Source organism: Homalodisca vitripennis, chromosome 2, assembly GCF_021130785.1.
Source record: "Homalodisca vitripennis isolate AUS2020 chromosome 2, UT_GWSS_2.1, whole genome shotgun sequence".
Lineage (NCBI taxonomy): Eukaryota > Metazoa > Arthropoda > Insecta > Hemiptera > Cicadellidae > Homalodisca > Homalodisca vitripennis.
This window is the reverse complement of record NC_060208.1, coordinates 207,259,589-207,331,677: the sequence shown is the minus strand read 5'-3', so window position 1 is coordinate 207,331,677 and position 72,089 is coordinate 207,259,589. Positions and strand designations below refer to the sequence as shown.

General features: G+C 33.9%; 3 protein-coding genes and 1 pseudogene across 3 annotated transcripts; 3 read left to right on the top strand and 1 right to left on the bottom strand.

Moving 5' to 3' along the window:
- The window catches only part of LOC124355340, a 3,121-nt pseudogene extending 1,617 nt beyond the window's left edge, over positions 1-1,504 (top strand).
- Positions 1,505-18,609: 17,105 nt separating this feature from the next.
- LOC124355335 (ejaculatory bulb-specific protein 3-like) lies at positions 18,610-21,900 on the bottom strand. Its single transcript, XM_046806433.1, has 2 exons — positions 21,626-21,900; positions 18,610-18,882 (listed from the first exon to the last, which is right to left on the bottom strand). Exons 1-2 carry the CDS (start codon positions 21,819-21,821, stop codon positions 18,686-18,688), a joined length of 393 nt encoding a protein of 130 aa, XP_046662389.1. The 5' UTR covers positions 21,822-21,900; the 3' UTR covers positions 18,610-18,685.
- A 7,885-nt stretch (positions 21,901-29,785) lies between these two features.
- Positions 29,786-59,101, top strand: LOC124355333 (peptidylprolyl isomerase domain and WD repeat-containing protein 1-like). The gene is made up of 14 exons (XM_046806430.1): positions 29,786-29,961; positions 39,894-40,013; positions 42,538-42,640; positions 42,928-43,124; positions 44,414-44,501; positions 45,796-45,901; positions 46,975-47,193; positions 47,683-47,801; positions 49,023-49,215; positions 49,303-49,439; positions 50,690-50,787; positions 52,307-52,492; positions 53,138-53,289; positions 58,896-59,101. The coding sequence occupies exons 2-14, from the start codon at positions 39,905-39,907 to the stop codon at positions 59,037-59,039; spliced, it is 1,851 nt and encodes a 616-aa protein (XP_046662386.1). The 5' UTR covers positions 29,786-29,961; positions 39,894-39,904; the 3' UTR covers positions 59,040-59,101.
- Positions 59,102-67,615: 8,514 nt separating this feature from the next.
- Positions 67,616-71,033, top strand: LOC124355337 (ejaculatory bulb-specific protein 3-like). The gene is made up of 2 exons (XM_046806435.1): positions 67,616-67,852; positions 70,779-71,033. Exons 1-2 carry the CDS (start codon positions 67,666-67,668, stop codon positions 70,973-70,975), a joined length of 384 nt encoding a protein of 127 aa, XP_046662391.1. The 5' UTR covers positions 67,616-67,665; the 3' UTR covers positions 70,976-71,033.
- Positions 71,034-72,089: the final 1,056 nt, after the last annotated feature.

Genomic DNA, 72,089 nt, shown 5'->3' with positions numbered 1-72,089 from the left:
ATACGCAATAGGGTTTAAAATTGTTTACGATGATTTTGGTCTCCTCCTATATAGTCATACCATTGCTGTTTTAAATGAACAAAGATGTTAGTTTACTCCTAATTAAAAATCAAGTATAAATTCAAAATTAACAAAACACATTTTCTTCATTTAATTCATTAGTAAAATTTATTTTATTTTTAGATTTAGCTATTATAAACTGTTTAAAATTTGAAGAATGCATTAGTAGTTCTTGTATACTATGTTTACAACATAGACATATTGCATTGCTTTATCATACAATTTGATCAAAAAATACCCTTTTTTAGAAATATAATGTTTTTAGAATTCACTTTTTTCAATTGGATGGCGACAGTGATTGAAAGATAACGATATCTTTATCGCCCGTTAAATAACTATATTCTAACGTCGATTCCAACAAAATCCTCAATTTTCTTCCACCGATTTTCTTGTTTTTATCGTTAATAATTTATGCATTCAGGTATTTTTGCTTAAAAGAAACTCAAAGCATATTTCAATAGTATTGAATTAAAATCTCGCTAAATGACGTCACTATTTTCTTGATATTAATTTGGAAAAATTCTAAAAATATTTGCGAAAAATGGACGTTAAACATTTCTGTATATTTTAATGTATTGTGCTTTGGAAGTTTTTATAAATATTTTTATTAGTTACGACAGTAAAGATCATAATTAAAAATTTTCTCTACATATTTAAAAGATAGCTAAATAAAAAATGAGTTTGATAAAAAATACAGAGACATTTACAAGATGAGACAACCAAATTTTATATTAGATCTGTTATGTTAACTAAACAAGTAAAATTTTTCCATTCAAGCAAAACTAATTTTATTTTAAAAATAAAATTGGTAGAATGGCCATTTTAAATTTAAAAAAGGCTATTATATAGGGAAAAAGTTAGGTTACAATAGTTATATGGATAGCATATAGTAAAAATAAAAAATGCTTCTAGAATCATAATTTTAAGCTATTTGAAGTAAAATAGGTTTATCTTTCGCATCTTTCTACGTCATTGTTTCATAATAATTTTGAAGGTTTCAACTTAGTGAATTGAATAAAACTTGCAAGTACTTTGCACCGTCAAACGTTACGACAGGCAATATGTGTTCCTCAAGCATACGTTTAGCCAGGTACAAAGGTCACAATGTGGCCAATATCTACACTTTTACGTGAGCATTGGTTGAGAGTTTGCAGTAATGTCCTTGTGTTGCAGAAGCGCTGCCGGACGCTCTGCAGAACGAGTGTGCCAAGTGTTCCGATAAGCAGAAGGAGGGCGCTCGCAAGGTCCTCAAGTTCTTGATTGAGAAGAAGAAGAGCGTCTTCGAGACACTGGAGAAGAAGTACGATCCGGAGGGCGTCTACCGCAATAAGTACCAAGAAACTCGCCGCCAAGGAGGGAGTGAAAGTTTGAAAAACCCAATCAAAGTCCAATCTATCCTCATTGTTAATGCTTATGTAAATATAGTATCGGTCATTTGAAGTTATCAGAACATTGTTTTCATTTTATTCCTTTGCACTCTTCCTTGGTGTTGTGAATTCAATTTTGTCGAATTATACAGAGTGTGTCTAAAACCAAACGAAGAATGTTTCTTGTTTAAATTTTGCCTATGAAGATTAAAGGATTGTGTAGGAAACAGGATTTTTCCGTTTGGTGACACAAAATATCCTTTAGATTTATTACTGAACTAGCAGTTACCCGCGGCTTCGCATTTTCTGTTGAAAAACTGGACAATATATCTATGTAATCTTTTTCTATGACATAATAAACAGTCTAGAGATAATCCATAGTCGCTCAAAGCTATTCCAATCTCCCGATTGGAATTTAGATTTAAGTTTAAAGAACAGAGGTTTGGGATCCTGAAGTCGTAAAGTGAAACAGTTTTTTATTAAGATTAGTATTTCCCTTCCACATTCCATGATAATTTATTGAAGTTCTTCGATGGCTTCAGTAACAATAAGAGTTAACCTTTTTATCCCAATGACGAAAGTGTATCGTACAACTAAAAAGTTGCTGCGGTCAATATGGGTCTGTTCTGGTCGTTTAAATTCATCCCCGGTGCTTTGGAATAATACGTCGCCCGCCATTATCTTTTTATTTTCATTAGCAATGTTAACAGATGTGTCAGAAAATTGTCGAATTATAGCTGTCAACAGCTGTTTAGTGCCAGTTTAATTTGAATTATGAAAACGTTATTACGTTTCGTTATTATCATAACATTCGATTGTAAACAAACTAATTTTCCAATTTGAATTCGACTTTATTTCGTGAAATTAATGTGTTATGGGTGGTAAAAAGCACTCTAAATGTTAGTTCAGACCAAAATCTATACCTGTTTTTCCCAAATTTCAGCACAATCCGTATAGCAGTTTCAGCGTGATTCGAGGACAAACCTCCAAACATCCAAAAATGCAAACATTCAAATTTTCGCATTTATAATATTAGTGGGACTATTGTACGGAAAAATGTACGGGGAAAAATTACAAACTAACTCTTTTGTCAGAATTGCCAAGACTGCACCCATTGATATATGCAGGCCTCAAATGCATGTTGTTATAGAGATTTATAGCCTCTTCAATCAGACGTTTATAACAGTGGCTACGCTGTTAGATCGCGGCAGCAAGAGGCACCCAACCTCCTACTTTTCTTCCCACCTTAGTAATTTCACCGGTAATTCCCAGCTGAAGAAGTTGCCCGTGGACGGCACCATTTATCGCAATAATGTTACATTGTAGCCAACAGTGTAAAGTATCAGTGTTTTCATTTCAAGAGGTACAAGCCTGGCGGATAATCAAATGTTTAAAAATTATCAAATTTAGTTTCAATTAGCATACTGCCTGTTTCAAGGGATAATTTCTTTTAGAACAATCTTTTGATTAATTATACTCGAAATCCAATCATTTTAATTAAGTTCAAAAAGCATTAAGCAATATCAAGAATTTAGATATGCCCCATTATTATTAAACCATATGTATAACAATGTTGTACGATACATCGAAAACAATAATTTATATATTTTTTACGCTAGAACGCACTATCTCCAAAAAGTTGAATTTTATTAATCATTTTATAAAACAAAAATATTTATTCTGATCTTAACAGCGCCTCTAGAACTAAGCAAGTAACTTTAAACCAACGGTAAATGTGTAAGTAAGTAACTTTAAACCATGGTAAATGTGTAAGTTTAAACCAATGGTAAATGTGTAAGTAAGTTTAAACCAATGGTAAATTTGTAAGTAAGTAATTTTAAACCAATGGTAGATGTGTAAGTAAGTAACTTTAAAACAATGGCAAATGTGTAAGTAAGTAACTTTAAAGCAATGGTAAATGTGTAAGTAAGTAACTTTAAACCAATGGTAAATGTGTAAGTAACTTTAAACCAATGGTAAATGTGTAAGTAACTTTAAACCAATGGTAAATGTGTAAGTAAGTAACTTTAAACCAATGGTAAATGTGTAAGTAAGTAACTTTAAACCAATGGTAAATGTATAAGTAAGTAACTTTAAACCAATGTTAAATGTGTTAAAAGTAACTTTAAACCAGTTTTAATGTGTAATTATACAGGACTATTACACCGTAACCCAGTGATAACGTCATTAATAAGAGGTGTAAAATAATTAAATAAAAACTAAAATACACTGTTTAGCTGCATTTAATACTGTTTTATTATACAGTGTAAAACCACTAATATTCGTAATACTTTGTCATCCTTAAAGTTGAAATCAACCCTTCATATTTATGAAAATGTCTTAGGGCTTTTGTTACACATTGATCTAAATTACTTCATTTCGACTAACACACGTATTTAGTTGGAGATAGTTCTTGGAAATTGTTCAGTTTCCAAAAAGAGTAGGTGGAATAAATGCATAAAGGAAGAAGTGACCAGGAATAATAATAAATTACCTCTCCCAAACTACAGACACGAGATTTACACGTCATAAAGTAAGCGTTCAACGTGAATACTTTGAGATGTGTGTTATACATTGGGATGAATCGGCAGACATATATAATTGTAAGAAAGTTTTTTGTAGATGTGTCAGGCTCGATCAGAGAAGCACTTTCGGGGAAAAAATTCCAGGTAATTTATTCTAAAAGAAAACTGGTTTTTTATGACAGCGAGGAAGCCCCCCCCCCCTGCAGTGCAGTTGACATAATAGCCTTGTCAGATGTGTTGGTCCTAGCCAGGACAGCTGGTGTCAAGGACAATCAAGGTCAGATGACATCTATGTTTCACCAGAGACACAATGCTAGATCAAACACCACATCCTACTTCTGTTGCTGGAATAATCATTCACTCACGTTTGTATTAAAGATGTCACATTACTTCTATTACATTTTGTCGCATTCAGAAAGTTTCTTTCTGTAAACATTGGAACAAATATTTAATTATAAAATATATTACTTGCCTAACCCTTTATCTGATCTAGTTTTGTGTGGTTTTAATAATTACGGTAAGTTAATAATAATAATCTACTAGCTGAACCGGCCACGCTTCGCTTTGGCTTGGTTGACGGTTGTGAGAACACGTTGCTTAGTTTTCACGGTCAAGTGAAGATCAGGAAAAGTTAAAACGTTTTATGTACGAACACGGCGTTTTGCAACGCACCATAGTTTACCCTCCGTAGAATTTGATATTTTACTGATAGGTACTATCTCGAGCGATGTTTTTCAAGAAAATGTATCAAAAAACCCAATTTCGATCATAAAGTGTCTTCTTTCGGCTCTTTTCATTTACCTTCCATGTAACCAAATTCGATTACCTTATGTGCAAACATTCACGGATTTTTACAATGAGGTTGTTTTCATAATAGCGTTTAATAGTATTTTCATTGCATTAGATAGTTTATTGATCATTGGTGCAATCTGAATTTAAAATTAGGCAATGACGTCTTCTATGCAACCTGCATTACAATACTGATCAAGCACTTTAAAATAAAAATTTTCTAAATTTTAAATGTAAACAAATGTTTCTGCCTCTTTGATGAACTTCAGCTGAAAGTATTAACAGCTGTTAAGTATCAGTTCGCTTTGTATTATGTGCCGTAGCGCAGTCTGTCGGATCCAATATAAAACACTCTAACATCAACAACGATTTATAATTAAAAAATTAATTAAACAAACTATTTAAATTGGACCAAATTTAACTCTAGTATGTATGCCTATGTTACTTCCAGGAACGTGTAGAATCACTGTACAAAATTTCACGATGTTTCGTGCATTGGTTCCAGTTATAACGGAACATACAAAAAAAACATTCGCATTTATATATATAGAGCATTGAATGAGTGTATTTTATCACGAGGATAAAAAAGGAGTAATAGAATTTTGTTGCTTCACATCAAAGTAAAGAGTTACCACATTATTATAATACCTACATAGATATAAATAACCAACCACTGAAGAGGATTCGTGACAATAGTCCACCATTAGTGATTTTTATTTCCTTCTGGTGGGGGGGTGGGGGGGGGGGGGGGTGGGGGGGGGGGGGGGTGGGGGGGGGGGGGGGTGGGGGGGGGGGGGGGTGGGGGGGGGGGGGGGTGGGGGGGGGGGAAAATTCAATGGTTATAAGTAAAAACATTAATGAGAAAATACTCGTATATTAATATCTTAAAAACCAATCAATGAAAAAAATAAAAATCATCAGTGAATGGAAATGTAATTAATGTAATACATTGTAGAAGCTCTTTTTGTATTGGAATCCTTAATCAATAAAAAAATTTAATAAGCAAACACTCTAATAATACATTTTTATGTTTGTGGTAAACAAGAAAAAGAAAATTATTGAGTGAAATGTTAGAACCTATGACAAAAATCAATCTGCTTTCTTGAATGAGTTTGTTCGCTCAAAAGATGACTCAAAGATCACAGGATTCAGCGACGGTTCAATGCCAACAATTTTTTCAAAAACGTTCATTTGACTTACGACGTAAATCTACCTTTGGCATTGTAGCTCCTTAACCAAAAGCGATTAAGGGGGCTAAAAAAAAAGTGAAAGTGAAGTGAGTGGGGGCTTTTAAAAGTGATTAAAGTGATTTCTGTAAGGGGGGGGGACATAAAATCTTAATTTTACAAAATACGTGATTGTCAAATGTAATTAATGGATATGTAGGGTATTGATCGACATTAAGATTAAACTATTCTAAAAATAATAAATTGGCGTTTGTTTTATTTTGTAAATATTAATTATAACATGTTTCTAAAATATTCCCAAACAAAAAACTGAAAGGTTATTGATTTTAAAATACACGTGTATGCAAAGCCAGGGATAGGAGTTGTAATATATATGAAGAGAACGTGTATCAACCTTCCTGATCATGGTTATTATTTAGTCACTATCCGCGATGCATAATAGATCATCAATCTTTCCACAAGTGATTCAACCAGGTGCACCTTGTTGGAGAACTACTAAAAGATTGCTTGTTCATTCATCAATTATCGAGTACTAATCTAGTTATCGATTATTAAATCGATGATTTAAGTCTCGCATTACTGAAGTCTTTTTCATTAAAATAAATAAGATTATCAAACAAGACATTTTGTCCCAAACAGGAAATTTGACATCATACATCTATCACGGGACAATAGATTTAGTAGTGCAGTTAGTGTCAAATGGAATGTACAGTATTGTATACATTGTATAATATTTTTAATAGTGAACTTTATTTATTTCAATTTTTGCTACAAATCAAGAGGCCTGTATCTACTACTTGTGTAGTGAAAAAATACTCAATAATGTGTATAAAAAAGTCACCTTCTGATTTATCTGTTAACTACTTTTTGAAGTATTTGAAATATTAGGACAAAATTAATCCCTGGAAAAACACTATCGTTAGCTTTCAATTGCAAAAAGTAATTTTTCATTGCGATTTGCTGAGGAAAACAACTGTGATGAAAAAGACAAGTTTTATCTCTTATATCGTATTTATAAAAAGGTATAAAGTATAAGGTATAAAGGTATAAGGTATAGAGTATTTATAAATATTCGAGGCATTAAGTTAAATTAGATTCTTTGGGAATATGTCCTAAAACATATGTCACATCAATCACTCAATTTAGTTCTATCAATATCATTTAACTATCATTGAGCTATAATTCAAATACTCCCAGGTGAGTGTCTAAAACACAAAGATGACATTTATATATTTATAAAGCTTAATGCAAGTGTAGATTGTCAACTCGGTGCTACACATAGAACGTGTGCTGAGGAAGGAAGGCCGCACTCAGCAACTGACTCAGTAAATCTCGCGTGCTGAGGAAGCCGCCAAGGACAACGAGAATCGAGACAGGAATGGAAAACGTAACCGGAGCTTTTTACTGCCACTACCTCTTGTCAAGCGAGATTTGCATAGCATCTGCGAAAATGTACAACGTGTTCTAACAAGTACCAGGAAGTCAGTGCCCTTGCCATAGCGATTAGATGTCTCTTACTCTTGTTGTGTTTAAATTACTTCTGGGAAATGCCTTAACTGAATGAACTTCCTGTAAATCCCAGCTTACCTACTCGTAGTTTCTTTATACTATGTGTGTTACTTGGTACCTCGGATATAACAGCAAGTTTAGACGGTACACTGAGCTTACTTCCTCGACCTTCAACCGCGGGAAATGTTTAAGTTTCTGACCTTGGTGGTCTGTAGACCATTTTAGTACTTATAAGCTGTAGAAAGACGTTTAGTTTTCAATAAATTGGAAATTTAGTTTGCTTTGTTTGGGTTCACGTAACTAAAAACTTGAAATTTTTGAAATTTCTTTAATGCGGAGCAGTCTTATGTAATTTTCAAAATATTTTAGTCCTTACTTCTCTTAATTTTGGTATTTAAAAGGTTGAAAAATATTTGGCTTTTTCAAAACTCTGAAATGTAATTTAATCTTATTGGCCCTATGTACTCACAAACTTATATATTTTACTTAAATTCTAGGGAATATCTGAGTTCAGAAAGAAATTTCCTTTAATTTGATACCGCCTTAATGATTCTATAAAAATATTTAGCTTTTATTTTCAAGTGTAACATTTTCCATTGTTTAAGTTTTTAGGTCCATATATTTTTACTTAAAAAAATCACAGTATGAAACAGTCTTTACTTTAATATTATAGTTAAATTGTAATCAGTAAACGATTGTTGAGTTACGGCCACACAGAAATTGTCTTAAAAAAAAAAAACCAGTCAGACTCAATAAGAAATTTTAAACATTTGATATTATAGTAGACTCTTGGAGCAATTGGAAAATTCTTTAAATATTACTAAATGTTAATAAAAACACTACTTTTTCCAAAATTGTTTATTTTTTGGACGAGGCCTTTCAAAACCAAAGGTTTCATCTTCAGGCAACTCCAGTGGAGTTGCCTGAAGATGAAACCTTTGGTTTCGAAAGGCCTCGTCCAAAAAATAAACAATTTGGAAAAAGTAGTGTTTTTATTAACATTTAGTAATATTTGATATTATAACTATAATTTTATCATGTTGGTCTTTATTTTGCCCCAAGCTTCAAAATTTTTTTTCTAGAGTGGGATACAGTAAGAACATTTTGTTAATTTAGCATCCCATTCGAATTTGTTAAAAACAAAAATTATCCAAAAACAGTGTCTTTTCACCCTTTAGACTACATAGTTGAAGTTCATTTTCATCCAACTAGAATGCATTTAGACGTAGATTTTGCTTACAGAACCATAGAGGTTTCTAAAATATGCAGTCATTGTGATCTTTACATAATGTAATTTAAAGTATAACTACATGGTAAAAATCTAAAAAGAATAGTTTAATGACATATAAAGATATATTAAATCGGCACAGAAAAATTATATTGGGCATCATCGTTTCATTCAATTGTGTAGGACGATTCTTGTCAATATTTTTTTTCGCCATAAACCACCTCTTGAAACATTGTAAGACATTTATTCTATACCTCTAATCACTCCTTCCGAGCGCTGAATTTTTTAAAATACATTATTCTAGAAATGTATAAATGTTACCTTTACAAGTAGTTATTTCTTTTTCAAAAAGATTATAATCTAAAGTAACCAAATCATGTGACTGGTATTTCTTAGAGCCAATTCGCATTGGTACACACAACCTGTTTTTGTCTTCAAATCGAAAGAAGAATTTTTCCTCATTTAAAACCAATCATGAGTCACGCTAGTTTTGGTGAAGGTCGAAATAGAAGAACATCAAAAGGGTTACAAATATAAAGCGGTAATTGTTTCTGATATATTTTCTAGCTTGACATATTTAAAACTGTAAAACACGCAAGTAAATATTAAATCAGTGCCAGCTAACTACATATAGACTCTGAAAGTGATAGTTATTAAGTCTATTTATCTACTTGTCCGATGGTTATATAACTAATATCTATCAAGCTGTTAGTTCTAGGTGTTTAAAGTTATACAAAAATAATTTGAAAACTCTTGTTTGTTATTTGTAACCCGTTCGATACCCCCTTATTTCGACCTCCACCAAATCTATAACGCGGATGACGATCGATTTAATTCTTATTAGAAATGCCTATATCAATTTTAAGAGAATGATATTGGGTGTTTATACAATTCAAATAGGACATTTGGATCTAAGAATGTCAGTTTCAAGGATGTAATTAAAATAGAAGTTTGAGCACATCGATAAAATGAAAGAATCATTTACTTCTATTTATAGATTTTGTGGTTGACAATGTGTTTGTTTTACATTAGCCAAGATGCTAGATGTATTAAAATTACACGAGGTTCCTACACATAACGTAACTATGTTGGGAAGGATTGATTTAACGTGAATATTGAGTTTAGCTCCAGTTCACCTTCCTTCTCTTGGTGCAGCGTCTGAAATCTCATACTGTAACATACCCGAGTTCTGGAATCTGGAGTCCTTATCCGTCTGAGGAGATCCAAAGGAGTCGGCGACGAGGACGTCCAAAACGAATCCTTTGCATCGTTTAGACATCAAATACACCCTCTTTACTCCCTCGGTATACAAATACTTACTTCCAACAATCGCCCAATTTCATTACTACCGTTAAAACAGAAAATTTTAAAAAACTCTGGTCTGTATCCTATAGACAAATTCCGTCTTTCCTCACTTCGTATACACATATTTACTTCCAACAATCGCCCAATTTCATTACTACCGTTAAAACAGAAAATTTTTAAAACTCTGGTCTGTATCCTATAGACAAATTCCGTCTTTCCTCACTTCGTATACACATATTTACTTCCAAAAATCGCCCAATTTCATTACTACCGTTAAAACAGAAAATTTTTAAAACTCTGGTCTGTATCCTATAGACAAATTTCCGTCTTTCCTCACTTCGTATACACATATTTACTTCCAACAATCGCCCAATTTCATTACTACCGTTAAAACAGAAAATTTTTAAAACTCTAGTCTATATCCTATAGACCAATTTCGTCTTTCCTCACTTCGTATACAAATATTTACTTTCAATTAGCGGCCAATTTCATTACTACAATTAACACAGAAATTTGTAGAATAAAATTGTAGTATCTTTATATATACTCTTTGTATATGATATATCGTGTAAAATATTTACACGATATATGTCTCATTTACCCAGCAGTCATACAGTGTAAGCCAGATGAAGGTGTGTTCTCATTGTCTCATCAGGTGCATTACAATGTTTTCGACACGATCTCAAGGAACGGCGGAGCAACCGAGTTTTCTACACATAACGTAGGTTTGAAGGAATGATTCAATGGGAATGTTGAGTTCAATGTCTTCTGTTTAGTGCAGCGTCTGAAATCTGACACTATCGTGAAATAAAATGACATGAATATATTTATTGACCACTAGCATGTTAATGAATGTTTGTTATTCACTGTAAGTCAAGGTTAAATAAGTAAAAAGAATTTCTAGAAATAGATTTATTATGCACATAAACTTACTGGTATCTGATAATAAGTAATTATCGCGTAAACAATTTAATTGTGTGGTAATATGAATAGTGTATGTTTATCGCGTTAATGATTTTTTTTATAAAACATTTTAATTGGTGTTTGGAGCAAACGTTGTTCTTATAATTGTGACTCAAGATGTTAATACACTCGCAGATATAGATGTTAGCTTAAGCATTAGTGTTTTGTTTCTTGCATGAATAAGAGAGTAGATGCCTCAGATGCCAATTCTTGGTTTGTCTGGAAAAGTTCATCAACTATAGACGCCATAATGAAGTACGTTATATATGCGGAATATAAATCAATGATGATTGTAAAGGGTGTAACTGATGAATGGCATTACCATCTTAAACTTGTTACTAGCTAAGATTGTCTATTAAGTGCAACCAAGGAAGTCAAGGAGGATTTTGGGTTGCATTGGTAGGATGCTGAAAACCTGTTTTCAAAGCCACATTCATCAGTTCACCGTCTTAACCAGAGCCTAGACTCCTTTTCCAGAGTAAACTTCTACGACGTCGAAGAGGCTAGTACGGAAATCAAGTGGCACAGAAATCTTCACTGCGATACTTTTAGCCTTATATTCGTCTCGTATCATCATCAAAATCCAATTTCCAAACAGATAGAAATCCACCGGATTTTTAACTAAGCCATCTGTGTATTGTAAAACCTCTACAAAAGGTATTTGGGAAAATAGAGGTGATGATGCTTTAACCAAGTTAAACTCCGATTGCCTCTCGTATCACTTTGAATTCAATCGGAGAATTTCAACCGTTTTTGGTAGGTGCACCATTCACAATTTGGCAAATTTTAGACCAGTTAATAGAAACAGGCACGACTATAGGAATATAAATAGGGGGATGCTCAATGGTTTTCTACATTGCTATCACAATAAATTACAACAAATGAGAAAACAATATTCGATCTATCAAATTCCACTTGGATTCCTCGAAGAACTCTTGGGATGAGAGGACAGGATATGATAATGCCTGCAAATTTAATGTTTATTTTTTCGACCTTCTACAATTTTTTTTGACGCTCAGAGGACTTTAGTCGTGACTTCCATGCGAGAGTCTCAAACTTATTAAGACCTCTCTAAACTCTAACACGTCTAGATTTACCAAATGATCGTGCACGATGAAGTCGGTTTTACTACTTCAAAACTTTACGTCTGCTGTTGAGTCAGTGAATGGTTATTCTGATACTTACATCATCTACACTCACTGAAGAAACTCCTCTAAACTGTAGTTTGTAGTTTTCCTGGACACTAGAGGGTAATTATGAACTTTGAACTTTGACTATCAAATAAAACGTGGATCTAGGATCATTGTCTCAAACTTATTAAGACCTCTCTACGGCCTAAACGTCCAGATTTCCCAAATGATCGTGCAAGATGGAGTCGATTTTACTACTTCAAAACTTTAGACTACGTCTGCGGTTAAGTGAGTGAATTGTTATTCCGATACATCATTCACACTCACTGAAAAACTCATCTTAAGTGTAGTTCGCAGTTTTCCTGGACACTAGAGGGCATCAATGAACTTTGACCGTAAAATAAAACATTAATCAAGGATAAAAAAACTTGGATTTCACAATGTTAAGGAACATGTATCGCAAAGAAAGAGTTGTTCTGTGAGATCGAACTAGAAACTAAATATTGACTCAGGCGTGGATATCGTGACTCATTTCCGAAATTCTAATCCCTTCCTGATCTCGTGAGCCCTGCGGTCAACTCTTTGTCCAGTTAGAGGAAGTGAACTGCACCTGTTCTCGGTCCCTGGCGACTCTCCAGGACAGGTTCTTGCTGACACTGGTAGCAACCGTCACGGCCGCGAGCGCACAGATCGAGCAGTAAGTCAAGTGCAGTTGTGTGGGACGGGTTCTCGTTAGACCACAGCGTGCGTCATCGCTCGCCGCAGCTGACGTATATCATCAACTGCGGCTGGAACTCGTTTTCTCTACCTACTCATTGCACATTCTGACGTGCTTAGTGCACTGTGGTCCTGTAAGCAAATGTCCATTTATGTATCATCACGATTACGTGTGCAATTCGTGATGGACTTTTGTGGAAATCGTTATGGGCCAAAAAGTAAATGAGAAGAGAGGGTTCATTGTTAATGTAGATAAGACCAAAGGGGTTGGAGCTGCAAAAACAAGACTATTTTCTTCATAATTACTGAGATGAAATGGTGGTTGAAAAAGGATTTTAATCAAATTTGGAATGGGTTATGGGTTTAAAAAGTAAATGAGAAGAGACTGTTCATTGTTGATGTAGGTAAGACCAAAGTGGGTGGAGCTGCAAAAACAAAACTATTTCCTTTATAGTTACTGAGATAATATGTTGGTTGAAAAAGGATTTAAAAATTTGGAATGAATTATAGGTTTAAAAAGTAAATGAGAAAAGAGGGTTCATTGTTGGTGTAGATAAGACAAAAGGGGGTGGAGCCGCAAAAACAAAACTATTTTCTTCATAGTTACAGAAAAGATATGGTGGTTGAAAAAGGATTTTAATCAAATTTGAAATATACATTCCATCATAGAGAAACAAACCTATACATCGTTTGCGTTGTAGAGTTCGTAAACGGCTTTGGGGGTGCAGCTCGTAGAGAGTGCCGATTGTCTAGCGGTCCTAGGCGTCGGATTTTGGGCTTGAGTTAGAGATAGCGCAGGTTCCAATCCTGAATGTGACTCGGTTTATCGGTAACATAGATCTTGTAGGCCCTACTGTATCGAATCTCTCCCTTATTCTGCTTTATAAGATCCTCGCACAAGCCAGTGGCCCATGAGGGCGAACAAAATAAGGCTTAAAAGGGAATCGGGCTCTCCTTAAAAATGCCACTTAGTTGGGTGAATGTAAATAAATATATGCATTGCGCTCCGCTCTCTTGGCTCAGAGAGCACCGAATAACTGTTATTGGTATCAACGGTCATTAGTTATTGTATACAATGCCAAATTTCATAAAACTCCACAGTCATTAAATAAAAATAACACGCTGTGAAGAATGATTTCAGACCCTGCGGCTTCGTACCCTTTGCTCCAAAAGCGGTACTGTTATTCTCGGTTAACGCTTGTTTTATAAGTGAAATACGTACAAATTCTTCATAACCTACTAGCTGTTTCCCGCGGCTTCGCACGCTTTTAGTAAGCTTTGCTCATGTATGAGCACTTCTGGTTCAAGTGAATTATATTTCCAACGCCGATGTAGAGTTACCTTGTTGCCACGATCAAGAACGGCTGGCAAAAGTGTATGTTTATAGCCATTGTAAACTTAAATGTACTTAATTATAAAAACATCAAGCTTTAAGTTTAACCACAAATGTATTTTAAAGACATTTATACATCAAAATGTAGCGCCTTCAAATAGTGTTTGGCTATTTAATATACGTAACTGTCTCGTAATTGCAGTTAACAATGTGAAGGCGCCTTGATAACTGTTATTTTTTGCAGCGCCTGGTGGTGAGTTACATAAATGGGCATAGCATATAAACCTTCTACTTAGAAAACTACATACACATACGAATTTTCATAATGATCGGTCAAATAGTTTCTGATTAGTGTACAAATAAATAACAGTCCCATAATAAATAATAGGCGTTGGGCGTTCCAACTGTGATTCACGCTTAAGAGATGGGGTCAAGAGTAAAGAGTTCTTGAACTGAAACTAAACTTGCGACTGGGGAAAACTTTCTTTATGTATCTTGGAATGAGCGTCCACTTAGGCCTATGGCATTACGCTTAGGAATTTTTTATTCAGTGCATGAACACGTTAAAATCCGTGAATTAACACCTTCCATATATTTTGAAAGGCGTGCTAAATTCAACCGTAATGTAAAAATGTTGTAAGCCCTCACTATAAGAAACAACAATTTCAACAAATAATTGTTGATTATTATTTATTACTACTTATTTTGTAAACAATAATAATTCATTTACAAAATATACTTCATTTATAAAAATCTGCCAGAAGGAAATAAAAATCACTAATGGTGGACTATTGTCACGAATCCTCTTCAGTGGTTGGTTGGTTATTTATATCTATGTAGGTATTATAATAATGTGGTAACTCTTTACTTTGATGTGAAGCAACAAAATTCTATTACTCCTTTTTTATCCTCGTGATAAAATACACTCATTCAATTCTCTATATATATAAATGCGAATGTTTTTTTGTATGTTCCGTTATAACTCTGGAACCAATGCACGAAACATCGTGAAATTTTGTACAGTGATTCTACACGTTCCTGGAAGTAACATAGGCATACATACTAGAGTAAATTTGGTCCAATTTAAATAGTTTGTTTAATTAATTTTTAATTATAAATCGTTGTTGATGTTAGAGTGTTTTATATTGGATCCGACAGACTGCGCTACGGCACATAATACAAAGCGAACTGATACTTAACAGCTGTTAATACTTTCAGCTGAAGTTCATCAAAGAGGCAGAAACATTTGTTTACATTTAAAATTTAGAAAATTTTTATTGTAAAGTGCTTGATCAGTAGTGTAATGCAGGTTGCATAGAAGACGTCATTGCCTAATTTTAAATTCAGATTGCACCAATGATCAATAAACTATCTAATGCAATGAAAATACTATTAAACGCTATTATGAAAACAACCTCATTGTAAAAATCCGTGAATGTTTGCACATAAGGTAGTCGAATTTGGTTACATGGAAGGTAAATGAAAAGAGCCGAAAGAAGACACTTTATGATCGAAATTGGGTTTCTTTGATACATTTTCTTGAAAAAACATCCCTCGAGATAGTACCTATCATAAAAATATCAAATTCTACGGAGGGTAAACTTTGGTGCGTTGCAAAACGCCGTGTTCGTACATAAAACGTTTTAACTTTTCCTGATCTTCACTTGACCGTGAAACTAAGCAACGTGTTCTCACAACCGTCAACCAAGCCAAAGCGAAGCGTGGCCGGTTCAGCTAGTAGATTATTATTATTAACTTACCGTAATTATTAAAACCACACAAAACTAGATCAGATAAAGGGTTAGGCAAGTAATATATTTTATAATTCAATATTTGTTCTGATGTTTACAGAAAGAAACTTTCTGAATGCGACAAAATGTAATAGAAGTAATGTGACATCTTTAATACAAACGTGAGTGAATGATTATTCTGCAACAGAAGTAGGATGTGGTGTTTTGATCTAGCATTGTGTCTCTAGTGCAACATAGATGTCATCTGACCTTGATTGTCCTTGACACCAGCTGTCCAGTTGGTTACAAATCTTCAAGGCTATTATGTCAACTGCACTGCAGGGGGGGGCTTCCTCGCTGTCATAAAAAACCAGTTTTCTTTTAGAATAAATTACCTGGAATTTTTTCCCCGAAAGTGCTTCTCTGATCGAGCCTGACACATCTACAAAAAACTTTCTTACAATCATATATGTCTGCCGATTCATCCCAATGTATAAACACACATCTCAATGTATTCTCGTTGAACGCTTACTTTATGACGTGTAGGCAAAATCTCGTGTCTGTAGTTTGGGAGAGGTAATTTATTATTATTCCTGGTCACTTCTTCCTTTATGCATTAATTCCACCAACTCTTTTTGGAAACTGAACAATTTCCAAGAACTATCTCCAACTAAATACGTGTGTTAGTCGAAATGAAGTAATTTAGATCAATGTGTAACAAAAGCCCTAAGACATTTTCATAAATATGAAGGGTTGATTTCAACTTTAAGGATGACAAAGTATTACGAATATTAGTGGTTTTACACTGTATAATAAAACAGTATTAAATGCAGCTAAACAGTGTATTTTAGTTTTTATTTAATTATTTTACACCTCTTATTAATGACGTTATCACTGGGTTACGGTGTAATAGTCCTGTATAATTACACATTACAACTGGTTTAAAGTTACTTTTAACACATTTACCATTGGTTTAAAGTTACTTACTTTATACATTTACCATTGGTTTAAAGTTACTTACACATTTACCATTGGTTTAAACTTACTTACACATTTACCATTGCTTTAAAGTTACTTACTTACACATTTACCGTTGTTTTAAAGTTACTTACTTACACATTTACCATTGGTTTAAAGTTACTTGCTTAGTTCTAGAGGCGCTGTTAAGATCAGAATAAATATTTTTGTTTTATAAAATGATTAATAAAATTCAACTTTTTGGAGATAGTGCGTTCTAGCGTAAAAATAAATAAATTATTGTTTTCAATGTATCGTACAACATTGTTATACATATGATTTAATAATAATGGGGCATATCTAAATTCTTGATATTGCTTAATGCTTTTTGAACTTAATTTAAATGATTAGATTTCGAGTATAATTAATCAAAAGATTGTTCTAAAAGAAATTATCCCTTGAAACAGGCAGTATGCTAATTGAAACTAAATTTGATAATTTTTAAACATTGATTAAACGTCAGGCTTGTACCTCTTGAAATGAAAACACTGATACTTTACACTGTTGGCTACAATGTAACATTATTGCGATAAATGGTGCCCTCCACGGGCAACTTCTTCAGCTGGGAATTACCGGTGTAAATTACTAAGGTGGGAAGAAAAGTAGGAGGTTGGGTGCCTCTTGCTGCCGCGATCTAACAGCGTAGCCACTGTTATAAACGTCTGATTGAAGTAGCTATAAATCTCTATAACAACATGCATTTGAGGCCTGCATATATCAATGGGTGCAGTCTTGGCAATTCTGACAAAAGAGTTAGTTTGTAATTTTTCCCCGTACATTTTTCCGTACAATAGTCCCACTAATATTATAAATGCGAAAATTTGAATGTTTGCATTTTTGGATGTTTGGAGGTTTGTCCTCAAATCACGCTGAAACTGCTATACGGATTGTGCTGAAATTTGGAACAGGTATAGATTTTGGTCTGAACTAACATTTAGAGTGCTTTTTACAACCCATAACACATTAATTTCACGAAATAAAGTCGAATTCAAATTGGAAAATTAGTTTGTTTACAATCGAATGTTATGATAATAGCGAAACGTAATAACGTTTCATAATTCAAATTAAACTGGCACTAAACAGCTGTTGACAGCTATAATTCGACAATTTTCTGACACATCTGTTAACATTGCTAATGAAAATAAAAAGATAATGGCGGGCGACGTATTATTCCAAAGCACCGGGGATGAATTTAAACGACCAGAACAGACCCATATTGACCGCAGCAACTTTTTAGTTGTACGATACACTTTCGTCATTGGGATAAAAAGGTTAACTCTTATTGTTACTGAAGCCATCGAAGAACTTCAATAAATTATCATGGAATGTGGAAGGGAAATACTAATCTTATAAAAACTGTTTCACTTTACGACTTCAGGATCCCAAAACCTCTGTTCTTTAAACTTAAATCTAAATTCCAATCGGGAGATTGGAATAGCTTTGAGCGACTATGGATTATCTCTAGACTGTTTATTATGTCATAGAAAAAGATTACATAGATATATTGTCCAGTTTTTCAACAGAAAATGCGAAGCCGCGGGTAACTGCTAGTTCAGTAATAAATCTAAAGGATATTTTGTGTCACCAAACGGAAAAATCCTGTTTCCTACACAATCCTTTAATCTTCATAGGCAAAATTTAAACAAGAAACATTCTTCGTTTGGTTTTAGACACACTCTGTATAATTCGACAAAATTGAATTCACAACACCAAGGAAGAGTGCAAAGGAATAAAATGAAAATAATGTTCTGATAACTTCAAATGACCGATACTATATTTACATAAGCATTAACAATGAGGATAGATTGGACTTTGATTGGGTTTTTCAAACTTTCACTCCCTCCTTGGCGGCGAGTTCTTGGTACTTATTGCGGTAGACGCCCTCCGGATCGTACTTCTTCTCCAGTGTCTCGAAGACGCTCTTCTTCTTCTCAATCAAGAACTTGAGGACCTTGCGAGCGCCCTCCTTCTGCTTATCGGAACACTTGGCACACTCGTTCTGCAGAGCGTCCGGCAGCGCTTCTGCAACACAAGGACATTACTGCAAACTCTCAACCAATGCTCACGTAAAAGTGTAGATATTGGCCACATTGTGACCTTTGTACCTGGCTAAACGTATGCTTGAGGAACACATATTGCCTGTCGTAACGTTTGACGGTGCAAAGTACTTGCAAGTTTTATTCAATTCACTAAGTTGAAACCTTCAAAATTATTATGAAACAATGGCGTAGAAAGATGCGAAAGATAAACCTATTTTACTTCAAATAGCTTAAAATTATGATTCTAGAAGCATTTTTTATTTTTACTATATGCTATCCATATAACTATTGTAACCTAACTTTTTCCCTATGTAATAGCCTTTTTTAAATTTAAAATGGCCATTCTACCAATTTTATTTTTGAAATAAAATTAGTTTTGCTTGAATGGAAAAATTTTACTTGTTTAGTTAACATAACAGATCTAATATAAAATTTGGTTGTCTCATCTTGTAAATGTCTCTGTATTTTTTGTATCAAACTCATTTTTTATTTAGCTATCTTTTAAATATGTAGAGAACAATTTTAATATGTAGAGAAAATTTTTAATTATGATCTTTAATGTACATAACTAATAAAAACATTTATAAAAACTTCCAAAGCACAATACATTAAAGTATACAGAAATGTTTAACGTCCATTTTTCGCAAATATTTTTAGAATTTTTCCAAATTAATATCAAGAAAATAGTGACGTCATTTAGCGAGATTTTAATTCAATACTATTGAAATATGCTTTGAGTTTCTTTTAAGCAAAAATACCTGAATGCATAAATTATTAACGATAAAAACGAGAAAATCGGTGGAAGAAAATTGAGGATTTTGTTGGAATCGACGTTAGAATATACTAGTTATTTAACGGGCGATAAAGATATCGTTATCTTTCAATCACTGTCGCCATCCAATTAAAAAAAGTGAATTCTAAAAACATTATATTTCTAAAAAAGGGTATTTTTTGATCAAATTGTATGATAAAGCAATGCAATATTTCTATGTTGTAAACGTACCTAAGTATGCAAGAACTACTAATGCATTCTTCAAATTTTAAACAGTTTATAATAGCTAAATCTAAAAATAAAATAAATTTTACTCATGAATTAAATGAAGAAAATGTGTTTTGTTAATTTTGAATTTCTACTTGATTTTTAATTAGGAGTAAACTAACATCTTTGTTCATTTTAAACAGCAATGGTATGACTATATAGGAGGAGACCAAAATCATCGTAAACAATTTTAAACCCTATTGCGTATTAGGCTAAATTTGGACTAAACGATAAAACTAAACATATGGCGTTATTGTTTTTTTTTTCAGTGCCAAATAAAATGATAAAATGTTTGACAAACATACAATTTGAAACAAAGTTACACCATAGACTAACATAAACTCAAAGACAAAAATATGCTTACAGCGAGGTAAAAATGTTGCAGTGCTGATCATAGGCAACCTAAATATTTATTAAATTTATTTATTACATATGATTTTAAAAGAAAACATGCCTGTCAATCAGTAAAACAACGTAAAAAACACACACGCACACGCACATGTTCTCTAGGCTGAAAACCACGCAGTGTTTTATATATTTCCATGCAACCATTTTAATTTTAATATTATTTCAAGACTATTAAATAAAACATGTTTTGGATCACTGGAGCTTGAAAAAAGTAAAAGTTCTCTAGAACTTTTAAGACTTAAAACTGCAGATTTGTATTAGGTGCCCAACCTTAATCGTTTTACAGAGCTACAATATATTTTTACGATAATAACCTGAATGTGATTTTAACGCCTTTTTTTTACTAGTTGATTAGGTGAATTTTTATTAGCTGCCCAACATTATTCTTTTACACAGCTACAATACACTTTTACGACAATAGTCTGAATATGGTTTTAACACCCTCGTTACTAGCTGATGAAAATAAATTTTTATTACTTGCCCAACATTATACTTTTACACAGCTACAATACACTTTTACGACAATAGTCTGAATATGGTTTTAACACCCTCGTTACTAGCTGATGAAAATAAATTTTTATTACTTGCCCAACATTATACTTTTTACACGGCTACAATACACTTTTACGACAATAGTCTGAATATGGTTTTAACACCCTCGTTACTAGCTGATGAAAATAAATTTTTTTATTACTTGCCCAACATTAACTTTTACACAGCTACAATACACTTTTAACGACAATAGTCTGAATATGGTTTTAACACCCTCGTTTACTAGCTGATGAAAATAAATTTTTATTACTTGCCCAACATTATTCTTATACACAGCTACAATACACTTCTACAGCAATAGCCTGCTTGTGATTTTAACGCCTTTTTTACTAGTTGATGACAATGAATTTTTGTTACTTGCCCAATATTATTCTTTTGATAAGGCTACAATACACTTCTACGACAAAAGCCTGAGTGTGATTTTAACGCCTTTTTTTACTAGCAATGTAAAAAATAATGTAAATATTCCCGATTGTTTGATTTGAAAAAATGAGTAAAAAATAATGAATTTATTTTTTAAATTGTGGGAATTGATATATTATAGTTTTTTAAAGTCAATTGCTTACACTTCTAACAGAAATATTAATAATATGAATCAAGTAAACTATAATGGGATTTTGTGAATTTCAGGAATATATTTTCGTACTATATATTTTCTCAAATTTATTTATGTTACGGCCCTTAATAAACAGTCTTATCCACCCTCTTATATAGCCTAAGTACTCACTCTTTAGTTCCGCCATGTCAGGGGTGCAGTCTCCCTCGTCCATGAGGCACTTCGTGGCCTTCTCCATGAGACGTTCGTTGTCCAAGATGCGATCCAAGTCAATGTTGTCGTACTTGGTGGTGTACTTTTCCTCGGGCTTGGCGAGCACCACGGCGACCATGCCGACCAAAGACAACAGAAGTAAAACTCGCGCCATCTCGATAGAATCTGCTTGATAGGTCAGATCGTGACTGCGGCCTGAGGTGTCGGATCTCGCTTTATACCTCTATGGAAGTCACGCCCACCGCGCACTGGGATTAGCCGCAATTAAGACATAACCCCATTGTCATTGTGATGGTGCTTTAAGTGAAGCCGGGTGTTTTATTCATGCAGTAATTGTGATGGGCGTCTTTAAACCCACGGTCGTCGGTGATCAGTGTTTATTCCGAGGATCGTTTGATTACTCAACACGACAGCTTGGAAATAGCATGTGTACTGCGGAATTGAATGCGGTATAATACCGTCTCCTGGCGGATTGTTACAACATCGGATTTCAAAATCAGTAGCATTTAAACCTGAACGTTTATTTTATCTGATATAGTCTGTAAGACAAATATTGAAAATTACTTTAATCATAATAAAAGTTGCACCTTTTTTTGTAATATTTCTGATGAGTAAAACGATTACAATATTGTTTCGAAGTACAGTCGAAGCTATCAATAAAACTCGGAAGTAGGGATCTCAAGTAAATTTTAATTTTTGTGAGATCGTTTCATGTTTGATATTCGCTGTCTAAATAAATGTTTACAGCTGTTTTTGAAAATTCAAAATAATGACTTCCACCTTGGTTCAGTCAACATTATCCAAATGGTCGTAATTTTTGAAAGGTTGATTCAAATTTCACGTTTAATCTTTTTCGTTCCTGAATGGTATATAATCTTAAAATAATATTCATTAAAATATTAATTCTTACAATTCAAAATAAATTCTATAAATTCGTATGCAACACCTTTCATCCCTCAAAGAAGGTGAACTAACGATTCAATAAAGATCAAAGTTTTCAGTAGCATTCGGTTGAAGAATTTCCTCAATGGAAGAGAACTGTATAATGAAAATCAGTTATAATATCCAATCTCGTAAACACCCAACAGTCACATTTCCTTGGTACAGGTGAATCTCAATATCAGTTAAATTATTAATGGTTATTTTTATCAGAATGCAAATCATAAATTTTTGGTTGTATATGTATTGGACAAGAATTTGTGATACGTTTATTACAATAAATACCAGATTTCGAGAATATTCTATTTTTAAAAATCAATATAGCATACATTATTTTGGGTATAGATCTTAATTCAGTAAACTTGGCTCTTTTGGAATTAAAATTTCCTGATAATACACGACATTTGTCAGTTTTGAGTATTTTAATAAATACAAAATAGTAAATATGTTTAATTTTAGTCGATTAAAATACTGTCTTCATTTATATGTTAAAAACTAAAATATGGTTATTTTGGGTAAAATATGTAAAACAATCCCGACATTAAGGAGTATTAAGGATAAAAACATGCCTAATTGAAGATAATTGGCCCAATGATACTGCAAATAATATCGTACCATATAACCTCACACAGTACTTTGCATTCAAAGCTTTGAAAGATTAAATACTTGGCTTTTGTTCATGCACATACAATCTGGATCAGCCTCGACCAAACATGAGTCCCCTCTAATGTTTATGGGGACTTGTAGCTATATCAAACCAGCTTATAGACTCTGTTTACCTAGTGATTGAAAGTAACATAGAGTTGACACAGAAGGTTGTTACGGAAGGGTGGTATAATCAGAGTGCTCGTTTAAGTTTTAATTTTATTAGTCTCAGTGCATTAGATGAAGGGAACAATCTGGAGATATTTTCTCGGGGAATTTTGCACTCTCTATAGACTGCTTCTCGCCCACATTCACTCCTATTACGTTACGTCATTCATGTTCCTTTAGTTCTTATTCCTACGATTTTACAAGAACTGCCAAAGAATTTCTACTACTACCATCGGTTAGGCATTTTTACCGGTGAAAGGTGAAAGGTGAATGGTGATGAGTGTGTGAAAACTAAGGGTTTGAACTTTAATGAGTTTCGTTCGACAAAGTAGAATGAAGTAACTGGCACAAAGAAATGTACCATGTACCAGCATCGTTACTCTTCTATCGGTTTTCTATTGCAAATAATTCTAGTTATCTGTGTCTGGCACACTAACGTCGCCTAAGTCGAGTGCCAGTCCTAGTATCGTTTATTCTACTACAGTTTGTCTATCCACGATGGTTCGAGCTATTTGTGTCTGGCACACTAACGCCGCCTAAGTGGAGTGCCAGTCCTAATATCGTTATTCTGCTGCGGTTGTCTATTCACGATGGTTCAAGCTATTTGTGTCTGGGCACACTAACGCCCGCATAAGTGGAGTGCCATGTCCTAGTATCGTTATTCTGCTGCGGTTGTCTATTCACGATGGTTCGAGCTATTTGTGTCTGGCACACTAACGCCGCATAAGTGGAGTGCCAGTCCCAGTATCGTTATTCTGCTGCGGTTGTCTATTGTCACGATGGTTCGAGCTATTTGTGTCTGGCACACTAACGCCGCCTAAGTGGAGTGCCAGTACCTAATATCGTTATTCTGCTGCGGTTGTCTATTCACGATGGTTCGAGCTATTTTTGTCTGGCACACTAACGCCGCATAAGTGGAGTGCCAGTCCTAGTATCGTTATTCTGCTATCGGTTGTCTATTCACGATGGTTCGAGCTATTTGTGTCTGGCACACTAACGCCGCATAAGTGGAGTGCCATGTCCTAAATATCGTTATTCTGCTGCGGTTGTCTATTCACGATGGTTCGAGCTATCTGTGTCAGGCACACTAACGCCGCCTAAGTGGAGTGCCAGTCCTAGTATCGTTATTTCTGCTGCGGTTGTCTATTCACGATGGTTCGAGCTAATCTGTGTCAGGCACACTAACGCCGCCTAAGTGGAGTGCCATGTCCCTAGTATCGTTATTCTGCTGCGGTTGTCTATTCACGATGGTTCGAGCTATCTGTGTCAGGCACACTAACGCCGCCTAAGTGGAGTGCCAGTCCTAGTATCGTTATTCTGCTGCGGTTGTCTATTCACGATGGTTCGAGCTATCTGTGTCAGGCACACTAACGCCGCCTAAGTGGAGTGCCAGTCCTAGTATCGTTATTCTGCTGCTGCGGTTGTCTATTCACGATGGTTCTAGCTATCTGTGTCTGGCACACTAGCTACTTGTGCTAATTAGGTACAGAGGTTTATAAGAATTGTTTGTTTGAGGGTATGGTAGATTCGAAATGACCTTCTGTGAGGTATTAAGTTTATGTCATCAGTGCTTGGTTTGGGTAATAAATAATTCAAAGTCGTAGCCTCTTAAGATCCTGAGACCAGAAAAAGTAAAAAAAAACATTCTTTGATTAGTCCAAAGGTAATTATGGCTTAGATTTAAACATTTTTGGCAATTTTATAACCAGGCTTAAATAAGATGGCTGAAAATAAAAATGTAAACTATTTCGGTGTGTAAATTAGTGGATCGCATAGGTATAGGTGAAAAAATTGGCATGCATTTAAATTATTATTTAAGATAATTGTATTTTAACAAAATAAAATGTAAATAAATTTTTGTTTTTAATAAAAAATTTCTTAAGCAATTATATTTACCTTAAGTATAAAACTTGACAATCCCTACAGTCTTCTTCCGCGTTCTATCTACCAAATCCATCATTCTCTTCTCTGGAACTAGACTTTGATAATATTTGGACTAAGTAGTGGAAAGCATTTCGGGATGGCATTGCTCTTTTATTCAAACTTGTCCCTAAGCTGTAGCATTTTCTTCAACATAATATTGTATTTTATATAAATATTTTTTTTGCTTGAAATTCTAAATTTTTCTGCAGCCGACTTTCGATCAACCTGAGTTACTTCGGAGGTATCTCCGTAAAATAATTAGCTGGCCGCTTTTTGGAAGCTTAACTAAATCGATTTGTGTCAACGTTCCTTTATGCTATATTCAAAATGTCACATCGCAATCGTGTGTCGGATGCATGGCAAAAGCTGCGACAACTTTAAGATTTATCTCAACCATCTGTAAAACTATTCGACTGCGAATAATTTTCATTGACTCTAAATGGATTTCATGAGTACCTGTCAATCCTCTATGAGTGGAACTCATACTAATTACTAAAATGGCATACGAGAGGTCGCAAGTTTATCGTGTTGACTGTGATGTAGGATAATATTTCTTTTTAATTCCATTCTTTCTTGTTGTATTAGAGCTGTACCTTAATATGTGGGTTTTGAGATTGAAAATCAGGAAGCCAATTTTTGGCCTTTGCTCACAATTATTTTTGCTTATGTTTTGTCTTTTGTCCATTGTACCGTTATTTAGTTGTATTTTATAAAATACATGTTTCCACAACCCTGTTACTAGTTACTGGTTAATATAAGTTACATCCGATGTTCCTGGAACTAAATTCATGGCGGATTAATTATTTATATATATATATAAATAATTAATCCGCCATGATTTAGTATAATATTAAATTTAGTATATATATATATATATATATATATATATATATATATATATATATATATATATATATAATTAATTGGCACACGTTTTAATTTTTTTCTCTCGTGAACTTTGTAGCTGCCGAGCAACATCTCGTTTGTTTTGTCTGTAAGTAAAATTTATATTTTGTGTTATAATTTAGCCCTTTCATGCGAGACATCTAATTGTAAATGTAATATAAAGTAAATTTGTAAATAGTAAAGTAACTTACCTTGGTTGATATTTTATTTGATAGATTAATATGGATAATAGTGTGGTAATGCCCTTCTGACGAGACCACGTTGTTATGAATCTTAACTTGTCTCGATAAATGGCTAATACCGTTGAGATTTTGTTTTAGGCGAGTTTTTTTCCAAGTCTCTGAGTTTGATTTTTAACTATGAGTACAACCTCGAGTGCTTCCAGCATTCATGTTTTAGGCTTCTAGTCTACTAATCTTCACCTTTTCCGACTACAGCAGCAATGTCAAGCCATGCTGACGCCGGCGCTTATGAGTCGACATCAACGTTAAAAGGGAAGTCAATTTTAAAGTTTTAAATAATTATTAAGTTCGTATGCAAAATTCCCATAGAACATTGGAACCATTAGGACCACCCTCATGATATAATTTAATTCATTATTACTCTATCTGGCAGCGACGTAGCAATACATTATTAAAACGTGCCACAGTTAAACATATAAATAAATTTTGCAAATTGAGGATTCATTACTACGATCTCAGCGGTATCCAACCCCGTGTGTTTCGTCCATTCGGTTCACCGTGTTGGAAAAAACGTAGTTGTTACAGTTAAAATGTTCACTGAGGGAAAAAGTGAGTTTTTTCGAAAGATATTCCACAGCCACCAAGGAAAATCCCTGGCGAATGTTATTCCCTTAGATGCTTCAGCAGCTCTTGACCATTTTCTGTTAATTTCCCTTTAATCTTCTTTACCACAAGTTTGTGCTTGGTTAAGTGAATGTATAATTAAGAAATTTGTGATGGTAATATCCCTGGTGAATAAGAATACCTTTGAAGCCGCAGTAGTTCTTGAATATTTTGCATTTATCTCTTCGAACTTATCACAGGGTTGAACTTACGAAGTGCTTGTGATAGAAGCGATGGGCTATAACACTCTAAAATATGGACAGTTAAGTAAACAATTACCGCTTTCTTTGCTGTATGGGCAGACTCTTGAAACCCCAGGATGGAACCAAGTCCAATTAGTCGATAACGTATGAAATATCTCAATCAACACAATTCTCATCGCCATTGATTAGAGGCTCGCCCTTGCAATCTAATTGGATAATTGCAATCTAGTCATTTTGGTTCCTTAAGGATCACTAACGACCCTATTCAAGACATTAATTGTGAATAATAAATCTATACAAAGCGTGTTTTTTGTAAATTCGAAATCTTTATACTCTTGGTTGTGTTCACAATATGATCAAATACCCACGAAGAGAAGTCAAAACGTGGATTGCCAACGTAAAGAATGAAAGATTTATTGTCATGTAAAATTTTTTTAGTAAGAGAAGAAATATTAAAAAAAAAATATATGAAATTAGTTATCAAGTGCATAATATAAAAAAAAAAAACCAATGGGTGCGGTTTAACGAGGTTTTGGAAGAATGCTAAATTGGCTTAGCGTGCTTATTTCATTCAGCCATGATGACTGAAAAGATTAGCGCTGTAGGCTAGTAAACAAACACAAACAACTGGAGAACTAACCTATCACGCAGCGCAGTTTCCAGCAAAACGATCATCTGGTTTCTACTCCATTTATTCAAGGTCACGGGCAAGGTCAGTTGCTGCCACTGCCTGACGCGACCAGGTCATCTGATCCTGTCTGTCTGACGACACTCAGCTGATCGAGCTCGTTTTTTGTTGACTACGTCTATTCCCACCACTCCCTTTATGTACACATATGTCATCTGATAATAATGTGAAAATTATTATTGGTCGTCTGTTCTCCTTATTTCCTCAAATATTTTCCAAACTACAATGATCTGAGCTTCCTCGAATTCTGTTTACACCTGTTTTATTTTTTCAGCAAACGATTATAATTGCGTGGAACAAACCCAAATATATTAAAATTATTTATCGATGATCATCCAAGCAGAAACATTAATGTATACAAAATTTACGAGTGGCGACGTTTATTGGCTGAGCGTTTGCGAAGCCTATCACTCGAGGGGCTGGATAAACATTTCGTTTCTGTCTGTCTTTCTATCTGTTTGTCCGCACGATATCTCGAAAACAAACTGATTCCTAAACTTGGAATTGTGCATGAAACTTTATTTCTTTATAGCGAACACTGAGTTCAATGATGATGCATGACACTCCATGGGACTTGGATGATCGTTGGCGAATATATTTTTTCTACATTTGTATTTTGTGTAGCCATGGTGGCAATGAGAAAATAGCAGAACAAATCAATAAGTAAACAAACTCAATACACCCATAAGAGATTCAAACAAGTGACATATTAACACATGTAGCCTAACTATTTCAACACATGTATATTTTTATGGTGATTAGTTGTGTAGACTTTTATTATTTATACAATAATATGAAACACAATTTAATTGGGGGGGGGGGGGGTGGGGGGGGGGGGGGGTGGGGGGGGGGGGGGGTGGGGGGGGGGGGGGGTGGGGGGGGGGGGGGGTGGGGGGGGGGGGGGGTGGGGATTAAAATTCCGGGGAGGTCCCATCATGTATAGACACAATAATTAGTGTAAATATGCTAGTAAAAACAGTGTAACATCGAAGCCAGCATAGCTAACGCTGAGGCTTAAAAGAGAGACAAAACTCTGCATATAATATTATGTCTTAACAGATCTCAGAAAAAAAAATTTGCAGAGGAATAATAATGGCTGTTATCTAAGGGTCTGTACACCTATAAGTTGAAGTCAACATCTTCTTTCTTTGAGAGTGAATTGTTCCTTGTAAATCTTGAACCAGGTAATAACTTGCTATTATGTCGCGTGTAAATATCCCTATTAATAGGTATGTTTAACTTATGTATCAGGAATTCTAAGAAGAGATCGAGGAGCACCAGTACTCTATTATTTCTACGTCTAATCGGTCTGTACTTGGCTAAAGCAAAGTTTTAGAGATGACACAAGTTAAAAAATTGTAAACCAACAATTATTCTGGATTTGGTTTTTTCATAAAATATTTGGTAAGTGTCTTCAGTTCAAGACGTGTTACAACTTCAGTTTGTTTTTTTTTTTTTGCTGTTTATTATTCTCTAGGTGGCAATATCCTCACATAGACATAGATAAATGAAGAGTCTTCTAGTTACCTTTACTTCTGCTAACCCAACAAACCAAACCCAAACCCAACCCAATGGGGTTTTGTAGTGTTTTACGCCTGCAGTAGCGCTAATATGGGTAGTAGTATCTAAAACCCTTTTCAAGCTGAAAATCTTGTACCGTTCTCTGGTTTGCCCTCACTTAGAATATTGTAGTGTTGTCTGTGTCTCCACATCAAGTAAGAAATTAATATTACGTAAAATATATGGCTCCGCCATTGGCATCAAAAAAAACAAAAAGAAACCACAAAGCAATCACAATAGAGGCGAGGCAGTATAGTATATACCGAAAGCCTGGAACTAAAATATGAAAATAACCATTAAAACATAACCTCACTTGATTTCTCTAGTGAAATGTTATACCTTTGAAAAATAATAGTATTTAATTTAATTTTGTGTAAAACTTTTGAAATTTATTCACTTTTACTACCAGTATTGTATGTAAGTCATTAAAAACTCTGTAGATATTATTATAGGTAAAATAGGCTCAGTTTATAACCTGTTTGTTTTTAAACTTTTATTTAATTAATTAATTTTGTTTGTTTCTTTGGATTTCATTGAAAATATCTTAGTGTGTTATGCCAAATAAAAATTATGGATATGAAAAATGATCTGTAAATTTTGTAATAAAAACCATTTTGAAAATGGTATATAGGTTAGGCCTAACTAATTGAATCAAATTTTACCCTAAATCTGGTGTGTGGCAAACTTACATATCAAGATTTCCTTCTTAATCTGTTTGTATTTCGACACATGGTGGGCAAGTTCAATCATTAATAACACAACTTTTTATTAAAATGTTTATTGGTAACTAAAGGGAAAGTGGAGATTCCAATGAAATGAAATGAAAATGAAATATGTTTATTGTCCTTAATCAACAGTAGTTGCAATAGACATAGTCAAATGTACACAGCCTTAGTGTAATCTTAGATATTAAAGGTTACATGTCAAATTATATAGGTCAAATAGAATAGATTTGTAGTCAACAAAAGTGAATAAAGATATGGTAAATCTACATTTAAAATGTATAACAATACGTGTAATAAGTTAAAAACATATAAATGAATAAAACCTATAAATAAATTAAACACACAAATAAATACAAAGATTCAAGTAAAAAAACACATATTTACATAATATCTTGGATTACAATTTTATGGAATAGAAATTCCCATTTTCAAATTCAGCTGCACTATAAAATACTTGACTAATCAGCCAATTTTTCGGGTCAAATAAAATACATCTATAGTCAAACAAAAGTGAATAAGATAAGGTAAATCTTGCATTTAAAATGTATAACAATAAGTGTAATAAGTTAAAAACATATAAATGAATAAAACCTATAAATAAATTAAACACACAAATAAATACAAAGATTCAAGTAAAAAACACATATTTACATAATATCTTGGATTAAAATTTTATAGAATAGAAATTCCCATTTTCAAATTCAGGCTACACTATAAAATACTTGACTAATCAGCCAAATTTTTAATTTTTGTTTTAAAAGCGTTAATTGGAAGATTTCTAATGTTCAAGGGCAATTTATTAAAAAGTTTTATACAAATAAAAGCTAAAAGACTTTTGGGTTTTACTCAGTCTAGCATATCTTACATCCAATAGATCTTGACCTCTGGTATTGTAATAGTGGATTGAACCTCTTGAAACAAAACTATTTAAGTTTTCCTTGACATGGGTGAGACTGTAAAGAAGATAAATAGACTAGGTAATGTGAGTATTTTAAGCTCAGGAAATATAGTTCGACATGAATCTCTATCCCCCAGACCTTTTATACACCTGACCACTTTTTTTTGCCACATGAAAACTTCTTGAGCTCCACTGGAATTACCCCAAAGAGTAATACCATAAAGTAAACGTGAATGAAAAAATGCATAATAAGCTTGGGTCACTAAATCTAAATGAGTACAACATTTTTAATTTACGGATCAGAAATAAAACTCTAGAAAGGCCAAGTACAATAAATGCTTTGTATGAATGTCCCACATCAATTTAGAATCCAAATTAATTCCAAGAAGTTTAACTGTCTTATGATGAGTAGAATTTACTTAAACTAAAGATGATTTCTTCAGTTTTATCATTATTTAAGATAAGCTTATTGGATGAAAAACCAAAGATCACAAACGCTCCTTCATGTAATCAATGACCAATTCATTACGTTTCTCGATCAGGACTAGATGTATAAAGTGTGGTGTCATCAGCATAAAAGAAGGCACTTTTTCTGGAAGAAAATTAGGTAAGTCATTTACAAAAATTATGAAAAGAAAGGGACCAAGGACAGAGCCCTGTGGAAACCCCCCTCGTCACCATCCTCAGGTCCGATCTTTGGTCTACCAAGTTTTACAAATTGTGACCTGTATACCAAATAAGATTTCATAAAAGATAATTCAACATTCTCCAAGCCATAGAAATTAAGCTTTTCTAGAAGTTCTTTATGTGGAACAAGGTCAAAAGCTTTACTAAGGTCTAAAAGTAATGTTCTAGTTTCTTCGTTGTGTTCAAAACCCTCCATAACATTGAAAACCAGATTTTCTAACCGCCTTAATGGTAGATAATCCTCTTCTAAATCCAAACTGAGCAGAAGTAAGAAAATGGTTTGTTTTCAAAGTAGGTTTCTAACTGAATCCTTAACAATGGACTCTATCAGCTTGGATATTACTGGCTACAAGAGCAATCGGACGGTAATTATTTACAACTGAGCCTATCACCTTTTTTTTGAAAATGGGACTTACAGACTGTTTACCTTTAAACAGTTGGGGAAAAACTCCCTCTGAAAAACCTCCAGTTGATTAGAATCGTTAAAGGAATGAGCAAAACTAAACCTAACTTCTTGAGAACATAATTTGAAAGCCCATAAACATCTTCTGCCTTCTAGCCTTTGAATTACTTAGGACTACTTATACATTTATTCACAGTAACACAATCTACAAAGTTAAACTTAAAAAAACAGTTTAGGATCCTTTTACAGGTTTAACAGACTGTAAAATTTCAAGTGGGGTTGCAATTTTATCAATAGGAAAACCTTGTTGGTTGTTATTACCAACATTAACAAAATAATTGTTAAACTCAGTAGCACTAATGGGTAAATTTTGGAGTGCTTTGTTGTTTAATTAAAACGACCAGTTTCCTTATTGATTATCTTCCAGGCTGCTTTACATTTATTTTGAGATTTCAGAATGAAATCTGCATTTAGATTGTTTCTTGGCTTTTACTATTTCTGATCTGTACAATTTTTTTAGCCTAGAATAATATTCCTTATATTTAGAACATGGTCTAGCTTTGTATTTTTTCATGACATATTACAAGAAAAGATTTAATTTTTCCTAAGTACGGAGTGTAACCAGTTTTTTTTGGGCTAACTGAGGGTTTTTTTCCTTATTTTTAACAATTTTTTTTCCTTAAAGGACAACAGTTATTAAACCTAACCACTAAATCGTTAATAAAAAGTTTCAAATGCTTCATTTGTATTCTTACAGTATGAGAAAAATGTTTCCCAATCAGAACTACCCAGACCATTAAATAGGGCAGATACAGCTTTTTCATTGAGCACCCTATAAGTATAGCTAATATCTGATGTGGTAGCATCAGTAAAATTTGGAAGGTCAGTAAATTAAAGACAATTTGTTTAAGTCAACATTTAAAATAAGAACCAGAGTGGTCAGACAAATGGTGGTGATCAACCTGACAAACTACTGCATTATTTCCAATATTAGAGATAAAATTATCTATACAAGAGCTAAATCTAGTTGGCTCTAAATTTAAACAGTAACAGTCATATGACCTAAGCATGTTTAAAAAATTGACAGTCTTACGGTCAGAGTGTCTAGGATCAAGATTCAGATCACTAGAAATTATTATCTTGCAATTCACCATTTTAGACAAACCAGAGATACTATCCAACACCTGAGACATTTTATCAGTGAAAACATCTATTGAAGAGTCAGGGGTCCGGTAAATTGATAGTAAAACTAAATTTAACTTAGAAAATTTGATTGCAGACACCTCAAATTGTTTTTCTTCACAAAATCTACTAATATCAATTATTTCAAAATTGAACTTAGCATTTTTATTTATGTAAATAGACACACCACCATGAGAAAACAATTTCCTACAATAACCAATTGCTAATAAGAAACCACTTGGCACATAAAGGTCGAGTTCCTCGTGAGCACACCAGTGTTCATTAAGACACAGTATATCAAAGTAATTACTATTCAAATAGGCTTCCAAAGCATATAATTTATTTTTTACAGATTGAATATTTATATGACAAAGTGATAGTTTATTACAATTGACAGAGTAATGACTAGGTAGAGGCTTACTGGCTATGGATGGTGGATAGAGGCAGTTCCTTCTATGTTTCCCGATGTCGTTCCTCTTAACGTCACCAATCCCTGTTTAGGGTTTATCTCAGAAGGCTTCACCATCAACACAACCGATCCCTGCTGAGGACTTTTCCTGGTAGGCTTCTCGCTGTCGTCAACCAAAGATTCATCCCAACTGGTACCAGGTGGTGGTGGCTGAGAAGTATCTACAAGATGTTCTGAGTCCGCCAGGTTGTCAATCGCTTCAGCAATACATTCAGCCAGCCACATTTTACCCATAAGGTTCAGATGTTGACCGTGCCGTGTATGCAAGTGCCTCTCAGCTTTACTCACTTCCACTAAGCTGACATTTGGGTGTAAATAGGCTCATTTCTTTAAGAGCAGCATTGGTTTTTCTTGTCTCTACATTAACACAAGACCAATTAGCAAGATCGTGTCTATTAGGAATATCTACCAAAACAAATTTAGTGTGAGAAAGTTTGGTTAATGTAGTCTTGATACCATCCAGTGCCTCACAAGATTCATTCTTAGCAACATCATTAGCCCCACATATAAGCACCATAACATCATTTTTGTCCAGTTTTTCTGAGTCAATGTTTTTGGAATTTAAAATGTTTTTGGTTCAGCCGCCAGGACGGATAAAACCAAATGCGTTATTCTTCATTTGTTTCTTGTTGAGGTGATAAGCGATATCACGTCCATGGCTATCACCGCAAATCATAATTTTAGATTGCACCTCTTTCATATTAACTTCTTCTTCCACTTCTTCATCCAGGACTGTTAGGCAAGCAAAGCGGTTTGTACATGGAAGGCCAGCTTGTTCAGGTATTCCGGTGGTTATGTTAACTCTTTGAGATGATTTGACTTGAGTCCATACCAAAGTCTCGTCAGAAATTTGTTTACCTAAACCTGATTTTGAAGGCTGCATTGGAGGAAAACACCTGATACACTGAGTAGACAAAATGGTCATTTTTTTTAATTTTAGTTTGTAAAATATCATTATCTTCCTGTAGAATAGTCATAGCCGTTTTTAAATTCTCGTTTAGTAACTTTTCATTTTTCAATTGTTGCAAGATAATCTGAGTTTGAAAATCTTGTGGAGGTAAGCTCTTGACAGGGTTTTCTATTTTTAAAACTCTTAACTTTTCAGCTAACTTACTGTTATCTCTTATCAAAGTTTTATTATCACTTGTCAATTTATTACTTATATCCACTAATTTATTTATCCTCTCTTCATAATCGATTCTAATTTTTTCTAGATCAATGCAATTCTGAGTTATTGCATCAAGTTGATATTTTGGGTCTAGTTCAAATGAAGTATTGACGGTCTTATCTGATACAGAAGAATTGCAATAAGAAGAGTTTCACATCAGTTTTATTCTGGGTTGGAGTTTTAGGAGTTGAACATGCTGAGACAGTATTCAGAGGGAAACTGCAACTACTATTTCCATGTTTATTTGTATTAATTTTACTTTCAGCTTCTTTTACAGCAATTTGGAACTCTTTATTTTCCAAATTTTTTCCAGTACAGAATTTGTCTTTGTTTTCTTTAAAGGGGAAAATTGAGTTTTTTGTACATTCTCCTTTTTCTTTTTTTGTCCCAAAAAAGTTTAATTTATACCAAGTGACTTTCCCTTTGATCACAATTTCGTTAATGATAGCAGGCCAGGCCTGGTGGCCACGTACTTGGGCAAAGACACAATGACCAACTTTGTACATATTCTAGAATAATTAATTATATTCTGTACTATTGTAAATAAAAGGTACAGACACCCACAAATATAGGGTACAAATAACAAATTTCACTATTTAATTTTCATTGCACAAAATATGCTCAATTTCAAATTAGTTGTTTTGTAAACACAGCAGACGATAGTGAGTCCACTGACAATAAGTAAAAACAGCTGACCAATGTTCCCAGCAGAACAGGAAAACGTGCAATCAACAAACAGCTATGCAAGTAATAGATACAAGTTTAAAACAAGTTTAAAACCAGTTGTTGTAGTGCAGAAAGCAGATAGCTTTTCAGGTGTACCGAAGTTATCTACAGTCCAAAGGTTAGCTCCTGAGCAGGCTTCTTATCTGAAAGCCTGTTTTATGTAACTGGTAGTATAATTCTACATAAAATCTAAAAGATATTTTAATCACAAATTATTTGGCCAAACCTTAGACTATCATATAATATCACTTCACCATTAAAAACTGATCATTTAGGTACCACTTTCAAACCACTTTCAGCACAAAGACCTCAATAAAATCAGAAAAATTGAGGAGCAGATATCAATACCAACTTGTATCCTTCTTATCTCCTCTTGAGGAGATGTGTCAATAGGCACTCCAATTCATGTTTGAATGGACAGAGTAAATAAAAGAAAACAAAGAATGAGTGGAACCGGATTTTTATATCAATATTACTTGGGTAGGGTACGTTAAGCTGACCCGGTTTTTTATATCGAAGAATGTAATCATCGATACCTAATATTCACATCTCAAATCCTAGACTGGGTAGGGTACGATAAGCGGACCCGGTTTTTTATATCGAAATTGGCAAACGATATTACTTAATCATAACCATCGATACAATCAATAGATACTGATTAATTATTTTGATCAATTAACTTAAATAATCTATATCAGCAGCTGTAAACACTATAAAATAATACAAGTAAGGTAATATTTCAATTTTAAGTACCTAAGTAACATTTGATTATTAAAAATGACAGTCTATTTTAGAAAACTACACGACATTGCTTTGAAAAATGATAAGACATGTTTTTCATGACTTCAACATGTAGGACTCGTGCAGAAAACCCCATTATGTGAAATTTGTGGGAAAGAAACAACTGTAACTGTGAGAGGAGCAAATATGGCCGTCTTCAGTTTTCCTAGGTTTGGTTATAATAATTTGTTTGATCACTGTACATATTAGGTCCATATTTTAATTTAACACATATGATTGTTATTGAGAATTATAGATACTTTATATCGATTGATAGTCTAGGATTTGAGATGCGAATATTAGGTATCAATGATTACATTCTTCGATATAAAAAACCGGGTCCGCTTATCGTACCCTACCCGGTATAGTATCTATAGTCCGCAATAACAAACATATGTTTTAAATTAAAATGTGAATTTAATATTAACGGTGATCAAACAAATTATTATAACCGAAATTAGGAAAACTGAAGACGACCATATTTGCTCCTCTCACAGTTAGATTTGTTTCTTTCCCACAAATTTCACATAATAGGTTTTTTGATACGAGTCCTACATGTTGAAGCCACGAAAAACATTTCTTATCATCTTTCAAAGTAATGTCGTGTAGTTTACTAAAATTGACTGCCATTTTTAATAATCAAATGTTACTTATGTAAAATTAAAATATTACCCTACGTGTATTATTTGAATGTGTTTACAGCTGTTGATATAGATTATTTAAGTTAATTGTTTAAAATAATTAATTAGTATCGATTGATTATATCAATGGTTATGATTAAGTAATATCGTTTGCCAATTTCGATATAAAAAACCGTGTCCGCTTATCGTACCCTACCCTACTTTTTATAAGTATTGATATAAGGATTTTTATACTGATACTGATTTTTGAACAATAACTAACTTGTATCAACTTTAAACATTTCTTGGAAAGTCGGACGCTTGTGGTGGACCGAAGTAATGTCGTGTAGTTTACTAAAATTGACTGCCATTTTTAATAATCAAATGTTACTTATGTAAAATTAAAATATTACCCTACGTGTATTATTTGAATGTGTTTACAGCTGTTGATATAGATTATTTAAGTTAATTGTTTAAAATAATTAATTAGTATCGATTGATTATATCAATGGTTATGATTAAGTAATATCGTTTGCCAATTTCGATATAAAAAACCGTGTCCGCTTATCGTACCCTACCCTACTTTTTATAAGTATTGATATAAGGATTTTTATACTGATACTGATTTTTGAACAATAACTAACTTGTATCAACTTTAAACATTTCTTGGAAAGTCGGACGCTTGTGGTGGACCGTGAAACGAAGTTTAGGAAGTGGCATACCAGCTGACCAATGCACATATTAATTATTTTAATTTCACATGATTGTAATTATGACTATATATATTATGTTTATATGATTGATAGACTAGTATGCAATGTATGAATATGTATGTATAGATGATTATAATAATCAATATAAAAATCGGGTTTACTTATTGTACTCTACTTGATTTTTTTGTAGAAGTGTCATTAGCCTAGAATGCTTAAAGAATGCAATATTTGGCTCTTAAGTTTTCAAAACTGTGATGTACTCCCAAGTCACCTATAGTATCACAAAACAGAGAAAATCTTTCTTTTCCTTTGCACTAAACTATTACAGTAAATATTTTTTAGGTGGGCCTATCTTGAACCCACTCTTTCCCTATCTACTACTTGTTACTATACAACATAAGTAGATTTATATTAGGTTATATAACTATGTTACTACTAGTGCCATAGTTAAAGTTAACCTTTATAAGTGCTCGCGTGGTCTGGCCTTGAATTAGGGTACAATCTTGAAGAATGTTTTTCTTTTTTTGCTAGAATTGCGGGGTGACACCAGACACTGAAGCCTGTACTGATGGCCAGGGGTATTTCCAATTGGTTCTTTCCCAACCTCAGATCATGTGCCATATCGATCAACGTGATAAGATGTCGGAATAGTTGGACGATCTGAAAGTTGATCTGGGGTCAGATGTGGGACGTGATCTGAGGTTGGGAAAGTAAATAAGCAACATCACTTTAGCAGTTTTGGATGTACTTGGAAGTTTGTATGTTCTTACGGCAAGATTAAAAAGATATAAAAAATGGTTTATCTCTGACTTATACATCTTTTATTACCATTACTGGACTAGAGTACCTGTTAGGAGCTGAGTGAATAAATTAATCTAACATTTTTCCATGTTTATATTTCTTTATTGACAATTGATGGTCTGGTGTTGTTTTTGAAAAACACCCTGTTTTTGACTTGGGCCTGTATTGTTGGCATCTTTGACTTTGGTCTGTGCTCATCACCATAATTTAAAATTATTTTTGCTATCTTTGCATGTTTTGTTTTATATCTCTGTACCGTTATTATAGTACATGTATTAAATTTATATGGAGCTAATACTTCGTAAATCAAAACAACTTTTCGGAAATACTTGATTTATTCCGAGATTAAAGTTTACTCAAAATTTGACAAAGTTTACAAACTTTAGATTCGATTTTCTTCAAAACTTCACACAATCGAACAAATCTAATTAAGAGTCTGATCAAAAATGAATTAAAATTAAAATGAAACTAAAAATGTATACTTCTCCAAAAATGGTTTAAATTAACAAAATAAAATTAAAAGTTCTCTTCTCAAAATACTCAAAATCAATATAACACAAAACTTGATATTAACTTTACGACCAAAATTTAATTCACAATACTTCCAAAAATTGAATTAAATTCTCAGACTCTGTAAGATGGGAAACTTTAGAAATTTAATTACAACAGTATAAAAATAAAAGATATTAATTAAACGCTGTTACGGGACTTACTACTTTGAAGATTACGGAGGCTGATAGGGATTTAATACGCACTGAAGAAAAATTAAATACTTGAATTAAATATAAAAGAATTACTCTAAATCCCAAAACTATAGGATTAGAGGAAGAACACTGCTTCCGGTCTCGAACCAACAAACAATGTCCACGCACCGCGTCTAGTTAACAAGAGCCTACTTCCTACCCGCGATTCAGCATAAATAATTACAACTATGGTACATCTCGACAAATAGGCAGGTACCAGTTCTCAAAATGTTGAGTTCATGTATATAACGTAATGATTGTGAATATATATAATCCTGTTATATCCTCATGATGTTTGTTGTGTTTAAAATAATAATCTGTGACTAAAGATGTTTAGATTTAATTCCGATTCCGAATAAAGGTAAAAGAAACTAAATTCTCAAGGTAGGATTTTTAGTGTTTATGTATCAGAAATGTCTTAATTAATTTTGTAGGCAAAAATAACATGGCTGATACTTCAAAACGGGAACACAAAGAAGACAGCGAGTCCGAACACTCGGATGAGTGGATAGGTCCAACCCCAGCGGAGGCAGCACCACCCAAAAAAAGAAAAGGTACAAGAAAGCTGGATTATTTTTTTATTTTGCAGTCGAGAGCTGCTACTATTTACATGTATTATTACAAGTACATAGTACAAATTATAGTATTAATTGTTATAATTAATTTTGCAGCACATGTTGACAGTTTAAAAAGGGTTAAGTATGCTCAATCAACACCTTGTTTGTAGATTTGAGTATTTGATAGAACCACAAAAGTTATAAAGCATGTGGATCCTATCAATTGACTGAAGAGATGTTTTACTCATAGTCAGTGTAGAAGGCCTGTATCAGAGTGAGCTTTTCCAACTCTATAAGAGATTTAAGAATCTTAGTAAAACAATTCATTGCTGGAATGTGCACACTGTATTAGTTTGGCTGCTTTATAAGACAAAATCTGATTTGCTTGTATCATTAGTTGTCGTTGTGAATCCCTTAACAATGAAAGTGTTAAAAAATAGAGTTAAAATTTGCTAAAAGTTATTTGTTTGGAGCGCATCAAACATATTTTCAAAAGTTGTAAATATCTTTAGCACATTTTTTGTAAACAGAATCTGTTTTTTACTAAAGTCTTCTGATAATTATTTACAAATTTTTAATTTAAATTTTCAAAAACTAAAAGAAATTGATTTCAAAAGAAAAGGAAGGTAAGATGAGTACTTTACAGGTATGTAAGTACTCAAATTTTACCAAGTATATTAGTCAGCAATTATATTTTTAACATCACTACAATCAAACAGCACTCTGTAGAGATATATTTCATGGACTGCACTCAAAGTGTTAATATTCTTTGTGTTTATAAACAGATTTTATATGTTTAAGATTATCACAGGTGATTGAATGTGTTTTGTAACTTATTAACAACAGGTTTGTGTTGCTCAAAGTAAGACTTTGTTGTTTTGTTGATTTAAAAAAATCAGTGTTATAGATATTTATGTGTTATGTATTTTATAACTATTTCTTTGTTAGTATTGTATTGGTTGGACAATTAGGATGTATCTATTTATGATTTAGACTACCTAACTTAAATACAAAAGTTATTTTTTAAATCAAAATCAGGGTGTAAGAATTCAATTAATATTATGTAAAATTATCAATATAGCAGCGTTAGCCAAATTTTTGACCAATTTAAGAGGAATCAAAAGTATTGATGTATAAATCTTATTTCCAACCAATTTTATTATATGGAGCAGAGACGTGGACGTGGACTAAAAATGATTTAAGCAGATTGCAAGCTGCAGAAATGAGATTTTTAAGAGGGATAGAGAAGACTACAAGAAGAGATAGAATAAGGAACGAAATAACCAGAGAAAGATTGAAGGTAGTTTCACTGCAAGAGACAATGGAAGGAAGAAGAATACAGTGGATGGGGCATGTGAAGAGGATGGGAGATAATAGAATGCCTAGAATAGCACTGGAGAAGGAGGAAGGAGGAAGAAGACCAAGAGGAAGACCGAGAGGAAGATGGGAGGACCAAGTGTGGAAAGACATAGAGAGAAGGGGACTACCGAAAATACAGGTGGATGAAGAGGAGACCTGGAAGAATAGACTAAAGTGGAGGAGGCTGTGTACGACGACCCGTGAGAACGGAAACGTCTGACGATGATGATGATGATGATGAGTATAGACATTAGCAGCTAGGGATACGGGTACTAGGTTTAAAAAAAAATGTAGCATAAAGTAAGAAAACAATATGTAAAACAGTACCCAAACTGTTCATTTATGTTGGCTAAACGTAAATTTTATGTTCATGGTAAAACACGTGATAGATTATGTACATTATGACTTAGACCTGATAAGATCGTCGTCAATTACTTCTTTCACATTATGTACCTGCTTATCTGTATTCTTATTATGATAAGAGGTTCTGCATTTTTTCCTCTGTTCTTTACTGATACACGTTTTTTCTTGTAGCTAATAAAATATCCTCGATTAAATCTGTAAAATCCTCAGATGCATGAAGTGGTAGAGGGCAGTGCCTGTCTTTCATCTTAAATGGGTTAAAATTTATGGTGGAGAATACGTGATCTAAAAGCACTTTAAAATGTAGTCACTTAATGTATATCAATTTCTGTCTAAAGGAAGAATGTTACCTGAAGCCCCATTCAAAAAAACTTATTTCATTATTTATTATTTTATTTTGTTATAGATTGATTTATAACATTATGCAAGAATTCAATGTCTTACCTTCTAGGGAATATTGGACTTATTCTATTTACTTACATGCTGTCAACAATATAATATACGGAATACAAAATACATTTTTATTAATTTTTTAAAAACATAATGCAGTGCAACGGTAACAAATTAAGTGTTTTTCCTGGGAAATATCAGAAGCTTTTTTATGATATTTCAGTCGTGGGAAGTGCAAAAGAAATGATCTGATACTTCAGGCTCACTATTGCAGGCTATTGAAATATGTTCGTCTAAAACCAAGTTACTCACTTTGCAATGTGAAGAAAATGAAGTAAAGAGATCGGAAGTGTGTACATGTTGTATTATTAACTCCTGTTTGAATCAACTTATATTTTTGATTTTTTAGTTTTGCAGTATGAAAAGCTCTACTTGGACAACTTGCCCAATTCGGAATCATATGAAAAAAGCTTCATGCACAGAGATGTTATTACTCATATTGTAGCCACAAAGTAAGTAGTGTAAACAATAGTTTAAAGAATTATTACTTTAGTTAGTAAGAAGACTACACAATGATATAAGCTGATTGTGTATCAATAATTTAAAATAAGCTGTCAGTTAAAAAAAAAACACATTATTGTTCTATTTCAAAAATGGATTGATTCCACTTTTGCCTTAAAGGAACATCCAATATAATGGTGAAACATTTTAGATTCTTTCCAACATAACATTACCCTGAGAAAGGTGCGTAGTAAGGTAAAAATTTAGTTGTTTATAAACTGTTTATATTGGATTTCAGAACAGAATTCATCATAACAGGAAGCTGTGACGGGCACGTGAAGTTCTGGAAGAAGATGGAGGAGCTGATAGAATTTGTGAAACATTTCCGTAGCCACCTCGGTGCAATAACAGATATGACAGCAAACTACAACGGGACATTGCTGTGCACTGTGGCAACGGACAAAAGTGTCAAGGTGTTCGACGTCATTAACTTTGGTAAATAATATACAATTTCTGATTTGCTATTGGTGTAGTTCAACATACCATTGTAAATCATAGAAAACAATAAAAATAGTAAATAGTAACCTTTATAGTGTATTTGTATTTTATGCAATAATACTAAACTATTAACTGTACAGTAAAAAAGTTTATTTTTTAATGCAACAAGAAAAGCTCATATTCAACTAATATTTAGTGCACTAGGGGCAGGATTATTGAAGCGTATTTTGGATAATCTATTTTTCTGATCAGGTGGAGTACCATTAAAAGCTTGCTTCCAGTTTTTCATGGTGTTTAAAGACTGAGCAGTGGCACCAGGCATATATATTCATCTACAACAAGGGACGGAATTTACTATATGTTCCCTTAGAATGTAATCAATTTCTAACAGAAAGCAATCTAATAAATTGCATAATAGTATTTACAGAAATAAGTTTTAAAGTAGGAAAGTGTAGGAAATAACGTTTATTTGTTAAAATATAACAGTATTCTGGCGTGTACACAGAAACATCACAAAGGCTGACAACACAGTCAGGCTTCTAGCAGCTTATGGCTTCTGTAACACTCGCAAAAGAATTTGTTTTAGTTAGACAAAAATAGATTGATTAATGAAATGTCCGGAAAGTTCTGTTATTTTTACAAACCTTAGATTGGCAAAAATAAGCTTTAAATAAAAAAAACAGATCTTTGGGATATTATTTAGATATTCAATATGTAACCACACTCATGTAATTAATGTAGTTATTTTGTGGGATGAATTGGTTTGTAAAAACTTTAGGAATTTTATTTAATCTGTGATATTGACACGTGTAAAAAATCCAGAACATGACTCAGTCAATGGGTTTTCCGTATATTTCACTTCAACCATTCGAATAAGAAATTTAGGTTCAGAAATTGAAATGTACTGCAAGAAAACTCATTTGGTAAATATATTGGTTTGAGGAATCAATTGTCATGTTTTACTTTAGGATTACCATTTCTAGGACTGTTACTTTCCCAACAGGAACTGCATAATGCATTATTTTAATATGAGCTAATTGCGTAAAATGGACTGTGACATCCGTAGGAAGGTTTTTGCCTAAACTTTAGGAGTAAGGAGCAAAAATGTTTCCTAACATTGGTTGGTTAATCTAATACTAAATATATGGTGTAAAAATGAAGATTTTCAAATTAGATTTACAGCAATTTAATCTTGTATATTCTTTTATAAGTATTATGTAATGTACTGTCTAAATATTGTATACTTTTAGATGCATACTAATTAATTACGTTTTGTGCTGTTCCAGATATGATCAACATGATGAAGTTGAATTATATACCTCAATGTGCCGAGTGGGTACACAGCCTCGGAGACGCAATTCCAGCTGTTGCTATGTTGGTAACTCTTGTCTCAGTGAACCGCACTAACCTAGTTTATTGGACAGCCATTATTAGATTAACGAATTTTACCTGTCAAGGAATAATTGGCTTTAACATGTTTAGTATGTTTGTTTTGATTTATAGTACAGTACAACCTCGTTAAGTGGGACTAGCAGGGACCGCGGCTGATCCGACATAACGAAAATCTGGGTTAAACGGAGAATGTTGAAAAATAAAGAATAACACGTGCAAACAATACAGTATTTGTATAAACAATATTCCGCAATAATGCGGAAAACACTTAAAATACACATCACATTGAAATATAAATAAAATAATATAATATAATGTACATATAATATAATATAACATTTTAAATTCAATATACTTTTCATTTTTATTTTTGACTGAAAAAAATGTTAATTTGAGTTCTTCAGCTTTAAGTGTTGTTTCTGTGCCTTGCGGTTATGCATCCTTTTCAACATAAGAAGCTTGGAAAGTTTTGTCTCTTCTTGTTGCTCGAAACTAACTCATAATATGCCATATTATTTCGAATTAACTCGAATAATAAACCATTAACTCACCCAAATGGCTGCTTTTGCATGGTTTTTTAACTGCGGTGTTTTCAGAGTTTTTAGTCAGTATCCTCCCTGTTATCTGCAGCTCCAAGTATGCTGTTTTTGTATTTTATTTTTATTACACTGCCAAATTCAGAACACTGTTGTTCATCAACCAGTCAAAAATAAAAATAAAAAGTATATTGAATTTAAAATGTTTATTATTGTATAAATAAAACTTTTGGAATCATATCAATAAAGTCTCGGATCAAGAACTTTAAATACCCGTGTTTGAAAGTTAACCAGAAAGTAACCAATAGAGCTACAATAACGGGAGTTATATAACAATTTTGCTAGTTTTATTTCTGCGTTTAGACATTTGTAGTGAATTATTTACAAACTATAACTTCCAGTTACTATGTCAACAACAACAGAAATGGATACCAGTTTTTTAGTGCCTTTTAACAATAGTGTAACTTTGACAAATCATAACTCAGAAACTTGTCATCTAATTAAGACCAAATTTTTACAAGATAGTGAGTGATAAGTGTACTTTTTTCGAATATGTTGTTGAATACGCAAATCACTAAACTGCAGAGCCCCTAAAATTGCCTGTATTGAATTACTCCTTCTGACCAGTGACTCATTTTGAGATCCTCTAGGTTCACTCAATTTATATATATAAAATTTTAGATTAATAAATTTGAACACTAGCTGCTAGAAGTATGTGGTAACTAAATGTTTTTTTCCAGTGGAGACTCAGCCAGTAATGCAATATATATTTACGATGGGAGAGGCACGAACGAACCCCTGATCAAATTGGACAAACTTCACCTTAAACCTGTTTCCATCATTAAGGTAAAAGTTCTTAATTTATATATAGATTATTAATAAATATGTTTTTTTCAACACCAATACCCCATAATACTAATTTTGAAGTTTTCAATGTATTTCTGCAAACTAGAAAACATATAGTGTAACATTTATGCCAAATCACTGCAGGGATATTGGATTAGTGGGGCGGAGCCAGACAGGACTACAAGTTCCTAATGTGTGCCAAAGTTGAGCAACTCTAATGTTAACATTTATTATGTCCAGTACAATCCAGTGTTTGATGTGGCGGTGTCTGTGGATTCTGCTGGGATACTGGAGTACTGGGGTGGAGCGAGACAGGACTACAAGTTCCCAAAGTGTGCCAAAGTTGAGCCACTCTAATGTTAACGTTTACTATGTCTAGTACAATCCAGTGTTTGATGTGGCGGTGTCTGTGGATTCTGCTGGGATACTGGAGTACTGGGGCGGAGCGAGACAGGACTACAAGTTCCCAAAGTGTGCCAAAGTTGAGCCACTCTAATGTTAACGTTTACTATGTCTAGTACAATCCAGTGTTTGATGTGGCGGTGTCTGTGGATTCTGCTGGGATACTGGAGTACTGGGGCGGAGCCAGGCAGGACTACAAGTTCCTAAAGTGTGCCAAAGTTGAACCACTCTAATGTTAACGTTTACTATGTCCAGTACAATCCAGTGTTTGATGTGGCGGTGTCTGTGGACTCTGCTGGGATACTGGAGTACTGGGGCGGAGCCAGGCAGGACCACAAGTTCCTAAAGTATCCCAAAGTTGAGCCACTCTAATGTTAACATTTTTATGTCCAGTACAATCCAGTGTTTGATGTGGTGGTGTCTGTGGACTCTGCTGGGATACTGGAGTACTGGGGCGGAGCCAGGCAGGACTACAAGTTCCTAAAGTATCCCAAAGTTGAGCCACTCTAATGTTAGCATTTATTATGTCCAGTACAATCCAGTGTTTGATGTGGCGGTGTCTGTGGACTCTGCTGGGATACTGGAGTACTGGGGCGGAGCCAGAGAGGACTACAAGTTCCCAAAGTATCTGAAAGTAGAGCCACTCTAATGTTAACATTTATTATGTCCAGTACAATCCAGTGTTTGATGTGGCGGTGTCTGTGGACTCTGCTGGGATACTGGAGTACTGGGGCGGAGCCAGACAGGACTACAAGTTCCCTAAATGTGCCAAATTTGAGTCAAAACTGGACACAGATCTCTTCGAGTTTGTCAAACACAAGACACAGTTATTTGGGCTGTGTTTTTCACCGGATGGTAGCAAATTTGCTACAATTTCTGCTGATCACAAGGTGGGTTCATTTTTTCTGGCAGATATTTTTTGTTAATTCAATAAGTTTTTGTCATTCTGTTATTCTTAAGTTAAATTTTGAGTTTGTATTGAGTAACAGTCTGGTTGGTGATTATGTTATTTACTTATGTGTTAAAACATGTAAATAATTGTACCTGTTTAAAAGCATCATTTGCACTTTCAAAAATTATAAATAAGATTTTGGGAACTGTTCCAGAAACATTAATACTGGAACAGTTATGATCAAGATTTTTAGTTGATTTAAATTTGTATACTGTTGATTAGTTATTTAAGTGTTTTGATTGTTGCACTATCTTATTTATAAATTGATTAAATATATTCCATTTATTTTATAAAAATATTTGAAAATTACAAATAAAGTTTATTTTAGAAAATGTAATATATTTTTTCTACATTAATTATCATTTAGAACACTTTTGTCTTCAAGAATTACATTGTTTATCATACTGAAATTTTTCTTCTTTTGTAGGTGCGAGTGTTCAAGTTTCTAACAGGAAAACTGACTCGGGTCTTCGATGAATCCCTACAGAGGTTCTCAGAACTCCAACAGAAGAAACAGCAACTTCCCAACATGGAGTTCGGTAGAAGGTTCGTATTGGTAACACTGCTCAGACATTACTCAATGTACTATATTTCTAACAGCAACTTCCCAACATGGAGTTTGGTAGAAGGTTCGTATAGGTAATACTGCTCAGGCATTACTCAATGTACTATATTTCTAATAGCAACTTTGCAATATGGAGTTCGATAGAAGAATCACATTGGTAACACTGCTCAGGCATTACTTACTGCACTAAATTTCTAATAAAAAAGTGACACTGATCCAGTTAAATTCTATTAGACTATAATTATGGTGAGGTGATTAATGAACCAGAAGTGCATGCCACTTGCATCCTCCCCTATGTGGCAAATTCCAAAACAAACGGTAATTTATGATGTGCTAATGTGGTAAACTTAATTAAGCACAATTACTTCAATTTTTTTTCTTTTTCTTTTTTTTGTATCTTAGGACAAGAATCTTATAAATTACACTTAGTCCTATAAGAACCTTTGCGCTGCTTCCGGAGTGACAGGATATTCAGGATGGGTAAGGTTAGGGAGTAGGGGCCGCCTCCTATCAGAATCCATGAGGAAGAATTAGGGCACTGAATGTCAGTCATGTCTCCCTGGAAGAAGGAGAGGCCAGCTCTAATCCTTATGGATGTCCAGGAGCGGGACATCACTAACTGCAAATGTCAAGATTCTGAGGTTCAAGGGCAATTCGGTAGGTCTCTTCTACTGTGGTAGATGACTTTTGGAGTTGGTGGAGTTTGTTCCCTAACCTCAGAGGTTCTTGCTAGCCTCAACAAGGGTGTGCCACCCCCTGCCTGCTTTGACTGCAGAGGCTGGTTCAGAGCTGGCCTCCTCTTCTTCCGGGGAGACATGACTTTTTAATGTAGTGCCCTAATTCTTCCTCATGGGTCTCGATAGGAGGCGGCCCCTACTCCCTAACCTTACCCATCCTGAATATCCTGTCACTCTGGAAGCAGTGCAGAGGTTCTTATAGGACTAAGTGCAATTTATAAGCTTCTTGTCCTAAGAAAAAAATGTATCACCCTTGAGAAGTCTGAGAGTTTGAAGCTGAGCAACCTGACGTTTGTTGAGAGTGGGTATCTGCTGTTCTGTACAGCTAATGAATGTTATGTTGTCTCAGAATGGCTGGAGAACGAGACCTGGAGAAGTCCGAGAGTTTGAAGCTAAGCAACCTGACGTTTGTTGAGAGTGGGTATCTGCTGTTCTGTACAGCTAATGAATGTTATGTTGTCTCAGAATGGCTGGAGAACGAGACCTGGAGAAGTCGGAGAGTTTGAAGTTGAGCAACCTGACGTTTGATGAGAGCGGGTACCTGCTGCTGTACCCTACCATGCTGGGCATCAAGGTGGTCAACCTGCACACCAACCGTTGTGTGCGACTCCTTGGCAAACCTGAGAATCTACGGATACTTCGAATAGCTCTCTTCCAGGTGAGTGAACACTGTGTATCAATATCATGAGTACGACTACACCGTGTCATTTGCCAGTTCTATAACAACACTCTATTGTTTTGTCAGGGAAAGCCAAAGAAGACAAAGGCAGCGATGACTGTGGAGCTGGAGGCTTCGGAAAATCCAACTCTGGACTCTCTCACTCCGGATCCTGCCATCTTTTGTACAGCGTTCAAGAAAAATCGTTTCTACATCTTTACCAGGTTAAATTTAGTGATTTAAAAAAGTAACAACTAGTCTATGCTTTTGTTTGTTGTTGATAAGAAAATCAGTAGACTTACCTTGAAAACTATCTTCTAGGGTTCACTGAATGAAATAACGTATAAAAGCACACATTTTTCACATAATTAGAGATTTTAAACCCAAAGTTTACAGACAACTAGAATGCTCTCTACTTGTTGCAGATACATTATTGGAGGAAGTCTATTCCTCAAAGTTCCTTCGAATACACCTTCATCGAGGTTTGACATTGAAAAATCACATTGATCATGTTTTTGCCAAATTATCTTCAGGAGTTTATGCCTTAAAATCTTTGGCAAAATATTGCCTGAGTCAGGTAATGATTACGGCGTACTACGGCTTAATTTATCCCCACCTTTCGTATGGAATCATTTTGTGGGGAGCCTGTGCAAAACAACCATTTTATGAGAGTTTTTCAAATTACAAAAAAAAAAACGCATTTTGCATTATAGCTAATTTGAACTTTAGAGAATCGTGCAGGACAGCGTTTAAAAATTTGCAACTGTTAACTTTGCCATGTCTTTACATCTTAGAAACAACCTTAAATTGTTTGTCTAAATGTGCCTTAATCAGAGGACGAGACGTACATGAATATGAGACAAGAGGCAGAGATAACTCCTGTTCCAAAATGCACAGAACTGTGGTTTATGAACATTTGCCTTTGCAGGCAGGTGTTCATTGTATAAACAGATTGTCAAACCAAATTAAAAATGCCTCAACACCCAATGTGTTAAAAACTCTGCCTGGCGTCAAACGCTTTTTAAAGTGTTGATGAGTCAACTGGGAGACCACACGATGAGGAAACTGGCTCCATCGCCGAATGTAGGCGTAATTGGCATGGCATGAATGGGGTGTGAATGTCTGAATGTTGTAAGTTTGAATGTGGCCTTGATGTTGGATGAATAATAACAAATTTTAGGTATGAAAATTGATGTTTGCTATGCAATGTATATTGTTAACTGCAATTAAACGATTTGATTTGATTTGTTGAGAAAGATTACAGTGCAATCAAATATTTCGAATTATGTGTACTTTTATGTGTTCTTTCAATCAGTGAACCCTAGAAGATAGCTTTCTAGGTAAGCCTTAATGATAATTCAAAAACATTTTCTTCTATGACTAATGAAAGAGATGATCTACTGATAATACTGTATTCATATTAAAGTAGAGGATTTTGCAGTATAAGTAAAAGAAGTGTTGTACTGATGTGTAGGAGAGAACCGGAGGACACCAAGAGCGCTGAAGCAGACAGAGACGTCTTCAATGAGAAGCCATCCAAGGAAGACATCATTTCAGCAACAGAGGCTTCTAGTCAGTACAGTACTACCTTCATTTTGTTTCTATTGTTCTTCTACAATTCCATTAGAAATTAAAGTATTTTTATGGATTTTTAACTATTCATATGAGAAATGTATTTATGGGAAATGTCCATTAACACATTCACGACAATGGTTTATTTCCAGACTTTTTTATTTGCCGTTGAATTTTTCAATAATAATGGCAAACAGAAAACCTTAATCGTTCTTGTTATGTTAAACATATAAGTATAACGAGATATGTATGTAGGCTTTGCAATTTCGCACAAAAATGTTTGTTTAAATATGGTTTTTCAGTGTTTTTCCTTGAAGCCCAAGTGGTACCTAAAAATTAAGCAGTTGTGCACTCGATGGTACACGATAGTCTAAGGTATTTATTTAAGCGTGGGATCACATTTAACAAACCACAAAGACAGGCAAACAATAAAAATTCATAGCAACGTGTACTCCAATGGGTGCACAACACGCTTTATAAAAGTCCGGTGTGTACCCGACCGGGTACATGACGGCAGTATGAAAGTTCACATGTACGCCATGGAGTACACATTGTCATAAACGTGTTAACAATGGTTGATTTGGTAGGTTTATTACAATAAATTTATTATTTTATTTGATGGCAATAAATTTAAAATGGTTTGAAAACTGTTATCAACTTTGTACTTCACATGATGATGTTACTTTTTTTGCCGAACTTCTTGTGTACACCGTCCTCTATTGGATGTGAAGTTACTAACTACCTTAAAAACTTTTTCTTAAGTCCAGTATTTATTTACCAATTGTAACTTTTACAACTTGAGCCAAGACAGGAATATTAAACCATCAGGACCTACGTTGAAAATATTTCAAACTTTAAACCAGCGTAATTTTATTAAAAAGTTACTCTTTTGAGGTCGGATTTGCAGCATTGTACTCGAGTAATACATCAAATTAAAGGTCCTAGAACCTTACATCAAATTAAAGGTCCTAGGACCTTTAATTTGATGTATTACTCGACCTATGCTCTCATTTAAGATTTCTTTCTGTCTCCTTGCAGGCCATCCTCCTGGCAAAATAAAATGGTAGTTACTTCAAAAAGTAAATTTATTGGTGCAGTAATGATGTACCAAGTTTTATTTGTATTTGTTCAGGAATTATCAAGCCTGTCTGAAAATTTTTTTACACCCTGTATACCAGAATGTTGCATTAGGCTTCAAAATGTGACTACCAAAGCGAACACTCTTATCGGTTTAATTACAGAGGAGAAATTGGAAAACGTAAACAGTCTGTTATCAAATTTAGATTTGAACCGTAGAGATTTACACTTTTGCATGTAGAAAAGACGCACTAAGGCAAGATTAGACCTACTATTTTAACTCCGTTTAAATGGGTCTGTCTTTACAAATATTGGCTAATAGATAATGGTTTCAGCATTCCGTGTTTTGTGTTTACACAAAGTGTATTTCAGTAGGACTGAACATAGATTTGTGCGTAGAGTATAAAAGTAGGACTATTCCAAGTTGACTCTCTGCACCTAGGTGTCCAACGGCTCTATGATAGTGCCATCATCCACACGTCGCTGGGAGACATCCATGTGACGCTGTTCAAGGAATGTCCTCGCTCTGTGGAGAACTTCTGTGTGCACAGCAAGAACGGTTACTACAACGGCCACATCTTCCACAGGGTCATCAAGGGCTTCATGATCCAGACAGGAGATCCTACAGGTAACAGTGGATTTATGGTACTTTTAGGAACACATTCTCGTTAAGTTAGATTTCGGAGAGTTTCCTAAACTCATCGTACATACTTTTTTCTTAAGTAACCTCCAATAAGGAGACAGGATTTTTCCGAACATTTGTCATCGTTCAGTGATACAAAAAAAACCAGTAAAACTACATTTTGAGATCTGCAATCTGATCTCTTCTTCAGGTAAATAACTAACCTAACACGTAATTACAAACTAGGCTAAAATAAACAAATCATACCATCATACCAGAGCATTGTGACACGCGTTAATCAGGAATCACAACCACCATGTTGTGTGTCAACTTCACTAACTCCTAAAATATCCACTTATAAAAAACTATACACAACACTGATTATTAAAACTGAACTACAGAATACAGGTCACAATACGTCTGCATTCGTCAAACCAACCACCTACGACTGACCAGAGGCCAGTAACAAATGTCAGTCATATTGTATTTGTTTTCTTTTTATGTCACTGGTATCTATGTAAGATTTATAGAAAATCAGTACATTGCCAAATCTATCTGTTGTATTTATAAAAAAAACATCAAAATTACGTATAAATCCAAAATGTTTTCTTTTGAATTTTGAAGAAGTTCTGAATGTCTTTAATTTCTCAGGAACTGGGGCTGGAGGGGAGAGTATCTGGGGAGGTGAATTTGAGGATGAGATCAGATCTAACTTGAAGCATGATCGACCTTACACTCTCAGTATGGCAAATGCAGGGCCCAACACCAACGGCAGTCAGTTTTTCATCACTGTTATACCCACGGTAGGTTCATAGATTATTTTATTTGTAAACGTTATTTATTTACTGAAAATAAGCATAATGAAACAGTAAGCTAGTCAAACTGCTTTGATAGGTTGCAATTTATTAGCTAAAAACTTTTTTATCTAATTAATAAATCGAATTAAGGTGTTATTTTGTCTTATATATAGTATAAATATAGAATTATAGTATTTTTATTTTAAATTTAAATTATTAAGGGAATATTTCATTTATATGACTAAGTATTATGTATCAGTATTACACTTTATTATACTTTTTTACATACACATAAATCACTAATATTATTCTACTACAGCTAATCTGGGCTTACATTGTTTAACACTTTCTAAAAAGCAATGCTTTTTTATCCTAAACATGAATTTTTTGGACTGCACTACAGTGGGGATAATACAGAAATCAGCAATACAAAGATGAACGCCAAGACTGACAAGTGTTACAATGATATCTTGATCATCAATGTTGCTGTGGTACTAAGTGTAATGTATGCGGGTCGACACTGTACTCTCTATGGGTCGGGAAGAATAATTAAACTACACATTTAGAGTAACATTGCTCTAGGACCGCTCGTAAAGGAACGGACGGGACGCGGAGGTTACATGACGGTGTCTGGTGGTGGACTCTGGGTGGACTGCTGGCTGGCCAGCTTGGACCGTTGGTTGTAGGGTAGTGGCGTGATGTGACGTCACAGGAGAGCAGCCTATGAGCATTCTTTATTCTTTTAGACCACATCGTATGTTACATCGCCTGACAATACATACTGCCAACATCACTGGTGCAGACATTAAATATCACTATGGATACCTACCAACTTAGTACTTCTCACACTAAATACACTACACTAAGCATTTAATTAAACTGGATCGTTCACTTCCTCTCTCAAAATTGCAAAGGTCACACCAATTTTCAAGAACGGTGATCACTCCTCAACCCAAAATTACCGCCCCATCTCAATGCTGCCAGTCTTCAGCAAAATATTTTAAAAAGTCTCGCTTGCATGATGCATAAATTTTGTGGAAAGCCATAATTTACTCTCAGTAAACCAATTCGGTTTCCGAAGTGGAAAATCGACAATAGTCTCAGTTTTGCATCTCGTTGATTGGCTAGTAGAGGGAATCGAAGGTCAAAGAGATACGCTAAGTGTATTTCTGGACCTTTCTAAGGCTTATTACTGTGTTAACCACCGTATCCTTATTTCCAAATTAAAGTATTACGGGATACAAGGAATCTCCCTCAGGTGTTTCGAATTGTTTCTCAGTAATCGAGTTCAATTTGTTGGAATTTCAGACGTTCAATCAAAACAGGTATGGAGTTCCGCAGGGCTTTATTCTTAGTCCTTTAATATTTCTCATCTACGTTAACGATGCCAGTTCATCTGTACAACAAGGACAAATCGTCCAGTATGCAGATGACACAATTTTTTGTCTTAATGCAAATTCAAACAAGTAACATTCATTGAGCTCAAACAACACAGTTCAACACTTTAATGAGCTCAATCTCAAAACCAATTGAACAAAGTAAAATTTCATACAATTCTGTTTGTGAAACACAAACTCAGACAAAATTCTGACAGTCATGTTGGACGATACTGAGATTGAAGAGGTTTACACAACAAAAATTCCTTGAAATACACCTTGATCAAGGGTTAACTTGGGACTGTCACGTAGACTACATTTGCTTAAAACTATCCTCAAGAATCTGTTTTGAGAAAACTATCCAAGTATTACCCGACCCAGATATTGATGGTGGCATACTATGGAGTAATCTACCCACACCTATCCTACGGATTAACTTTGTGGGGGGTTGCTCTTATACTTAAAAAAAGCAATCCGAATAATTGCCAAACTGCACAGTAGAGTCATGTAGACAAGCGTTTAAAGACCTAAAACTGTTGACATTACCACGCCTATGCGTTTAAGAGACCTGTATCTAAAAAAAAATCTAAATAAGAATAAGAATAAGAATAAGAATAAGAATAGATTTATTTCCTTTTTTTTATACAATGGTACAGTATTATACAAAACAGTAAATTATTTACAAAATTAATATAACCAATGAGTTCTTACCTATAAACTTAACTACACATTATACTCGTACTATATTTAAAAATTTACAAATATGGATAAAAGGAAATCTAGGGCCTCTTAGGCAATGCCTGTTTTGAGGTTCCTACAATTTAAATTAACAAAAAAAAAAAATCTCAGCTAACAGAGAGGAAAAAAAAATATACTAACTTTAAAAACAAACGGTCAACTTTACTTGAATTGTTGCCATACCTAAACTCTGCAAAAACTTCAACAAACAAACAAAATCGGTAAAAAAGAATTAATAAAAAATAATTATTAATCACCGACATCATTGTGAATTTATTATTTTGTAATATTTTGGGAAAATACAGGCTGTAGTCAGTTGTACCATAAAAACTACTCATTTGTCACTATATTATGTTTACTGCTGTATATTAAAAAGAAAATCAAACACTATTTATTTCTACAAGATAATCATTTAATTTTTTTTTTAAAGTGAATTTAGTGGATGAATTTTTTATATTGTCTGGTAATTTATTAAACATGCGAGGCGCGATAAAGTTGTAAGTTCTAGTAAAGTATGCATTGTTTGGTTTGGGAACAATGAAATTGCTACAGTTTCTAAGTTTTGTTCTATACTTATTTGCTGGTTGAGGATTGATACCACTCTTAGAGTAAAATGAACATATTACCTTATAAGCAAACAAATGATAAAGTTTGAGAATTTTAAGTGTTTTAAAAAGCGGGCTTGTATGTTCAAATTTATTTTTAAGACACATCAATCTTAATATATGCTTTTGCTGTATGTATATTATGTCTAAGTAAGTCTTATAAGTACTACCCCAAATCACGATTCCATATTCCAAACGACTTTGAACCAATGAAAAATATAGCATACGCAAAACATCTATATCACATAAGTTCCTTAAAAAATAAAAATATCTTGTTATGTTGTTTAATTTAGCCCTTAATTTAGTTATGTGTGCTTTCCAAGAAACATCACTTTCTAATATAACACCCAAGTATTTTATCTCATTTGTGGATTTGACAAATGTGCACTCATCTCTTAAACACGTTCCCATACAATTATTTTCAAGGCAGAACGCACACATGTATCTAACTTTTTTGAAGACAGTTGGGTTTTGTTTTAAGGTAAAAGTAATAAATTTGGTTTTTTCTGAACTCAAGACCATACAATTAGTTGAAAACCACCACTTTAATGCTTTAAGATCTTCCTCCATTGCTATTTCTACTGTATTCCACTCAAGTCCTTTGTAAGACAATGCCGTATCGTCAGCAAAAGATGTCAAGTTACCCTTAAATGTAGCTCCGCACAAATCATTTATATAGATTATAAATAATAGTGCACCCAATACCGAACCCTGCGGAACACCACTTGTTATCTCGCCCAAGTTACTCATAACTGAACTCACTTTAACGCATTGTTTTCTCTCTAAAAGATAGCTTTCAAACCATTTATGAACAATACCTCTAATACCACACGAATTAAGTTTGTCCAGAAGAATTTTATGATTAACCGTATCAAATGCCTTCCTAATGTCCAAAAATAATCCTCCCACGCACTTCCCTTCATTTAAAACCATTGTGTACATCAGTCATAAAATTAATTAAAGCATGCTCGGTATTTAGCCCAGATCTAAATCCAAATTGGTTGCAGCTAAAAAAGTTTGTATTTTGCAAAAAACCTATTATTCTTTTTTTCATTAATTTCTCAAATACCTTGGAGAAACATGACAACAAGGATATTGGCCTGTAACTGTTACATTGTGTTTTGGATCCATTCTTGTATATAGGTATCACTACAGCAAGTTTTAAGTTTTTCTGGAAAAACTCCAGTAGTAAAACTTAAGTTTATGATATACGTTAGAACATCAATAATTTTAGTTTTTATTTTCTTCAATAAGACAGAACTAATTCCATCTACACCTGCAGCACTGTTGTTTTTTAGAGAATCAATTGTAAGTATAATCTCTTGTGGTAATACTGGTTCTAAATATATTGACTTTCTTTCTATTCTATTTAAAAACTGGTTTTTATAAGGCAGATTTAAGAAATTATTACTGATTTGTGAATTTAAATTTATTTGATTTACTATATCCAAAAAGAAAGAGTTAAATTCATTAGCTACTACAAAGGGTTCATCAACAACATCATCATCATTAATTTGAACTTTTATCTGACAATCATTTTCTCTTCCTTGACCTGTTAATTTATTCACTAATTTCCATGTAGATTTCGAGTTTCCTTTACTTTGCTCAAATTGATATTTGTAATATTTATTTTTGAGGTCCTTAATATCTATTTTTAACTTATTTCTAAACGCTGAGTAATATTTTTTTAATTCCACATTTTGAGGGTGCTTTTTTACTAATTTAAATAGATGATTTCTTTTCTTTATTTTCATGCAAATGTAATCATTAATCCAAGGCTTGATTTTAGTGAAAGATGAATAATTAGATTTAACTTCAACCTTACTTTCAATTATGAACGTCTCCAATACGTCAAAAAACTTATCGAATGCAGATGACGCATCACAAGCCGACCATACACCGGTGTCCAGTCAGCGTTGTCTATCAACTGTTCCAAACGTTTGTAATCAGTGCGGCTGCAGCGAGAGGAGCGGAGGGACGGGGAGGCACAGCTCCGCTCTCCTCCGCCCCTCCCAACACGCACACTTGTACTTGCACGAGTGAGTGGTCAGTTATGTCCAGATGCCTAACACTTGCTTCTACATTTACAACACCTTTATCAGAAAGCCTAACAAACACATGATCTATACAAGTTTTTGACTCATTAGTTATTCTAGTTGGTTCATTCAAACAGTTTTCTAAACCATTAATTGCCATAAAACTACTGTATTCATACGTTGCTGTTTTAAAATTATAACAATCCAAAATATTTATATTTACATCTCCGACCCACAATAAATTTTTAATATTTTTAAAAGTATTATTCATTCTGTTGAACAACATTTTCATATCATCAACAAAAACATCCGCTGTAAAGGACTGCAATCTATAAATAGCGATCAATGAAAACTTTTTACCCATTATTTCAAACGACAACAGGAGCCAAATCAGCTGATTGACAAGATAGATCTAATTTACTAACATTTATCAAATGTAATGCCATAAAAAGGTAGTGTGACATACACTCTTATTTAAACTAGAGGCAGGAACAACTACCGAATTGGGGCACACAGGGCGGTACTGTTTGAAACGTTTAATTAGTGCCTTCCCAGGCAGGAGTTCACTTTCTCAATAGATTACTAAATTCGCTAAAAAATGCTCCAATGCCAAATGCATTTTAACGCTCGTCTGAAATCAAACTGACTAGGGACTAGAGTGGGACAATTTGAATGAGTGGGAGAGAGTGACTGCAAACAATGTATGTACCAAAGAGACTTTTGTGGTAGAATGAATGGTAAATGTTAGCTTTCAACATTTTGACGATTTCGATACATTTCTTGTTAAAATGTTTTATGGAATAAACGATTTATTATTTTTATTACTGTTAAATAAATTTAGATTTGTTGGGTTTCAGCCCTGGTTGGACAACAAGCACACTGTGTTCGGTCGAGTTGTCAAGGGCATGGAGGTGGTACAGAACATCAGCAACGCTAAAACGAACGCCAAGACTGACAAGCCTTACGATGATATCTCAATCATCAGTGTTACTGTTAAATAAATTTAGATAGTAGTGTATTCTCTTGTACATACATAATTGTAAATATATTTCATTTTATAAAATTGTCTCGTACTTTGTACCTTAATAAAATTTAATTAATAACAGTATAAAATATAATAATTGATTTTTAAAAACCTTTTTCACTACTATCGTTAACTAACTGTTTAGTAATTTTATTTACTGCCTCACTAAACATTCCAAACTAGTATTATATTATTTAGGTTCTTTCCGTCTCTGTATCTATGACATAACTATTGACAGAATGGTCTTAGAGACTTGAAAACTTGGAACATATGTCCGTTTTTGATGTAAGAAAAGAAAACTGTGGGGGGGGGGGGGTGGGGGGGGGGGGGGGTGGGGGGGGGGGGGGGTGGGGGGGGGGGGGGGTGGGGGGGGGGGGGGGTGGGGGGGGGGGGGGGTGGGGGGGAATTGTCGATTTCCCTTGAAGAAACCCATGTTGAGACTCAGTACCAAAGTTTTGCTGTTTGACATGGGCATGAGCCTCCTAAGTACAATTCTTTCAATAATTTTTGAAAATATAGATATTTGTGATATTGGCCGGTAGTTTTTCATTGCTTTAGTTGACCCTTTTTGTGTTTCAGGAAAAAACTTTGGATAGAACTTCATTGAGTGCAGATGGGAATTGACCATGTATTTTAGAGTGCATTTTTTTTAAAGGAGTTATTTATCATAGTTACAAGGGGGGGACATGAAGCTCATCTGTGCGTTTAAATAGTGTTATTTAATCAATTTTTTTGATGAGTATGGCTACTTATTTACCCATTCTTCGATGTTGATTTTTTTAAAAGAACTTTATGATGGTTTTCAGTTCATGTCACATAGGTGTGGATAATTTCTAAGGAATAAATTGCATTATTATTGCTAGGTAAGTCCACCACCTTTGTCGACATCACCATCTCGAGAATTCTCCCTTTGTTATTGTTGAAGGGTAATTTCAGCCAAATTGTTTAAAATACATGCCTAAAGAAAAAAAAAAAAACCAATTCTGCAGTTTTAGTCAAATTGACCACATTCACATTAATGAATTCAATTTAAATTGAATGGTTGCTTACACTTTTGTAATTCTCCATTTCTTTACGTTTGTTATATGATTACTCTATAATGCCTTGGTTTTGTCGGCCATTTTCATCTGATTATTCTTACTAATTCTGGATGAAATTTCTAATTACAATACCTTTGATTAGATGCCAGAGTTGTTTTTAATTATTCCTGTATTTTTGGATATATTAGTGTAATATCTGGTGTTTAGATTGACTAACCCATGTTGATACCTAGGTGTTGAAATTTATCAAAATTTTCCTTATTCTTTTTACAGGATGACAATGATTTAAATATAAATAACTACATTTCTAATAGTAAAAGCCTTAGATAATCTAACACCACATCGGGGTATTAAAAATTTAAAATTAGTTTTTCTACATTTTTAGTATGTTTATCTTTTATCAATCAAAAGCTACTAAACAAAAAACATATCATAAATCTAATTAAATGCTCAAAATTAACATAAGTGATCTGAAAAAATTACTGTAGCCAATCAGTCTCTGAAATATCAAGGCTAAGTCGATTGTGATCAAATCAATAAAACATCTACTGATAAAACTCTTCTTTTCTGCAGAAAACTTTTCTTCTTTTTTTCAAATTAGTGAAGTGAAATCCATCGTATTGCTCACCACACTAGGATTCATTGGTCAGTTACATTTGTTTCTCAAATCACTGGATACTTTTGACGAACTTCATGAATATTTAGACATTAACTTTAACACCATCATGTAAACGAAGAAAATTACCCCGGGACTTCCTTTATCTAAGTCTACAAAGTTGCTGAAATCTAAGATATGCTAGCCATTGAATCCAAAAATTGCTCATCACTAAAGGCTATTTTCTGGATTTTATGATTAACATTAATGGAGCACCCAAATATATATAATCTTACTTAATTAATTGATTAATTGGAGTCACGTCACAACTCATCCCTGACTAATGATAAAAATGGTCCAACTCTCCATGAACATAGACAAATACATTAGCCTCTTGCTCACTGGATCTCTGCCACTATACACTCTAGTTTAAACTGTGGACATAAACATTTACTTTTAATATCACTCTGAGTTGATATAACTGAAATCAAAACTAATATCTACGGCTATAACTATGGATATGCATTCAGATCAAATAGTCGATTAATGGTAAAATCATAGTAAATTACTGAAATGAAAAAATAATTTTCCTTCTCTGGAATTTGGGGAAGTAGCTCAACTCCGTAGTAAGAATTACTTGGCATTCATTAATAGAAAGCAGGCTTAAAGTTGGGGCTCACAATATTAGTACGTCTGTTGCAAAAAGTTATCTAGGGTCACCTACATGTTAAGGAAAACTAAAAAAATGTTGTTAACATTTATCCATGTATTGATTTGCTAGCCTTAGCTACGCATTTTTTGTTAATCTTTCATCTTCTAATCTTAGCAGTCATGTAGATAGGAATTTTTATTTGGAAAAAAGAAAGCTTTATGGGGACAATTAAATCTATTACGCAGAAAGAGAGTCCATGTTTGCCATTTTTAAAGAACGTTCAAAATAATGACACATTTCGCTAGTATGTATAATTTATTGTTGTCCTAGTTATTGATAAGGTAACAAATTCTGTACCATCTTAAATTTAAGCAAGATATTCCATTCCCTCAATACAAGGGAATAATTATTTACTTAATCAAGTATTTCAACGTAAGGTTGGATAAAAGCTTAAAAGTAGCCACATCTTTATGAAGATTAATGATATTATTTAATAAACTACACTTTACGAGAGCTTATTCAAGTGTAGAATACTGAAGAGATGTGTTATATAGTTAGTCATTAAGTGATTGTAAAAATTCAATGCTCTTTCCTAATCTGCTGCATGAATATTTTAACATGTGATTATTAAGACTCTGATTTCTAAAATTATTTTAATGTATAATTTGTTATTTACTATTTGTACTTAGTTTTGTTATGGTGTCACCCCCCACCTTGTTTACTACGTTTATTTGTTTATGTTTTAGTCTATTGAATTTTAGATGTTATTTATTAATTTATGCCTTATGAATATTATACTATTTGTTTTAGGAAAAAGTGTTTAAATGTTTGCTGCTCTGACTTTGTTCTATTGCACATCTTGTAGAATTTGGGCTTAGTGACCAGATAAACATATCTTGGAACGAATTCTTTGATATGAAAATTAAGTGATTTAAGTGAGTGGAACGTGACTGCCTGATATATTAGTGAACAATTTGGATAAGCCCTATAAACATAACTGGTAAAAAACACTTAAACCTAGATCAAAAGTTTTTATTGGAGCATAGTCTTAATACTAATTGAAAATATTACCGAGTAACCAAAAACTTACCTGAACTATGACCCAAGTATTTAAAAATGTTTACAGATGGATCTCAGGATACCAAGGATACAACTAGGCTTAATCTGTCTCCTCCAATGGGGTGTGTTTGGGATGTGAATTTTTATAGTGAGTTTTACTAGGATTAAAAAATAGTTGATTTTACATGAAAACTACAGTTGCTCCTTGTACAGATAAATTACCAACAATGAAGATTCCACCGTAGGGACTGTGATATGAAAGAATTCCATTTGTATCCATCAATAACAACTTGAATAATATTTAATTACATCTATTTACTATGTCAGATAATTAAATCTAATTTTGAGCGTTTTTTTTATTTCTATTATCAATGTGCTTAAATATAGTATTAATTTATGAATGATGTGGTTTTTTTCAATAATGTATAAATACATGTTTTTTGCAAATACTTTATAAGAATATTTAATACTGTCTCCTCCTTGTTTTTTTTTTATGCTTTAATGTCCTCCCTTTTAGGAATTTGTGTAAGAATCACGTGTGTGCAAGTCCACAAGGCACACTTTTAAAACCAAAATTAAGTGCATCACAGAAAGTCCCTCAGAAAATCTATTTACATTTACAGTTAATAATAATTTCAGGTATCAGTTTACAATTGAAGCAATAATGTCAATATGCTGATGACTAAAATTTCTGTTTTCATGTTCTTGATCCTGACCTTCATTTAGAAATTCAAACTTTATACATTGAAAAACTCCCTTAATTTTTTTTTTTTTTTTTTTCATATTTTCCTGGTCAGCAATTTAAAAACCAACCAGTGATGACAAATTATGTTAATTCCTCATTACATTGATTTCCAAAAAATTACCCAACTGATAATGGTGAATGACAGTATCTTTGAGGATACTGATTATTACCAAAATTTCTTGAGGATACGTCCCTCCTGCAAGGTGCTTTTTAACTTGGAGAATAATGTTATAATAGAAAATATTCTGTGCAAGATTTACGTCAGGAGACTTTTTTTACTATTCCAACAAATCTACCACATTTTTGCACTTCTTATGTACTAATGATGTGCTGATACGGATAGGAGAAAGTGCATTTGAATTATAGAATTTACTCTGTGGTGGCAGGAGTTGTGCTATATCCAGTTTTGAAAGGATATTCAGATTACAAAAAAATGTTGAGTTCAAAATTGCAGAGAGTTATGTTGAAATGCCTTCAAGGAGCGTGGGCATAATGACTCAGAAACAGACTCTATAACTTTTGATACAACATAATGCATTGAGACCGAGGCAGAGAAACATTAATGGCAATGAAACAAGAGTTAGGAGACTGTTTAAAGATCCAGTCATACATTAGAAGAGCAGCTTTTCGAACACATGCTGTTACAAGTTGGTTTATTAAATATGTCTCCCTAGACCGGAACACTAAAGAAAATTAAAACAAATTCAAAATTTATTCAAATCTTGACTGAAACCTATATCTGATTACTTAGGGTACGTCTTTTGTACTCTTAGGAAAAAATTCATTAATCACCACTTGGGAATAGTTTTAGTAACTAAAAGCATTTTGTGACCATTGGCGTGAACCTTACTTTGTAGTTTTGAAGGTATTTTAATGCCATTATTGTGTCAATGTTGTGCCCAGAGTACAACATTGTGTGGAAGTTGAGGAAAGTGCCTAAAATATAACAGTTTTATACAAATAGATTCATTTTGATTTTGCAATTACAATTGGATAAATTATCAACAAAATAAACTATATTTAATCGTTTTCTATTTTGGTGTAGAAGCAGACAAACCTTTGGGCACACAACCATAAGTCTCCCAACCATAATTTTCTTTTTTATCTTTTGATTTTTTGTTTGGTTTCAAAAATAAGTCACATGATAAATATTTTCCATAGTTATATTAATTCATTGCCACCTTAATATATATTATGGAAGAGAAAATATATTGTTCAGACTCATAACTCCTTCTCAGACTACTATGAGTGAAGAAACCTGCCTAATGTGTTTATAAAGGATCTAGGCGAGAAATTTTCTATGTTTTGGTTCCTACTATTCAACCAGCATTGAAACATACTTTATTGTATAGTTACTACATTAATCTTTACATACTTATCAAGATTCAATGCCAGTGTGAAGAGATCTAATGGAAAATATATTTCACTTAATTTCTTAATCGCCTCAGAGTACTTGATCCTGTACTGTGCTTAGTAGATCTATGCATGAAAAATATATAACTATTTAACATCTTCACTTCTTATGATGACGTTATAACAGCATTATGCACTCCATCTTCTTTGTAGATTTACATCAATATGATAACAATGTTGAAACCTTCTGGGCGTTGTGATTTTGACGCCGAAATAAAGCAGTGTCTATTTCTGGATTTAGATCCTTCGGAGAATAAAAAAAGTTCATAATTCAGCTTGTGCACAAGTGCTCCAAGCGATGGCACATCAAGCGTTGGGCTACGATTGCTGCACCAAAAGGCTGCTTATTCTGCGCTATATAGTGGGTCAACGAAAAAACACATCATCCCTCTAAGGTGAAGTACCTAATTCTTAGAGAGACTCTCTTTATCATGAATATGTCCCATCGCCATACTAAAGGATAGTATCTGAATATCTAGATATTTTGATCATGAAGAGTCTCCCATGTCCCTCTTAGGTAGTATCTCGATTCTAGTATTCTTATCATGATGGGGGGGGGGGGGGTGGGGGGGGGGGGGGGTGGGGGGGGGGGGGGGTGGGGGGGGGGGGGGGTGGGGGGGGGGGGGGGTGGGGGGGGGGGGGGGTGGGGATGATTGATTATATTACTTTTCAATTGCATCCCAGCGGTCCATTATAAACTCGTCAACTGAGTAGAACACCCTAGACACCAATAGGTGTCCTAACCGAGCTTGAATTGCTTAGGGTCATTCAATTGTTTTATTTCCTTACGGCGTCTATTGATCAGCCTGGCACCAACCTCGGACGGCAAACGCTCAAATGTTGCCGTTCTGTGTTGTATGCGGAAGTCGTCTCTGCCTAGTCCTGTATTGTATTGGATAACGTTCCTGCCTTGGACCAAGTCACACTTGAACCGGCAGTACAGGGCCACCTCAAGGATATACAGGCAGGGCAAAGTCAACAATCTAAGCTCTCTGAAGGCATCCTTACAAGAATCTCTGAAATTCAATTTTGAAATTTTTCGGACAGCTTTCTTTTGACTTCTAAATACCCTTTCGAATTTGTATTTAGAAGAGCTGCCCCATAAATTCAAGCCGTATTTCAGATGGGGATACGCAAGGCCAAAGGAGGCCGTTCTTAGTATATCAACAGACTAGATTTTGGCCAAGCTTCGTAAGACATAAATGCCTAAAGAAAGAAACCTTAGAACAGGCACTCTAAATGTGATTATCCCTGCTCAGCCCTCTATCTAGATGCATCCCTAGGAACTTGGTGGAATCCGTTTCCTCTAGGAGGACATCATCTGACATCACGGCTACGAGGTTCTCGGGTTCTCTTTGCCGGAGGCCTAAGTTGATTGAATTTAATTTGGAACTGTTGACCCTTAGGGTTAATTTTGAAAAATGCTGAATACATGAATTCATGGCTGATTTCATTGACATGATAGTACAATGTGTGATCGAATACATTTGATTCAATACAATTCACATGATCGAATATTGTTGGAACTCTGATATGACTGTGTTAGTTCTGCTACCATCAAAGATCTAGAAATACTTGGAACTCATGATTGAATATTGTATGAACTTTAATATGACTATGTTAGTTCTATTACAATCAAAGAGCAAGAGATACTTGAGAATTAAACTCATGAACGAATATTGTTAGAATTCTAATATGACAGTATTAGTCCTGTTACAATCAAAGATCGAAAGATATTTTGAAACTAACTCAAGATAGAATATTTTTTGAACTCTGATATGAGTATATTAGTTCTGTTATAACCATAGATCGAGAAATACATGGAAACTAACTCATGATCGAACATTGTAGGAAATTTAATATGACTGTATTAGTTCTGTTACAATCAAAGATCGAAAGATACGTTGAAACTAACTCATGATCGAATATCTTTAGGAACTCTGATATGATTGTATTAGTCCTCTTACAATCAAAAATCGAAAGATACATGGAAACTAACTAGATCGAACATTTTAGGAACTCTGATATGGCTGTATTAGTCCTCTTACAATCAAATATCGCAAGATTCTTGGAAACTAACTCATGATCGAATATCTTTAGGAACTCTGATATGATTGTATCAGTCCTGTTACAATCAAAGATCGGGAGATACTTGGAAAGGATAATCTATCATATGTCCAATTACTGTTCTGAAAGTGTTTTGTTTAAAGTCCTTAACTCGTTCCAAATAGATTTTTAAAGTTTAACTCCTTTTAAGATTACGGAATGTTGGAGGTGTGTCTGAGTCGTTACAATTTTAAAAGATAACTTGTAGGGTTTTTTTACGTTTTTATACTCTATTACAATATGTCGCAACAAAAGGTCCAGTCTGGCTTAAATAGTGCATGCTAATATGACACCATCTGTGTTGTGTACATCTCGCATGTCAAACCCATCGCCGAGTATCTCATACTCACGAGTAGGCTGTTACTCGTATGTCCACTACACAACCACGCTACGTGATAGTTCTACGAGTAGTTTGGCTTTGCATTTTCCATGGTTGCATGCTTAGTTGCACTAAAAGCATTAACATGTTTAGATTTGTCTTGAGTATATAAGGAGACTTAAGATTCCTTACATTTTTGAAAGTTTAAATTCATACCGTAGTTGTTTACTTATTTACTCTTACAAAAAAAAAATATTTTATTGAACTCTAAATAAATAGTATTATGCGTTCATAGATAGAATAACCACTTTTAACCCACTTCAGAATCACTACATGGTAGTGTTTGCACTTTTTGGTTGCATATGAGAAATGTCGGGTTTTGTCCATTCCGCTCGAGTAATGAATTAAAGATGCCATATTGGGGCTTCCAGGTATCAAAGGAAACTTCGTGATCTGTCCCACGGCTTCTTCCGTTGTGACGTCAAAGTTCTAAAACATTGAATATTCATTGATCGATCTCTTACCGAGAACCCACAATAAATAAAAAATGACGTCCGCGGTGCTTGGCCGACGCGAGGAAATAAACAACGACCGGTAGACGCCCCGAAGGCCGCCAAGTATCCCAGTATATAGTCGACACCCCGGGTCCTTAGGAGACGATACAGTCCTGTACCATGAGTCCCTTGTGCCTTGTGTTGTTTGCTGCTGTGGCTACTGCGGTGGCGGCTCCCCAGAAGTATACCACCAAGTATGACAACATCAACCTCGACCAGGTCCTCCGCAACGACAGGCTTCTCAACAACTACTTCCGGTGTCTGATGGACCAGGGAAGCTGCACTCCTGATGGTGACGAGCTCAAGAGTGAGTACGATTAATTATTTATGTGGAAGAGGCGTTATCATTGTAACGGAAAAGAGGGTGGTGCACTTATATTTTATGGGACTACCACATGGTTTCGTACTGTGACCTTTCATATTTATAGTTTTTTTTTTTTCATTAGAGTTAACAAACGTGACAGAACAGGATAGAATAGATAAAAGCAAACAATGAAGGAACATCACAAGGTTCTGGGATTTTATCTTACTGAGAGTGACTAGGCTACATAATTATAGAAACCTCAGTTTCTTCGATTAGCGAAGAATGCCACTCATCCCTACTACAATTTTAATTATAATCTTTGGTTCATTAAGACAATATTTTTCAAACAAAAACAAAAAAATAAGAAACCGGATGGATAAAAAAGAAAACTGTATCAAAAATCTCAATCGTGAAACAGTAAAGTGACAAGATGTGTTAATAATATAACAACCCTAACTAGGTGTTCGATAGTATATTAAGAAAACGTTCATTAAACAAGGTTATACATCTTACTCTCTACATTTACTATTACAAAGTAAAGAAGTGAATGGACTTTTACCAAATCAAAGTAAGGGACACATACAGTGTTTTCTCAAAAGGGTGCCACAAACTTCTGGCTGATAATACTCATCATTGTAAACAAAAAATGTTCTATAAACATAGGACGATAAATGTCTCGTTTAACCACTGGCCGCCATTTTGTACTTTTTACTAAATATGTATTATCTCTAAAACTAAAGAAAACCTAGTTAACCTAAAGAAATCAAATTTTGCAGATAGATTTGAATAGATAAGAAAGAATTTTTTCAACTTATGTTGTTTTCTTTAATATTAACAAAATGTCATCTGTTGGAAATGTTTAAAGTCAAATAACTAACAAACTAGTATAGTTATAAAAAATGTATTAGAAACCAATTATTTGAAAAATTTTATTTAAATTACAACGGCACTTGTTCCAACGAAATCCGTCAATGCATAAGCGAGCGTGACCACTTTAAAGGTACGCTTGCACAAGCGGGAGCAGCAAACGTTTTGTCCCCCACACAGCCATCCTGACTTGATGTCTTGAGTGTGCCGTTAGCTTACATAGGTCACCTGCTGTTGTTGCTCGATTCAACTGGATTGTATGGCTGGCGTTGTATGAACGTTACGCCATCCGTGCAGTGCCCGTGATTCGTCCGGAAAGGGTTAAAGTGATCATACTCGAATATGCATTACCGGATATGTTGAAACAAGTACCGTTGGAACTGTAATAAAAAATTTTCGAATAGTTAGTATACAGTTCATTGTTTATAACTATACTGGTTAATTTGTTGTTGAACTTTAAAAAATTTTGAACAGAAGCCATTTTTTAAATATTAAAGAAAATAACGATATTATTTTTCCCCCCTCTCATTTATTCAAATCGATGTGCCAAATTTGGTTTCTTTAGCTTAATTAATTTTAGAGATAATACATTTTTAATAAAAAATACAAAATGGCGGCTAGCGGCTAAACGAGACATTTCTCAACCTAAGTTTAAATGGCATTTTTTCTAATGATGAGTACTGTCAGCCACAGAAGTTTGTGACACACTTTTGTGAACACCCTGTATTTGTGTTAATCAGCCTGTAGTTTTCTCCCCTAGTGGAGGGATAAATGTACAAAATTCAAATTTGGAATATTAGTTAGTAACCGAGCAATTGCAGATTTCAGCATATCCGGTACAAACTTGATGGTTTTCTGTGAGTCTTCATCTCACCCACACAACCTCTAACACACCCACACACACACCTTATTATATTAATGTTGAGACTTTGCATACAAAGTACTCATAAACAGAAACATGAATTAATTTATTATTCATGATTGAATGCAGTAATATTTTATTTGTATCGTAATTCTTAATTGAGTCACAGTAGAAGAAATATGAAGTCTTGATGACCATTATAATTTTAAAATAGGTTATGTTGGGCAATAAAACGATGAATTGTAATCATCCACGTTCACTAGCAGCGGAACACAAAAAACAGGCAAAACCTTAACAGATTTATTAGACAAACAAATGAGCAAGTTGACCTTGGAGTGCAGAATTATTTTGTTGCTCTTCCAGTGGCATAGTAGCCTATAATTAAATATTTACAACCCATTTCAGTCATATGGTGTTTTAGTGTTTGAGATTGTTAATTATTGTGGTTAAGCAATCAAAAAGCCAAAGGGAACGGTTCCCATAAATAAGGTATTGTATTATTGTTGTCAGCTGTTGAAACCAGGATAAGGCTATTTTTATTAGGAGTGGGGGTAACCTTAAAACTATACAATATAGCAAATAATTTTATATTTAGCAATAGCAATGAACTGTGAAAGTATCAGCTGATAACTAAATAATCTTGAACAGTGACAACATGTTAAATTTAAACAATCAAATGACATTATTTTTTCAAACAGTGGAATATATTACCATCTGTTAACCAACAGTATATTCAAGGGGAGGCAAATTACAATACATACAAATAAATGTATGGGTAGCAAAAATGGACTCATTATACTTATAAGATGTACGTAAGTTAATGCCCTTGTTGAATAACTTATCATAAACCCCTTCTTCATATTGGCCTTCATTTAGTAATTTGGTCTCAAAATCAAAACCAAGGAATGGGAACTGAGCAGGCTATTTATTATCTTTATAAACATTTCATATCCTCCACCTCCCACAGGAAATTAAATTTGGATGCACCATCAGTGCGAAACTAAAATTTATGAAAGCAAAGGGCAAAATGTCTTTTTAAATAGTTCGTGTTCGTACCAAAGGATTAAAAATTGTTCAAGAAAGGACAACTATAGGGCTGTAATAGTATAGCACCATTTATTATTTACTTGATTTTGACCAATGTTACTAATTATTTGGATATTTCTTGTACCAAAGCTGTGACTGTGTACCCTGTTACAGGCCACATCCGAGATGCCCTAGAGACAGCTTGTAGCAAGTGTTCGGAGAAGCAGAGAGCTGGCACAGAGAAAGTAGTCAGATTCCTCATCAAGAACAAGCCCACGGAGTTCGCAGACCTCGAGAAGAAGTATGATCCCAGAGGAGTGTACAGGGCAAAGTACCAGGCTGAGGCTAAGAAGAAGGGAATCACTGTTTAATTGTCCTTTTATAAAAAGACTGTGTAAATAGGCTAAATAAATTTATTTTTCTTATTGATATCAGTGTTTGTGTACATTTTGCATTTATCACGCTAAATTGAATAAGGAAAGTTTTCAAGGATATTTCAAATGATTATGGTAACTAAGTATATCCAGCTAACAATTTAGAATTAACCCAAACTAAAACTTAAAGCTCTTAAATTTCATAGTTTGGTTGAAATATTTTGGGCATGAACATAAGTACTTTCACTGTACACAAAAATTAACGTTTTTATTCTGGTTTTGTCATAGACGGCTTCAAAATGTTTCTCAGAGAACTGTCACAAAAGTGTACATAATTATGATGCATATATCTCAACTATCCATATTTTTGTGAGAATTCCCTGGAAAATTCACTTATACAGTTGAGTTTCTCGTTGAGGTAACAACGTTAAAGTGTGCTTTTACCCCTCTGCATATCAGAAGGATGAAAATATAAGATAATTTTGCCTAATAATTGTTAAAGAATAACTCCATATGCTTCAACCTTTATAACATTGTAATCAGCTCTATTCTGATATTTCAAGATGACTGATAGTCCCTCTCCAACTGTGTCACAAGGGACATATCTAAAATTTAAAATGATAATCAGACATGTCTTCTTTTTAGTACCCATTTAAAGACTGACTGTAGATCAATTACAAAATTAAAACAGCCTGTATTTTCAATAGTTTATATTAATATTTATCAATTCATGATTTAAATATTGCAGTGGTCATCACTCACTTTTCTGGCAAGCCATAAGAGAACCCTTCCAGGGATTTTTCTAGATTAGATATTAAATGGAGCATGAAGATTCTGATTTTCCAGTGTATCAAGCTAAGCTTATTGCACACCCAATATGCTGTCAGTAGGGCCTGCAGACTCCTGCACCCTCAACCAAGACCAATACTGACAACAATTTATCACTTAGCAGCGAGGTTCCAAACAGGGTCCTTCTCCTAACCTCAAAGTCTTTCACAATCCAAAATGATGTGTGTAACAGTCTTATCCGGCTGATTACATAGTCTACACCTATGTCCTTCAGCAGTAAGTACTTAATGTACTGTACTTAAATCAGCATACAAGTTAACAA

Bases quoted from the DNA above. Each gene is read 5' to 3' on its own strand.
- LOC124355337 (XM_046806435.1), top strand. From the start codon at position 67,666: ATGAGTCCCTTGTGCCTTGTGTTGTTTGCTGCTGTGGCTACTGCGGTG. The intron at 67,853-70,778 runs GTGAGTACGATT...ACCCTGTTACAG, and splicing joins TGATGGTGACGAGCTCAAGA to GCCACATCCGAGATGCCCTA.
- LOC124355335 (XM_046806433.1), bottom strand. From the start codon at position 21,821: ATGGCGCGAGTTTTACTTCTGTTGTCTTTGGTCGGCATGGTCGCCGTG. The intron at 18,883-21,625 runs GTGAGTACTTAG...CTTGTGTTGCAG, and splicing joins TGACATGGCGGAACTAAAGA to AAGCGCTGCCGGACGCTCTG.
- LOC124355333 (XM_046806430.1), top strand. From the start codon at position 39,905: ATGGCTGATACTTCAAAACGGGAACACAAAGAAGACAGCGAGTCCGAA. The intron at 42,641-42,927 runs GTAAGTAGTGTA...ATTGGATTTCAG, and splicing joins ACTCATATTGTAGCCACAAA to AACAGAATTCATCATAACAG. The intron at 49,216-49,302 runs GTGAGTGAACAC...TTGTTTTGTCAG, and splicing joins TTCGAATAGCTCTCTTCCAG to GGAAAGCCAAAGAAGACAAA.